Source organism: Telopea speciosissima, chromosome 2 (assembly GCF_018873765.1).
Source record: "Telopea speciosissima isolate NSW1024214 ecotype Mountain lineage chromosome 2, Tspe_v1, whole genome shotgun sequence".
NCBI classification, from domain to species: Eukaryota; Viridiplantae; Streptophyta; class Magnoliopsida; order Proteales; family Proteaceae; genus Telopea; species Telopea speciosissima.
This window is the reverse complement of record NC_057917.1, coordinates 43,396,382-43,468,470: the sequence shown is the minus strand read 5'-3', so window position 1 is coordinate 43,468,470 and position 72,089 is coordinate 43,396,382. Positions and strand designations below refer to the sequence as shown.

Sequence of the window (72,089 nt, the reverse complement as noted above, 5' to 3'; positions counted from 1 at the left end):
GGCCCTGTTGGATTCTTTGGTGTAGACCGGGATTTGCGTCAGGGGGATCCAATTTTGCCTTTGTTGTTTATTGTTGTGGAGGAGGTTCTATGCAGGGGGTTGACTAAGCTTCTCGATGATAAGAAAATTCTCTCCCTTAATGGTCCTTGGGGTATTCACACCCCAAGGCAGTACTTGCTTGCAGATGATATATTTATATTTACTAATGCTTCTATTCAGTATGTCAGGAATCTTAAAGCTTTCCTTAACCAGTACCAGGAGTTTTTAGGGCAAAGGATAAACTTGGATAAGAGCAAGCTTTTTTTGGGATCCATTCCCACGAGAAGACGTCAAGCTATTGTGGAAGAGCTGCAAATCCCGGTTTGCAAATTCCCAACCAGATACCTTGGAGTTGAGATTTCTAAAGGTCAAGTGCGAAAGAGATGCTACTGCCTGTGGTGGATAGAGTTAGGTCCAAGCTTACAGGTTAGAAAGGGAAGCTGTTATCTATGGCTGGTCGCGTTGAGCTAGTGAAGACTGTGATTACTAGCATGTCGATCCATAGTTTTTCTGTGTACTGGTAGCCCAGCTCTCTCCTTGGAATCCTTGAAAGATGGATGAGAAACTTTGTCTGGACTGGCGACCCTGAATCTTCTAAAGCCATCATGGTTGGGTGGGATAATTTGTATAAACTAAAGGAGGAGGGAGGTCTAGGGATCAAGTAGCTGAGGGACGTCAATAAAGCCTTGCTCTGCAAGCTCACCTGGAAGGTCAAAAACGAGGAGACGGTTTCTTCTTCTTTCTTGTGCCATCGGTTCGTTAACAAATGGGGGAAGGCTCGGCCTGGTTATATGGCTTCGTCTATTTGGCTGAGGATCAGAAGAATGTGGAAATTTGTGACGGATAATGAACGATGGATCCTAGGGAATGGGGAAAAAATAAATTTTTGGAAGGATAGATGGTGGGGTCCGGATTCTATTTTGAAACCAATTAGGCTGAATGAGAATTTCTTCGACAAAGATACGACGAAAGTGCATGAGTTTTTAGAAGAAAGGAGGTGGAAGCTGCCTCAAGTTTCTTCGATGGTCTTGTCTGAAGCTTTCTAGGTGATTGAAACTTTACAGATCCCAAATTGCAGAGTGGAGGATATAGTTCGGTGGTGGTGCTCGATGTCAGGTGATTTTTCTGTGGTGTCAGCTTGGGAGGAGATTAGAAGAAAGATGCCGATTGCCCCCTGGGCTAGCAATGTTTGGCATAAAAATCTGCTTCCTCGCCATTCCACTCTTGGTTGGAGATTAGCACATGGGAAGATGCCTACGGATGTGGAAGTGCAAAAAAGGGGTGTTTACGTAGTTTCTTGGTGCTCCCTATGCAGAAAAGAGTGTGAGTCGACAACCCATTTGTTCCTCACTTGCAAATTTAGCACTGCAGTTTGGATTACCTTCGCTGATTGGTTTGGCTTCGTTTAGGGGTGCCCCTCTAGCATCCTTCATTTTTTTTAGTGGTGGAAAGGAAAACTTAGAGCATCTAATCTGAGAGACCCATGGGCAGCAGGTGCTATTGTTGTGTGTGCAACTCTGTGGGAAGAGAGAAATAAATGGCGCCATGAGGGGACTCACCGGAGCATGAAGCAAGTCCTGGAATGCGTGAAAGGGGAGCTGCAAGAGTGCAAGTTTGTGATTAGAGGGGTCAAGAGCGTTCAAGATCTGAGGTGTGTCAAAACTATTGGTTTGGTTTCTTCTAATGACATAGGTAGGGGGATCTTGGAAGTGTTTTAGTGTAAGCCAAATCCAAACTGGGTCAAGCTCAACATTGATGGTAGTTCGTTGGGCAACCCAGGCAAGGCTAGGGCGGGGGGCGTGTTTCGCAACCACCAGGCCCAAGTGGTGTTCTCGTATGGAAAATACCTGGGCATTTCCATTAACTTCGAAGCTGAAATTGAAGCTCTAATGGAGGGGCTCTTTGTTGCTAGGGAGAGTGGGTTCAGAGAAATTTGGATCAAATTGGATTCGGCGGCTTTGGTTCTCTCTATTCAGAAATCTAATATTCTCTGGTTTGCTCTCCAAAGGTGGTAGGTGATTAAACCGTACCTTGACTCCTGCAAATGGAAAATTACGCATTGTTTCAGAGAAGCGAACCATATTGCGAACTACTTGGCTAAGCAAGCGGCAAAAACGGGCACATCCCTGAATAGCCATACCTTCCCTAGCCATATTAATGAGCTTCTGGGACGTGATGCTATGGGTTTGCCTAGCTACAAATTTTTGTAGGGCCGGGTAGAGTGATCGCCTCTGCCTAGTTGGTTTCTTTATAGCTGTTTCCTTTGTTGTAAGGGGCTACGCCCTTTTCCTTGGTTTGTTTTCCTTTTTTCTTTCTCTTTCCTTGATGCAATGACCCTTTAGCGGAAAAAAAAACTCCTTTAATAGAAATCGGATTTAAGCAATCTTGGACTTGTTGGAAAACTATCAAAACAAAGCTTTCTAACAAATCCAAGATTGATTAAATCTCATTTATATTGAAGGAGTTATGTTCCAGTCAAACCTTACTCAATACCATGTTCAAGAACAATATATAGTATCAAACTTGGAACAAAACCACAAGTAATATTTTTATTATTCTCTATGTGAAACTAATGCATGGATTGAGTTTAAAATATCAAAAATAGGCAACAGAATAAGAACCAGGGCAAAAAAATAACTTCTGGGCCTCGAAATCAAGGTTCGAGTTAGCCTAGAGAAAGTCCCAGGTTTCGACCGAGACGAACTCATTTTCTGGCTGGTCGAAACCTAGTCGAAACCCGAGTTTTAGAACCTTGATTGTAAGACGATAAATGCAACGACATTCTCTTTTGGTTATTCTAGTTGAGCGTTTCTAGGAGGGAGAGCTAAGGGAGATATTTGAATTATCAAATTCAAAATATTGTTGCAATAAATTCTATCTATTCGGTCAGCCTTGTTTATTCTAGATTTTCATCCTCTAAAGTGCAGTGCATCGAACAGTGGTCATTGCACTTACGAGGATAAAAATCCAATGCACATGTGAAGTGCACCATCTGATGCACTATAAAGGCGCAGTGGGCAGTGTACAACACTTGAGAGGATCAAAATTCTCCCTTATAACTAATAACTTATGAGAATTGAGGTTTAGATGCATTAGTGTAGATGTTTAAGTTTGATATATGTTTACCACAAAAGACAAAATGATAGAATAGTAAGTACGATTCGGTGGAAGCAAATTGGAATCGTTGCAACTAATGGGATAAACCATTCAAATCTCATAACGGAACCTAGGGTTTTGATCGTTACCTGAAACTTTAGAAATGCAAGGTCTTCATGCTATGAGTCTCACACACACACGTACAACTTTGCGTTCCCTTGAATGCAAGCTCCTCCACAATTAATTAGGTTTTTGTCAAAACCCTGATCATAGATTGGTAGAGAAGGAGACTGGAGAAGATGGAAAACCGTAACAATATTATGAGAGCTTTTACTAGGATTTTTTCACAACATATCTTTATATAGTGCAACATCCTAGTATTAAGTAATGGGTAATTACCAACATTACCTTGCATTTTCCTAGTAGGAATCCAATTCCTTTTCCAACAATCTCCTCCATCCTAATAAGAGATCTTATCCTGTATAAGGATCCATCACGAAAAGAATTCACGACCCAAGCGCTATACATATGAGTTGGACCTAAAGAAAAGGGTAGGATCCCATTGGGATTCCACCTAGTGCGTCATGTGTCTTAACTGAACTGTATTCCAAACATAAGGTTAACCAACACAAAAGCTGCTCAGTAGATGTAATAATCAATACCAAAAAAAAAAATAGTAAAAATACACATTAGTCCCCCACTGAGCAATATCACATTGTTCAATATAAGGCATGTGTAAAATACTGTCAAATCCCCAATGAATCAAAATTCCATGTTAGATGTTTCATAACCTTGATTGGACAAAGAAAACTATTTTCAAAAGGCTTGAAAAATAGATAACAATTTTATATACATAACTATAAAAACATTTCAAACCACACGAAAATGCCATCAGATCCGTGTTTGCATCCAATCTGTTATAGATTATCTCTCTCTTCAATATTCCTAAAAGAATGGGCAGTGGATTCTTTGTTGGGTATCTCTTTCGACTACAACAAAACACTATGAATCAAGTGCATCGATAAATAGTCAGAGAGACATCAATCTTTGGTACACCGAAATGCATAGCGCGTGACTGCATCGATAAGGATCTCTCAAGTCCAAGGACTAATCGTGATATACTTAAGAGAATTTCATTTTTCTTTTTAACCCAATAGTATCACCATGTGTGAAATTCTTGAGTGATCAAATTCAATATACACACTATATGTACACTCACACATGCGCCTTGGAATCAACATTCCTTTTTTTGCTAAAGGATCATTGTATTAGAAGAACCAAAAGAAGTACAAAAGGACTAAAACCAGGCACAGTGTGACAATCATATAAGACGGGGTGTCCAATCTCATCTCTAGTGGTAAACAATTTTAGGTCAACAAACCTATGGACAAACTAAGCTTAATATATGATCATATCAATCAAAATAAATTAAACACTTTAATTTAAATAATCAAGTTTGCACATCAAAGCTAATCTCCCATAAACATAATGCTCATGTTCTTAACACATTTCTCAAATACAATAGGTGACAAATCCTTCGTCAAGGGATAATAAATATTATCTGTAGACTCAACCTTAGCTATTGCTATATCACCATGCTATATGGTCTCACGAATCATGTGATACTTTCGCTCCACATGCTTGTTCCTATGATGAGCTCTAGGTTGCTTGGTTTGTGCTATAGCTCCGTTGTTATCACATAACAATGCAATGAGACACTTCTCTATCTAAGGAACACCCTAGGTCAGTTAAGAATTTCTTGAGCCAGACACCTTCTTTGGCTGCCTCACTAGCTATTAGATATTCAACTTTAGTTGTGGAGTTGACTGTTGACTTCTATTTGACACTCTTCCAAATTATGGATCCACCATCCATCACAAAGACCATCCCAGATGTAGACTTCTTATCATTTTTATCAGTCTAGAAATGTGAGTTTGTATAACCCATAACTGACAACTAATCACAACTATAAATTAGGATGAAATCCTTAGTCCTCCATACATACCTGAGGGTCCCTTTGACAATAGTCTAATGTTCTTATCCTAGACTGGATTGATAATGGGTCACAATCCCTACCGTATGACGAATGTCTGGCCTAGTGCACAACACTGCATATATGAGACTCCCTACAACAAAAGCATAAGAGATTCTCTTCATGGCCTCAATATCCTCAATAGATTGAGGACATTGTAACTTAGAAAGACTGATTACATGCTAAAGAGGAATAGTTTCTCTCTTGGAATCCTGCATGTTGAACATTTTCAGCACTTTGTCAATGTAAGTAGACTATGATAAGCCTAACATCTTATCCTTGTGATCTCTCACAAGCTTTATCCTTTGGATATAACTGGCTTCACCTTGATCTTTCATTGAGAATGTCTTGGATAGCCACATCTTTATAGATGAAAGTAGTCCCACATTATTCCTGATGAAGAATATATCATCCACATAGAGGATAAGAAAACACACACCATTCCCTCTAATTTTCTTGTAAATATATGGCTAATCAATGTTTTGTTCAAATCCAAACTCTTTGAAAGTTTGATCAAAATGGATGCTTCAGCTCCTAGAAACCTGTTTCAGTCCATAAATGGACCTTTAGAATCTGCACACTTTGTTTTCTTCCCCTGGGGAAGAAAAACCTTCTGGTCGATCCATGTTTATGACCTCATCTCCAAATGTCCATTAAGGAAAGCGGCTTGTACATCCATCTACCATATCTCATAATCATAGTGTGCAATAATCGATAATAAAATACCCTCTTTATGAGTGTATCTCTTCGCCACCAGTCTTGCTTTGATTGTTTAACTCTTCCATCCATATCTCTCTTCCTCTTGAAGATCCACTTGCATCCAATGGGCTTTATGCCTTAAGGTGGATCCTCAAGAATTTAGACGTGATTGGAGTTTATAGAGTCCATTTCAGAGCACAGTGCTTCTAACCATTTTACAGAATCAACATCCCTTAGAGCCTTAAAGTAAGTATAGGGATCTGTACCCAAAGCATCAGACACCTTGTAGAACTCTTCCACTTTCTGATCTTCTTCAGTAAGAAGATTAAAATGAATTGGATGCCTGATAGACCTCCCACTATGTCAAGGTTGTTGTTCCTCAGTGGGTATGTCGACTGAATTGGTACTACAGGTATAGAAGATTTTTTATCTTTAGCTACTTCATTAATGACAACTAGATCAGATATACAAGAAATCATACCATCCTCCAAATATGTCTCATGTTTACATACTATAACCTTTTGTCCAATAGGGTCATAAAAGTAATATCAATCTTAGGGTATACAAAAAATTAGCATCTATTGGTATGAGATTCCAACTTGTTTGTATGCTGCTTATGTACATGTGCAATGCAACCCAATACCTTAATATGTTGTAGACTGGGCTTATGCCCATACCACAACTCAAAGGGTGTTTTGCATCCGGATTTTGTTGGCACTCTAATCAATGTATAGATTGCAGTCTCCAAGGCAAAACCTCAAAACGATAAAGCTAATTCTGAATAACTCAACATAGACCCGGACCATATCCAAGAGGGTTCGATTTCGTCTCTTTGAAACATTGTTCTGTTAAGGTGTTCATGGGGCCATCAACTGAGATATAATCTTAGCATCTTTCAGATAGTCCTGCACTCATGTAATAAATACTCTTCTCCTCGATCTAATCTGAGGCACTTGACACACTTACCCAATTGCTTCTCAATCTCAGCTCGGAACTCTTCGAAATTTTCAAAGGTCTTAGATTTGTGGTACATTAGGTATATGTATCCATATCGAGAATCATTAGTGAAGGTTACAAAATACTAGTAGCCATACCTTGCTTTAACGTTAATGCATCCACATACATTCAAATGTATCAATTCTAACAAATCTTAGTCCTCTTTCCCTTATCTAAAATGGGCTTCTTGGTCATTTTTCCTTGCAAGCATGATTCACAGGTCGGATAAGGTTCTACCTTTAGACTATCTAAAGGACTGTCTTTTACCAATTTGTTTATCATGTCTACTCCAATATTACCTAATCTCAAGTGCCAAAGATAAATTGAATTGTGTTGCACTGGTTTTCTTTTAGTATTAATATTGGAGATTTCATTTACATTAAGAACTGATTTGAAGAGATATAATCCGTTATCAAGGAAGCCAATAGTAACATATGAAACATTCAACTGAATACATAACTTAGTTCCAAATTAAAAAGTATATCCATCCAAAATTAGCTTCGAAACAGAAACAATGTTCCTCCTAAAATTGGGATTATAAAAACAATCTCTCAAAACCAAAAAAGTATTAAACTTAGTCCCAAACTGAAAAGTATATCCATCCAAAACTAGCTTTGAAACAGAAACAATGTTCGTCCTAAAACTGGGAACATAATAACAATCTCTCGAAACCAAAAAATTATTATCAAAATGTATATAAAAATCTCTAATGGTCTTTGCAATGGCCTCAGCCCCGGTATCCATTCGAAGTTGAACATGATTCTTACTCAGCCTTTTTGTTAGCTTGAACCCCTAGAACATATTGCAAACGTGGGTGGTAGAACCAGAATCCACCAACCAAGTGTTAAATGATTATTATGACAAATTATTAGACTCATAAAGGACAAAAGTTTCAGAAATACCTTCTTCTAGCTTCTTCTTCAGAGATGCCAAGAAAGGATGACAATTCCTCTTCCAAAGTTCCTCCTTTTTGCAATAAAATGAAGGTCCCTTTTCAATTTTGTTGTTCTTCTAAATTCCCTTGAATTTTATCGTAGGTGTCTTACCCTTGTTGGTCTTCTTATTCTTCTTACCTCTTACCCTTGGGCTTAGAAGAAGGCTTTTGTTCTGTTGTTAAGACCTCTGCTCTATTTTTCTTTGATGCTGCCTCAACTTCTTACAACATATTGCCAAGCTCAGGAAATTCTAGAGAGATTTTATTCATATTATAATTGGTAATAAAAGACTCGTAGATATCCTGAGGGAAATAGTCGAGTATAACATCAGTTTTATAATTCAACTTCATAGTTGTTCCTAGGGTCTCCAGCTCCTGGAATAAATTTCTCAACTTTATGACATGGTCAATCACTAGAGTCCTTGGGGCCACTTTCATACTATGGAGAAGCGAGACTAGCTAATGATGGGCATATCTATTCTGCCTATCGTTCTATAGACATAAAGAATGCTTACCTACTGACAAGTTTTGTGAAGGAAGGGAAGTGGTTTGAGTAGCCTAGACTCAGGTTAGAGAAGCTTAAAATCGAAATTGACATTGCAACACAGCAACTTATGCTCCTAATATGGTCCAATTTGTAAGTCTGTTAGAAACATATCAAAATCCCCTAAAATACATAAGGGGTCACCTATTTATAGTGTTAGGGTCCCAAAACCATGAAAGGTATGGGTTCTCAACTTCCATTTGAAGGGAATCTTCTTGCCATAAGAAGTAGGGTTTATCTTAGCTTTGGATGGAACAGATCACTATGATCCACCAAAGGAAGATTTCTAGGGTCTTCTTGTGTATCTTTTAGGTCCTAAATGGTGCCTATGGGGAGCTAAGGTCGTGGGATAGGAAACAAAATCAAATCCCGAGTTGGGATTCACCAAATCCCTGGATTCTTGCCAAAATGGCATGGGATGCAACAAAACGGTGTGCAATGAATAAAAATCGGCTCCATTTCTGGAAACGACACAATTTTCCTAGCAACTGGTTTCATTTCTGGATAGGACACATCTGGTAAAAGAGCAATGGTAAGTGGGGTTTTTAGCCGAGTTCTAAGCATATTCTAGCTATTTTCACAGTCTGTAGGGTTAGTTTGGGTTGGTCTAAGTGTATCAAAACCATTTACCATTATTTTAAAAATAATTTCATTTATTTTTAGCGACCTATACCATCATGGGGATGAGTATACTGCCTGGGGCAAGGGGACACCATGAACTATAATGAGGGGACCACTTCCATACTTTAGGAAGACTCCAAGCTCATAATCGTCTAGGACCACTCGGGGGTGACAAACTGGGGTGTCTATATTGTGGAGCTTTCGTGTACGTAATCCGCGTAGGCCATGCATGTAGTGCACATTGTGGTGCGTCCCATCCCATCCCATCCTGAGACCTATACTCCTTGCCCTATCCCCATAGGGGCTATATGGGCATTTTATTAAAAAGGTGTAGGGCTATAAGTACCCCACATTTGGAGGACTTTGTTGGGTAACCTAGAGGGGGGTGAATAGGTTACCACTAGTGAATTTTGCCTCTTTTTCGATTAGTTACACACTTAGATTAAATATAGCAATGTAAAAAGCAAAAGTAAATGAGGCACAAGATTTATAGTGGTTCAGCTAACTTAGCCTACATCCACTCTTCTCAACCTTGAGAGAATTCCACTAGTATTTCTCTTTCAGTACAATAGGTGGGAAAATGACACATTTACAACTCTTTTTAACAGAATAAGAGGATCCTTACAATCTTAGTTCTAGGACAAGAGTATCCTTTCAATCTTAGTTACAGGACAAGAGTATCCTTCCAATCTCTTAAGGATGAGAGGGTCCTTGTACTAATCTAAGTATGGTCTAGATTAATACAACAATGCTTTCTCAAATCAAAGCATAAACAAAATAAATACACTAGAGTTATGATATAAATACCTATCAAAGGGTAGTGACACTTTACCGTTTAAGTGATGTCGGTGCACAATGATATAAATGATGTCAATGATAATGATGCTTCTTTGATCTCACAATGTACTTCTCTTGATGATACAACTTGGAGAAGATGCGGAGAATAGAGAGCTTGAGTTCTTGGACAAGAACAATAAGTTGGAGCTTTGAGCTCAACACTAAAGAATGCTCTCAATAATGATTTGAAACTCTCTTCAAATGATCTCAATTGGATGTGTATATTGTATGTTCAAGAGTTGCTTTTAGAGCCATTTGATGCTCTATTTATAGCAAAAATATGGGTGGAGTTTGAGTACCAATGGATATAAAATGGTCATAATTTTAGTCTATCAGTCGACCTATAAAACTTGTCGATCGCCCTCCAAAAACTAGTCGTTGAAGAACTAGCCGTTAAAGCCAATTTTTGGGCTATTGGTCGATTGTCGATCGACCTATGGATCAACCTACAGGTGTCGGTCAACCGGCAGTTCTATCAGTTGCAACCGACAGACCACTGGAATCAGGCTTGTGACTTTTAATTACTATAGGTCGACCGACAGACAGTTTGTCCTATTTTTGACTGTCTGTTAAAGGATTTTTGGTCCGGTTTGTTTGGGACTTTATGGGGTTTTGTCTAACACTTTTATAGACTTATTCTTAGGTCTAGGGCATGATGATTAGTACCTCCTAGAGTCTCTAAGAATGTATGCAATGCGTATGCAATTTGATGTGCATGTGTATAGATTGTGTTCTAAGTGCATTTGGTTCTTCTTGGAGCTTCTTCCACTTGTGGGTGTGAGTTCTTGGCTTCCTTTAGAGATGTTCTTCAATCTTCAAACCTCAATCTACGATCATTCTTTTGTAAGAATGGTGAGGTGTTAAAGTTCTTCCATCTTCAAGTTGTGAGAGAGTTCTTCTTGAGCTTCCAAGTCTTGGACTTCTTTTGAGCTTGATGTTGAATTTCTTTTATTCAGCTTTTGTGCTATGTCCTTCAAGTCTTGGCTTGTTCTTCTTTATTCTATCATCAATCCTGTTGACATAATGATACACAATGGCTTGTACCAATACATTTGTTATCATCAAAACAAACATGGATGGAGGAAAGTGTTTTCCCAACAGACTTAACCTCGGGAAAAAAAATCACTTGAAGCTTTTACTCTCCTCTTTCAAGTGCAAGTTACAGTACCCTCATACCCCTTCCCAATATTTTTATAAAATTCCCCAAATATACTTGGTTGACTCACTTTGCCATTTGGAGCAACCACGCTTGAGTAGCTGTTGATTGATTATGCCAACAATTTCCAGCCACCCAAGGGTCCCTACACTGATTTAGGACCCTCCCATGCTTGAAGGGTAATTTTTCCAAAATTTTGGGTTATTCTTGTATTTATTTTAATATTTCTTAGTTTAAATAGGCTATTTTGAGTAGAAAATTCTTTAAAAATATCTGCTTTGTTTAAAAAAATTTGAAAACTTTATGCAACATGTCCCCCAATGTGATTGATGTTCATTGATTTTTTTCGGGGTCTAAATATTTTTACTTTCGACTATTTTATCCATGTGACCATTTAAAAACTTATAAAATATGAACATGTGGAGCATGTTTTGGGTCATTCTTTGTTTTAGGCTTAATGTACATGTTTTGATTAGTATTCATGTATCTTGGTTTTTAGCAAATTCAACCTATAATGCTTTCGTAATTTTCCTTTTTTACCCCTAACATGGCATTCCATAAATTATAATAAATTCTAGAAATATAGAAATTCTTCAAAACAATATGGTATGTTTATTTCATCATGTTTTATTTTATAAGCTCAATTGCCATTGTTTTCTATGTATGTACCATGTTGTGCCTACAACCATCCCCTTAGGACATAAATGTCATTTCTAGGTTTCAATGCAAAAAATGAAGAAAAATAAAAAATAAATGTGCACATGCTGTTTTTATAATTTTTAATCATATATTGTGGTTCTTACCAAAATAAATCATATATTGTGCCGTTTAACATGTTCAACATAGCTCCATAACTTAAGCTGTTGTAAACTGGGTGTGAGGATTTGCCACGGGGTTGGGGGTTTTTCCTCCCCCTCCTGGAGGTGTGGGGGGTGTATCATTAGGTTCCTTGTGGAAATGGTCCTCCCTTCGAGGATTAGAAAGAAGAGTTTCGGAATTATCGAGGGATTGGGATCATGCAATCATGGAGTCACCATTTAGGATTAGGGTTTAGGACCCGATTGGTGTAGCTCTATAAAGGGCTACATGATTCCAGATGGTCTAGCAAGAGATTCTGGGTAAGTGGTCAGGTTACGAGAGTGGGAAGGTGTTAGATACCCACCTCGTCGGGTTTAATCGGTCTTCCTACTAGATGCTTGATTTTGAATATTCTCCAATAATAATATTTCCTATACCAACATGCACAGCTAAAATCATGATGCATTAACCATTCAAAAGAAGATAAAATACGTTATTTTACATACTATGTACACTAAGCGAAACCGCCTAAGGGCCTACATTGTGCAAAAGTAGAATGTATACCAGTACGATAAACTGATGAGGTCACAGAGAATGCAAGATAGAGGATGTTCCCTAGCTTAGGTTGAGACAAATGATCAACTTATTCTTCGTTAGATGGAGTAACGACTTGCAAAGGTTGAGTTCATACTCAATCTCTTGTGAAGAATAACGATATCACAAGGGTTTGGGAGTCAAATACTCAATCCTTAGACAGAATGATGGTGTCACAAAAGATTTTGGAGCCAAATGCTCAATCTTCCGGCAGGACCACTGTGCTACATGATTCAAAGTCTTTAAGGAGATGATGTATAAAAATGGGTGGGTAGGTCAGATGTGAATGATTTGGACCATAGACAGAGTAATGGGGCTGAAGGTTTCAAAGTTGGGGATGGGGCGGACCCCGAGATAAGCGAATTAGGGCTCTGTAGCTGGGATCCCATAGCTGGTGTGATTTTGGTTCTTTGGAGGGGTTACGAGGTTTTTGAGGGATCCTAGAGAGACATCATCAATCATCTGTGTCTAGGTATCATCATTGCTGGGGGATGATAGAATTCAGTGTCTACAGTTTGCCCCTCTTTGGTCGAGGCTTGTGCTAACAATCGAAGGGCGAAGACAAAAGATCAATTGATTTTGCCACCAAGAGCATGTATTGCCATCACTTTCCTTAAAGGTGACGGGTTTGAATGATAAAACCTCTTCAGTAAATCGATCGATAAATCTTCATTGAAAACTGATAATAGAATCATGTTTAGTGAAAATTGATACCAAAACCCAATGAAAACCTACCATTTAACCATTATCAGCGAGGGTGATTTGGCACAACCCGATCGGAAGTGAGGGTTATGTGGAACCATTCAACTAGAAATGAGGGTTTTGTGGAACCGCTGGACCAGAAATGAGGGTTTTGTGGAACTGCTCGACTAGAAATGAGTCTTATGTAGAACCGTTCGACCAGAAATGAGAGTTGTGTAGAACTGCTCGACCAAAAATGAGGGTTATGTGGAACCGCTCGACAAGAAATGAGGGTTACATGGAACCGCTCGACTGAGTTCAATCTTGTGAGGGTGATATGGCACCACTCGACTGAAGATGAAGATCCTAAGGGAGACCTACAAACAACGAACTAATGCATTGTTTGAAGATCACCTCCGAGAGCACACCCGTTGTTTGAAGATCATCTCCGAGAAGGTCATCATAACAGTTTCGGTGCTAAACCAAGGCATAATTTTCACAGGAACAAGGTAGCAAGCTCTGAATATGGAAACAGAAAGAAGAAAGGGAGAATGTCCCAGTGAAGGTAATTTGGCTATCCAAGCAAATGAAGATTGTTACAGTGCGAAGGAAAAGATGATTCCTTACAAAGGGACACCAACGGCCCAAATTTAATTACGATGGATGCATTGGATGGCCTAGAAACCCACTCTTTGGAAAAGATTACTGCTTCCCAATAAAGTGAACTATGTGGCGTAACTACAAGGTGTAATACGGAACAACACAATATGAGATGGAATGACTCATTTAAAGTGCATTAATCAAATACAATGAATATTCCCCAAAGTCCGTTGAAGATCATCAAAGGTGAGTCAAAGCTATTAATACAAGTATTGGGAATGACAAATGCAAGACAAATGACGTGTCAAACTACTAAACTCCAAGGCATCCATGACCTTAGGCTTATGACGACCTAACCTAGGCAAGAAGTCATGAATTCCTTCTAAGGAAGAGGCTTACACTCACAATCTTAGGCGCACGATAAACTAAGCTAGGCAAGATGTCATGAATTCCTTCTAAGGAAGAGGCTTGCGCCCACGACCTTAGGAGGTCCAACTATCTAAGTAAGGGAATGTAAGTTCCTCCTAGAAGAGTATGCACTAACAAACCAAGTGAAAATCTAATAAAAGTTAAAAGGTTGTGACTATTGAATAATATATTATATTCATGAAAACCCATGTGGGGATCTTACGAAAAAATATGCAGAAGATAGGAATCTCTTAGTTCGGCACAAAGGAGGGAATGCAACATCAGGCCTGGTAGGATCTTTTGAGGAAATAGATCCTGGTTGGTGAGGTCCTCCAAAGGAGCAACATTAGATGACATTGCTGAAGAGAGCACCTCATCTACGACTTCAAGGGGTATCCTCTTCAGATTTTTATGGTCAATGTGGGGATACACGTTGAGCACCTTTAACATTCCTTCTTGATGCCGTCAAGATAGGCACCAAAGCTTGCCTCCTCTACCTTGAAAGTAAACTCCTGGGTAGCTTTAAAGGCCATGATAGCCTCGATCGCTAATTTCTCATCATCAGCTTTGGCCTTAGCCACTACATTAGAAATTACCGAAGCTTTGGTGGTCGTTGCCTGATCAAGCTCTACCCTAAGTTTCTTCACCTGCTCCTCAGCAGAAGTCAGCTTGCTCTCAATAGCCAGCTTTACTTCAGATAAGGACTGAACCTCAGCCTCTAGGCGAGTCTTGTCAGCCAATAGATTCCTCCTAGACTCCTCAAGCTTCTCTAATGTTGTTTTACCGTTCACCATCATGTCGTCAAATTACATTGAAAGTTTCTTATTCTCAAACACAAAAAAGCTGCAATGATCCACAATGTAATCCAGCTGATCAAGAGCCTCAACATTGTGGACCATAGCCTAACAAAAATGTAGGTCAGTAAAAAATAAGGAAAGAACAACAGTGAAAGGATGGGAGGAGAACTCACCGAAGCAAAAGTCTGATGGGCCCTGTGACGAGCTGCTTATCACAAAGTTCCTAGACATGCATGGCATCTGTGGGAAGACGACACCTATATAAGAGCCGATGAGTAACATCCACAAATTTCAGAGCTGACTGGTCCGCACGAAGACCTAAAGGAGGGACAAAGAGAGTTTTATCCACTGCCGAGGAGGTCGTATCTCTGGGGCAATAAACGGGGGCCTCCTCGCATTGAAAAGTAGGCTCAAGATGAGGAGGAACAAAAGTAACCTCACCACTCCCTTTGTTAGATCCTTTACTTCCTCCCTTTATGGTATTGGCACCAGGCTTCATGGAGGGAGGGGGAGGAACACCAGAAGAACCCTTCTTGTTAAATATGGTGAGGCCCTTTCCCATGTCAACAGAAGTAGGGCCCAGAGCCAAACTCAGGAAGAAATTTCCATTTCTTATAGGAACCTCCCTCTCCAAGCATTGTCCTAGCAACCTAGGCCATAGAGGAGATAGGAGCAGCCGCAACATCGTTCCTTTTCTTCAATCTTGCCTCAAACTTATCTGAATTCACCCTTACTAGAAAAAAATAGAATGTGGGCTAAGAAATGTAGTACAAAATCAAAATGAAAGAAAGAAAAGGCAACTAAGGGCTCACCCCAATCTACCCTAGCCTAGCACAAACTCAAACTTTTGAGAACATACTCATTACTAAGGTCCCATAAGTCGAACGTCTTACCATCTAAGACGATTCTAACAGATTCTAAAGCCTCCTCATCAAGAAAATGTCTAACATTAGCAGCCGAAGTCTCAACATCCGACCACATCAATCTAGAGTAAACTGGTTAGTCCGAGCAAAGAAAAACTTCTTTTAGTTGTGGTTAAAGGAAGGTCAGTGTCTGAGAACCTTCGCCTTCAACCCTGGGCGCTTAGAGAAGTAAAACAAACCACGACTAACATTATGCTTCTTAATGACGAAGAGGTGCGAGAAGACCTCAGGAGTAGCACTCCCCCCTAACTTGGCAAAAGAGCGGTGAAACCCATGATGAACCTCCACCCATTAGGAGAAATTTGGCCAAGAAGCACCCCGAAATGCCTCACTATCCCGTCTATCACATAGTGAATAGGGAACCTGAGCCCTGCTTCGAACATATGCTTGTACAGACAAGCTTCCCCAAGCCTAGCCATACAAGCATTTTTCCAGCACCCCGATTTCCTAAGGCTAATACTTAAAGGAATTGAATATACATCCCTCAAGACCTAAAGAGATTCAGTAGTGACACAACTAAAGATGCCAAAGGCCAAAGGGGACCTAGCGGCAACAGAAAACTTGGGAAACCTTGAAACAATAGGAACCCATTCTGGTGCCCCTTTGATGAATATTTTAGTAATACCTTCCTGTCTAAGGTAGGTTGAGGGTTATCAATCATTTGGGTGGCAGCCACTATCGGGAGAATTTGACGAGGAGACTCTAGTCCTCAATTCCAATTCATCATCCATACCACTGACTTGACCAGAAGAGCCCTCATCAATATCTTTTCTAGATGCTAAATTGGTGGAACTAGATATTTTAAAAGAAGATGGAAAACTTACTAATTAATACAATGATGAGAAAAGCACCGGAAACAGAGTAAACTTCACCACCATGAAGAGATAGAAGTTGGATCTTCAGAGGAAGAATAAGATGGAGCAAAGCAACTAAAGAACCAAAATAGCAGAAGTGAGGGTTGCACCCAAAAAGCCCTGCTAATTAATTGCAATTGAATGGTCCAGAGGTCTTCGTAAATACGACGCAACAATAAATTTTCCAGTTTTTAAGGGATTTCGTCCAACGTGTCATCGCCACTTCAACTGCTCGAGGTAAATTGGAAGTATGAGGAAGTGATAGGCATGAAAGTCGAGAATCCTTAGTATTTGAAACATCACGACAACGTAAAAGGTAAGCTTTACAAGTATGCCAAGATGTAATTACCACAGTACCCTTTTCCAAGAAGATGACCTTAGGACAGCCCGCAAACTTCATAGCTCATATCCCTTAAGAGAACTACTCCCACAATGCATAAATATGAGCTGAGTAAGTGGGGGGCTTTTGTTATGGGTAAAATATTTTCACCACTCATAATGAGACACATGGAGACACAAAATAGGAAACATGATCCAACGAATCCCCATCCTGACTTCACCGATATAGAAATCTTCTAAGAGCTAAATACAAATGCACGAAAACACACTCCAAATAGGAAGTGATGGAGTCCCACGCTCCCAGTTCCTAACTACGGGAAAGAATTCTACTGGATCTAAAGGATATAAAAGCTTTCCTCAAACAGACTCTCCAAGAAAGATCCCTACTCCTAAAAGGAAGCTACTAATTCGGGAAGAATACGTATCAGAGAAGGATTCTCTCCCCCAACTCAAGCTACCGGGTAACCAATATAAATAGAACTAATTCGAGAAGAATATGTATCAAAGTGCAAGGTACGATACAATTACTACTCTAAACTCTTGTGATATTGCTCTGCTATTCTCTTTAGTTGCGAGGAAGTTGATTTAAGCATTAAAGTGTCTTTGCCGAATACAACTTCGGCCCTCTCAAGGTGTCCTCTTCTTTGTGTTCCACATGTACCTCACCCAGTGCAGCTCGTATCTACGTAAAATCAGTTTTTTACTACAACACTTTCCAATTACCCCGTATACACGTAACATTCCATCCCCCTTAAAGTGGGGCCTCGTCGTTAAGGCCAAATATTGAAAACTGGTGTTGCCTGGTAGCACGATCTTCCCAATTAAGTTGCTTAGTTGCTTCAGTAGATGACAAGTCGTGCCAATGAAGGAGAATTTTTGGGCTACATTTATAAACTTCTCGGTCCAAAACAACTTGAGATTGTGGATGAAGTGTGCCATCATTCTCTTGCACTGGTGGAAAATCTCTTTGCACTGATTGTGTGTCATCTATCTTTTGGTTGAAGAATGGAACATCGAGATGAATGCAGGACCTATAATTGGCTCTGATACCAAATGATGAGTGCATGGAAGAGAGAGGAGATAAATTAGAAAATAAAATAGGAAAAGAGATAAGGGAAGAAGATAGAGAAGGATAAATTGTGGCTTTATGTACGAAGCCATGGCGTCTTGGCCTATTGGGAGGTCACTAGCCTCTTTTCTCACAAGAGAGAAATTGTAGGAACCTAACTTAACCCAAGTGTATCCTCCTTGCATTATTCATTAAATATATAACTTACAAGTAATAACCTACTAAACTACCCACTAATCACTTCATGTAATAACAACCCCCACTTCCTATAATTGTCAGTGGCCCTTGTGTGCTTCACTTATGCATGGGTGACAGTGTCGGGTTCAATAGAAACCTCCTGCTCCTGCTGCCGTTGGAATTGTGTGTTCGTCTCTGCCTGTTGAAAGAGCTACAATCAAAGGTATTAAAGGAGCACGTATCTACCAGACTTGAAAACAATCCAAGCTCCCTCCGAAGAATGATATAACTTCATCCATTCCCACATCCATTCTATCTTCATAAAATTAACAACAAACATATAAAGAAATATAGTACAATCAACCCTCACAATTACCCCCATATGCATGTAATAATTTTGTTTAGAAGAATTAGGAAAAAGGCTGGTTGGTAAGGGTGTCAACCGGTACGGTTTCGGTATAGTATAGAAAATAAGTACCAAATATCGATACCATACTGTATAAAATACACATTTTCAATACCGATACCATACCAATTCGATACGATATATTAACGGTATAGGAAACGGTATAAATTCGGTACAAACCAGTTTAAAATTCGGTTTTTTATAGTCTTGCTCTTCCCTTCTCCATTGATATTTTTCCTTCACTTTCAAGAATCCAAGTCCACACTGACTTTACAATTAGGTTGTCAAAAAATGCAAATATGAGAGGTGGGTTCTTCAAAGGGCTATCAAACGACAAAAGGTAAACCCATAAGTCCCAACCAACTGCAGAGAACAAAGTCTCGAAACGAAGAAGAGGAAGTCACTGTGAAAGTGAAACAGTGAAAGACTAAAAGGACAAAGTCGTAAAGGCCAAAGGGCGACAGGGTGAGGGTGAATCGTGAAATGTGAATGGGTTATTAGGGTTTTCTGTTTTCCCTTTTCACTTAATGTTTAGTTATTAAAATTATAATATCAAAATTACAATTTTAACCTATTTGATATGTATTTCGTTAATTCGGTACAGTATCAGTACATACCAAACGGTTTTAGTTTAGAAACCGATACCATACCGTACTAAGCCCATAACGTTTTCTTATACCGTACTGTATCGTACAAAATTTGTAGCAGTACAGTTTTATGCAGTCGATTTCAATTTTAGTATACGATTTCGATTCCAAATTGACACCCTTAGTGGTCGAAAATAGAGCAAAATTAATGGAAATCAATTGGAATAAGCCATAGTTAGTCTGATCGATCAAGATTAATTTTGATCCGAATCCACCAATTCAACCAATTCTGATTTTGTATCTACCCTTTTTCCATCAAATCTAGGTTATTAATGTCACGACAAAAGGACAAAATTGATTTGACAGTGTTAAATAAAACCCGATCCTAAAGGGGGGATTTTCATTCTCGCAAGTGAATGGATTCCAACCATTCAGATGGCATTTACTATATGTGGGTCCCACCATGTGAATATTATTCGGATGGTTGGATTCACACTCTCGTACGTTAATGCATTGCTGCTTCGACGCATGAAGGTACAGGGTATGCACGTTAATGCATTGCTGCTTGGACGCATGAAGGTACAGGGTATGCACGTTTTGCATGGGTAGCCCATTTCGGCGGCCCCAACATAAATGGCGGCTAGCAATTTGTAACGTCATTTCTTTTCTGTTCACAAAATCGAAAAAATCTAACTAATGAGAATTCTTTCCACGCATTGGTTAAGAGCTATGAAGGATCCTGAGCTATATAAATAGCCGGCCTCAACTTTATTATTGAGTCATAAAATCCTCTAACTAAAAAGTTCCAATCCTCTCAGAAAAGCTTGATTCAGAAATCATGGAAGAGGCACATTTCTCTATCCAAAACCTGGTCAAAAAGGTTAAGGAAGAATTGTTTTCTTCTTCCACTGATCTATACTCCTTTGTGTCCCCGTCTGCTTATGACACTGCATGGCTAGCCATGATCTCTGATCCTGAGCAACATGGTCAACCCATGTTCCAGCAATGCGTGAATTGGTTATTAAACAACCAAAATGAAAATGGGTTATGGGGAGAATCCAATATTCCCACTATATATTGCCTGCCTACAACTCTTGCTTGCATGGCTGCAATTAGTAAGTGGGACGTTGGAGCTGAGAATATTGAGAAAGGTATTGATTATATATGCATTTTTTTTTTTAATTTAAATGTTTTTTAAAATAGATCATTTAAAGTATTATTTTATTTTATATAAAGTTTTTTCTTTGAACGATTATATTTTTCCTGGAGCTTTTATTCCCTACTGCTGGCCATGCCGAAAGAAGGGATATCTAGTATGTTTTTTTCCTTTTTGTTGGACTTCCCCTGGGACTGTCTTGGCAGAAGTTATATTCTTTTTATTTTTTCTTTTAATATACTCTGATCTATACTAAAAAAAAAAAAAAAAAAACAAAAAGTTTGCTAGAGGGTTGTGATTATTCCTAGCGGGCAATTAAATGATCAATAAGTATCATTAGTAGATGTTTAAATTGTTAATAAATATGTCTGGTGGAAAAGACAGTGTTTGAGCATATTTTTAGGATTTCTCTTCCACTCCCATATATAAGGGCGTAGGTTTAGTTCTTTTCTCTAACAGTTTTAAGAGATAATCCCAACTTCAATTTTCTCTTGGCTTTCTTTATCATTATTTTATGTCCATTCTTATTGTAATCTAACATAAATTTCAGGCATGGCATCTTTCCATGCACATGCAGCGAACCTACTTACAAAACAGGACGATGGTTACCCTCGTTGGTATGCTATTGTCTTCCCTGGTATGGTTGAGCTTGCACGTAATGCTGGCTTGGAAGTTACCTTCTCTGGTGGATTGAAGGATGTCGTGGAAAACATTTTCGACGAGCGAAAACGGATTCTTGAAATGTAATTAATTTTTTCTATTGATATTAACTGGATTAATTATAAGCTTAGTTGTTCGAAACCAGTTTAATGGAAAATATTGTGAACTTGGATGTATTTTGTAGGGAAGTAGATACAGATCAATATCATTATCCGCCATTGCTATCATATCTTGAAGCTTTGCCTTCGACGTATACTATTGAACAAGAAAGGATACTTTGTCATGTTAATGAGGATGGTTCATTGTTTCAGTCACCCTCGGCAACAGCTAAAGCTTATATGGCTACAGGGAATAGTGGTTGTTTGATGTACCTGACGTCCCTGATTCAAAGATGTGGCTATGGAGGTTTAAGTGCTTCTTCACTCCAAATATTTCACTTAAGCAATTGCTCTTGTATAATGAAGTTAATTAAGTTTAGAAAAACTAAAATTTATTTTCAATATATATATATACAGTTCCTCCTATGTATCCAGTGGATGAAGAACTTATGAATCTTTGCATGTTGAATCAATTGGAAAAGCTGGGTGAAGCCGAGCATTTCCTTGAAGAGATTCAAGATACTTTGGCAGTTGTTTATAGGTAATATAAATGGTTTAAATTTCCAATTAGATATCACAAATATTTATCTGGTTTGCTTTGTTACAGGATTGATGATAATTTGGCAGTTATATTAGGGGTTTCAAACCGTTGTTTTGATTCTTTTTTATTTATTTATTTATTTTTCCTTTTTTGCATTTAGAAGCCAGAATGAAACCAGGCTGATAAGATGTTCGGTCTACAAAAGCCAAGTCGAACAGGGGTGTTTTGATCATTTAACAGTCGGTCCCCTGTGAAATGACTAAATCCCCTATTTTGGCTGGGCTGGATCCTCCAGCTCCTGCCATAGCTGGAGGAAAATCAGGTCCGAACCAATAGTTATCATTCAATAAGTTTCAGTCCATTATCGATTTCTTTAAATGGTCTATTATGGGTTTGGTCTTGGCTTTTCATATACAAAAAAATAAAAAATATAAAAAAAATTTATCAATTTTATGGACGTTTTTCAGTTTTTTATTGTTTTATTGTTTTTTATTTATTTATTTATTTTTTCAATTTCAGTCCAAACGATTGGGTTTGGTTGGTCTTATCCCAGTCAGTTTCAATCTCATAGCGGATTCTGAAAGAAAAAAAAAACAACAAAAACCCCGATACGATGGGTCTATCTTAGTTTGGACCAATTGTTTCAATTGGTCTGATCTCATTTTTGACAGTCCTAATTGTATATAGAGAAAATTATAAAAATCCCCCTATAGTTTAAAAAAATATATGCCTACTTCCCCTCAGAGGGGAGATGGATTAATTTTTTAGAAGGGATAGGTGTAATTTTTTCAAATTACAGAGGATTTTTTTATAATTTTATGACTCTTAGATGCTTTTTTTTTTTTTTTTTTTTTTGGGTAAAATGTGATTCTTAGATGCTGATCAATAAAAATTCAAGACTTTTGCCATGTTAAATATTTCTACTTATTTTGAAATGTTTCACATATTGTTACGGGAAAAAAATGCTGCCAAGCTGCATAGCGTGCAATGTACTCTAGGGCGTCCTTGTGTCTGTGTCTCTCCTCTCTCGTATGAAATGACATATCCGCCATGTGTTATGGGAGGAGAAGATGTATGTACAAGAACTGTACACGAAACAATGGTTTCTTTATTCCATATCTTTTGTTCTTGTTATTTATTTAGCTGATCTTACATGTTTGCAAATTTAAAAAAAAAATTTAGGGATTACAAGAATCGGGTATCAGAGGAAATTCATATCAATCGGCTGCCAATACAAATGTACAAAGACTCCATAGCTTTTCGACTATTAAGGATTCATGGTTACCATGTATCTCCATGTAAGCTTTAGCTTGATATTTGAAACATTCTTTCTCTCTCTCTCTCTCTCTCATTAGTAAGTGTTTGTTTGCGTTTGCAGGGAATTTCTGTTGGTTTCTGCGTCATAATGACATACAGATCCACATAGAAGATAACTATGAGCACTTCATGAGTTGCATAATTAGTATTTACAGAGCCACAGAAGTTAGATTCGCTGGAGAATATGAACTTGAGGAAGCCAGATCATTCTCAAGGAAACTTCTCGAGAAAGCAATTGCACTGAGTACCAAGAATAATTTTCTTTTGTACCCAAATCTTAAGAAGCTGGTTAGTGAATATTCTTCTAGTTAAAAATCATGCTAATATTATAATACCATAAGAATTGGGTTAGGTACTTGACCAATACGTTTAAAGCTATGGAGCTGATGGAATGGGTTAAATCAAGTCCTTTAACCTATCTCGTACTAGGCTGGTCCAATCTAATGCCCATACACTAGAGTAGGCCCCATTACGTATATAATAAATTGATTCGTATGCTTGTCTTTGTACAGATTGGACATGAGCTTAATTTTCCTTGGCTTGCTCGGTTGGACCATTTGGAACATCGGAGATATATTGAAGCAGATGAAACCAGCTTCCTTTGGATGGGAAAGACACCTTTCTACTGGTAATGGAGTTATAATAAACCCTGTTTTCATACTAAACCATTACATTCATAGACTTCCAATATAATGTATACAACTCATGAAACCAGGTCTCCCTACCTTCATAAGGATTTGCTCCTACAACTTGCTACGGAGAACTATACATTTAGACAATCAATCTACAAAAATGAATTGGAAATGTTGAGAAGGTAAAGCAAGAGTATATCTGTAGCCCTTTAATTTTTAAAATTTTCCCTCTCTTAACGAGCATATTATTTGGGAATAGTTGGACTGAGGAAACAGGTCTTAGTAACATGGGATTTGGAAGAGAGAAAAGTACTTATTGTTACTTCGCTATAGCCACGAGCTGCAAACTGCCTTACTTTTCTCAAATACGAACAGTAATTGCAAAGAGTGCAGTAATTGTTACAGTTGCTGATGATTTCTTCGACGTTGAAGGTTCATTGGAAGATTTGGAAGAACTAACAGAGGCAGTTAGAAGGTAACTTTCTTCCATTAACCATCCCATAAAAATTTTCGGGAACATAATTTTATATTGTTCCTCATATTGACTTCTTTAAATGTTTAATGATTGTAGATGGAATTGTATGAGCTTAAGAGGCCATGGTAAAATTATCTTTGATGCCCTTGACAATCTGGTGACTGATATTGGCAAAGTATACTTTGAACAACACAGGCAGAATATCATGAAATATCTTCGAGATTTGGTAATTATTAAACTCATTCATTCATATATATATATATATATGGGAAAAAGAAAGTTGCTTGATCGTGTGGTTTTTGTGCCCATAGGAGCGTGTGAAGTTACCATCCGGCCCTTCTAAAAATAAAAATTTTATATATATATATATATATATAAACAAATGGGGGTGGGTGAAATGACAGCTCTACCCCCTTGAATGATCGAAATGACCACATCGTGGATAGAAAATAAGAAAATGAAATTTGAGTCCAAAGCATGCAAGCAACATATAAGGTCCTGTCCCATGTGTCTAGGCACAGCCTACGATCTTGTGCACTCTCGAGGACTGGCTTCTCAGTGAACAGGATTTTCGCCTTTCATGAGCGCAGGGTGATCATTCCACCCCACTGTGTTTGGGCATGGCCTGCAGCCCCACAAAGAACATTTTCTTTATTTCTATATATATAAAGTTTTTAGAACATATGGTACCCTAGCTAACTCATATTATATGCATGCAGTGGTACCAAGCATTCATGTCATGGCAGACAGAAGCCAGGTGGAGCAAAAGTGGATATATTCCTTCGATAGATGAATACCTTGAAACTGGCATGATATCTATAGCTGCACAAACTATGGTTCTCTCAGCAGCAAGCTTGATGAATCCTGCCATACCACCAAAGTACATGATGAAACGTGACCGATATGAAACCCTTACCAGATTACTCATGGTCTCAACTCGCTTGTTGAATGACTTACAAAGCTACGAGGTAAATACAAATACAAATTTCTTTTCGGCTCCCTTAAAAGTTCAATTATTATATTTGCTTAACTTTTAAGTTGGTGGCCATCATGACTACAAGAATTTTCATTCGGATTGTCTCCCTCTCCTAACCTAATCATGTCCCCCCACCTATTCTCTCCCTCCTAGAAAACTTGTTCCCCTAAATTTGTGTCTACCAATAACCTTCTCCTACCTCCATTCTCTCTCCCTCCAATCCTTATGTTCCTTTTATTCCTTAACTTGAAGCTTGACCTTGACCCTGCCCAAGCCCTACCCTCTTTCCATCATTCCCTCCCCCTTTTGGTTTCGCATTCAGATTCAACTCTTTGGGCTTTGGCTGTGGACATACCATTTGCGTCTCCCAAGCCCAGTTCCAGTCCCAACTCCCAATTGGATTCTTGCCATTTTTTGGTGAGGTCTCTGTGGTCCTTCAATGTTACAGTCTCATTGCCAACCATGTTAGTAGGCCATGCTTGATGAATTCCATTGCGGATATTTCTCGCTCCTTAATAGCAAAGGTTTCAATCCAGCAAAAACACCCAAAAACAGGGGGGTTTGGTCATTTCATAGGGGGCCTACTTGGGTCCTACCTGTGAAATGACCAAAATCACCCTTGTTTTGCTGGGCTGGATCTTCCAGCTCCCGCCACAACTGGAGGAGAGCCAAATTGCATCAGGGGTCAACCCAAGTAATTTGGTTGTTTTAGGTTGTCTTTTTCTTCCTTTTTGTTTTTTATCTCCAGCTTGATTAGGCTGTAGCGCTGCGCCGATGTTTTTATCGGGGAGCTCTCACCTTGGCTTATTATTATTTTTTATTCACCCAAAAAACAAAAACTTCACATTTTCTTTCGTATATTTAAGTTAGTTTCACTTCCCTTGGTTTGGTTTTTTTTTTACAACCAAATAGAGTCTTATGATTGTTTTCAATTCTATTTCTTTATTCAATGGCTTCATATGTTTTTTCAGAAGGAAAGAGAGGATGGAAAAATGAACCTCGTCATATTATACTTGAAGGAAAATCCAGAGGCTGATATCCAGGACTCAATCTCTTCAATAGAAAATATATTGGATGAGAAAAAGAAAGAGTTGTTAGAACATGTTTTGATGAACGATGTTGGCCAGATGTCCAAATCATGCAAACAGTTGCATCTATCCTGTTTGAAAGTATTCCAAATGTTTTTCAACAATGCCAATCAGTTCGACTCAGACACAGCCCTACTTCAAGACATTAGGAAAGCAATTTATGATCCTCTCGAAGTAGAAGTTCATGGGTCTAAGCTTCGACCACTAACTGCTGGACACAACAAATCGAAGATAAATTTAATGTCCAGAAAGCAAGGCAACCATAGCCACCCAAACCATGGCAGGAAAAGCTTGGCCACATGCTTGATCAAGGGTTGGTATGGAGGATCAAAGTTTATTATGCCAAAAGTCACATTTGGCATTGTCTGAGTATATAGAGCTCTTTATGTGTTTGAGTATCTCCACTATCACTTATCAGTTATCATCTATCTCCAAGATCACTCACCATATTTGTATTATTTTGTTTCCATTCCAAAACTTGTAATTTCTGGGTTTTCATACCTCAGCAGAGTTGACTGATTGTAATCTTCTCCAAATATTATATAATGGAAGGTCCATCTCATTAGGTGGACTGATTCACAGCTAATATGGTATCTGAGTATTGGATTGTGAAATAATGTCATTGCCTTTAACTTTGAGATATTACAAGATTGTATATATATAGGTAAGGTGAGAGGAATCCACAAGTTGGAAACTGAATCACCATTATCATATCGGGAGAGATGTGATTGAGTGAATATAGAGATTGAGAGAGATCACAGGGATTGCATACAATAATGGAAAGGTAGGATTGCATGGGATTGCATGCAATAATAGAAAGAACTAAGATGGATGGCTGTTATGGCTAATACACCCCCTCAAGATGAAGATTCAAGAGATCTAATCTTCAGCTTGTCCCGAAGGAAAGAAAATCGCATCGTGCCGAGCCCCTTGGTCATGATATCCGCAATCTAATCTTTTGTGGAAATAAATCGGACCTGGAGTTCCTTTTTGGCAACTTTATCACGCAAAAAATGGAAATCAATCTCCACGTGTTTGTTATGGGCATGAAAGACCTGGTTGGCGGAGAGATATGTGGCCCCGATGTTGTCACACCACAACATGGGGGCCTGGGTCGTGGACAGACCAAGCTCGCCAAATAGAGACTGGAGCCAGGTCAGCTTGGCACAGGCATCAGCAAGAGCCTTATATTCCAATTTAGTGGGTGATCGAGCAACCGTCTTTTATTTCTTCGAAGCCCAAGAGATCAAGTTCGGGCCCATATAAATTGCATATCCACCTGTAGATTTCCAATCGCCACCATCACCCGCCCAATCGGCATCAGTGAATGCCTGAAGATCCTGAGAAGATGACTTGCTGATGTGAAGTCCATATTTAATTGTGTATTTGAGGTAGCATAGAATCCACTTCACCATAGGCCAATGATCTTCAGTTAGGTTATGCATGAACTGACAGTCCTGGTTTACTGAGAAGGCCACATCGTGGCAAGTGAGGGTGATGTACTGATCGAAGTGCACCAACTATAGACTTGTACTGAGTCGGATCTGAGAATGTGACACCCCCTGCAGAGGAGGCTTTAATGATGGTGGCCATTGGTGTGACGACTGATTTGCAATCAGCCATGCCAGCTCGCTATAGGAGATCTGTAATGTATCGGGATTGAGAAAGAATAACCCCATCCGGCTGGTATGTAGCCTCAATACCCAGAAAAAAGCTCAAGTGACCAAGGTCCTTGATTGAAAACTCCGAAGCGAGCTGTTGGAGTAGAGTGGTAATATGTGTGGGCTGGTTCCCTGTAACCAGAATGCCATCTACATAGACAAGAACATAAGTTGCCGTGTGGCCCTGTTTGTAAATAATAAAGATGGATCAGTTTGTAATGCCCGAAAACCAGTCCCAAGTAAAAACTGAGAGAGACGGCTGAATCAAGCCCGAGGGGCCTGTTTAAGCCCATATAAAGACTTATGTAATTTGCAGACATGAGTGGGCCGCCTGGAATCTTCAAACCCCTGAGGCTGGGCCATGTAGACTTCTTCATTTAGAATGCCATGTAAGAAGGCATTTTGGACATCAAGCTGACGAACGGCCCAACCATTGGATATAGCCATAGTGAGGACGGTGCAAATTGTTGTGGGCTTGATAACTAGGCTAAAAGTTTCATCATAATCAAGGCCTTGCTGTTGATGAAACCCTTTAGCAACAAGACGGACCTTATAACGTTCTATCATGCCAGCTGCTTTTCGCTTAATCCTGTACACCCATTTACAACCAACCACATTTACATTAGTAGGAGGTGGTACTAAAGACCAAGTGCCATTCCGTAGTAGGGCCGCAAACTCGTCAGACATGGCCAATCTCCACTCAAGGTCCTTGGCAGCCTGAGTATAACACGTTGGTTTAGTAGGGTGAGGTGGTGGGGTTTTGGAGGGAGAGAGGCAGTGGAGGGGTCATTGTAGAGGTCACTAAGAAGGCGAGTGCAAAGTGGAGGGGTGGTTTGAGAGGTCAAGGATGGTGAGGGGGACAGACTAGGTGAGGGAGATGTGGAGTCCACATTGGAGGGGGGGAGGGGTTGGGGGTGGGGGTGGCGGTGGCGTGGTGGGTGGTGGCGTGGAATTAGGAGGTGGTGGGTCAGGAAAAATGGTGAGGGATAGGGAAACCCAAGAAGGAGGGGAAAGTGGGGAGGGGGCAGGTGTTGGGTGCTTCCTGAAAAGGAAAGCGCAGTTCATCAAACCGGACGTGGCGAGCGATGTAAATTCGCCTAGATTCAAGATGCATACAACGGTAACCACGGTGATGATAACTATACCCAAGGAAAACACAAGGAGCAGACCTTGGATCCATTTTATGACTAATGTAGGGTCCAAGAAAGGGGAAACAGAGACACCCAAAAACGTTAAGAAAGTTGTAATCAGGTGCGTGATTGGTGAGGAGTTGATATGGGGAGATATTTCCAATGATGGGGGAGGGCATCCGATTGATCAGATACACTATCATTTCAAAGGCATAATCCCAATAAGCCTATGGGACAGAACTTTGGACCAAGAGAGTGAGCTCAGTTTCAGCAATGTGGCGATTGCGCCTTTCGACAGTGCCCTCTTGTTCATGAGTATAGGGGCATGATATACGATGGTGGATGCTAAGATTGGCAAAATAGGAGGTGAGGGAGCGGTACTCCCCACCCCAATCAGTTTGGATACTTTTAATTTGCCTAGAAAATTACCGTTCAACAAGGACTTGGAATTGCTTGAAAATATTAAAAGCATCAGATTTAACTTTTAAGGAATAAAACCAAATGAACTTTGTAAAATCATCCACAAAAATAATAAAGTAACGATGTCCAAGAGAGGAAATAGTAGGGGTGGGTCCCCAAATGTCACTAAAAATTAAATCAAGAGGAAAATTGCTACGACTATCTGTTTCGCGAAGAGTTAAACGGCAAGACTTTCCAATCTGGCAGGCAGAGCACAAATGAGGCGATGAGGGAAGCTTGATATCACGGAGCATGAGTCAAAGAGAACGATCATTGGGATGACCAAGCCTTTGATGCCAACGATCATAAGATGTAAGATGTGCAAGGTGTGTTGATGGAGAAGATGGCTAGATCGATGGCAAGTAGTAGAGACCATTGTGACTAAGCCCCGTAAGCAGAATTTGATTAGACGTCGGATCCTTCACATTGAAATGAGAAGCATGAAATTCAAAAAACACATTATTATTAGAAGCAAATTTTTAAACAGAAAGCAATGAAGTAGTAAGAGATGGAACATGTAAAATATTAGAAAGAACTAAAGGACGACAGTTGGATGGAAGAGAAGAAGACCCAACATGTGAGATAGGGACATAATTACCATCACCAACCATGAGACTATTCTTACCATTGTATAGTGCATAAGAGGACAGAGACTGTAAATCAGGAGTTGCATGATGTGTTGCGCTAGTATAGGGAAGCCAATGGGAAAGGCCGGATGGGAAGGTGGATGGGGTAGGTGGCGGTGGGGGTTGTGGGTAATGGGGTTGGGTCGGTTGGTAATGATATTGGGTGGGTGGCGTGGGAAGCAATGGGGGTTGGTTTGTGGTTAGATAGGCAAAAGGTTGTGCATATGAGGGATTGGTAGAGGGTAAAACGGTTTGGGTGGATTGGCCTCGTTGCTTGTTGCGATAATAACATGTCGGGGCTTGATGATTGGTCCAACCACAGATCGTGCAAGGACTGTGGGCATAGGCATTGGAACGCCCAAACCCACTAGGTCCATTTGGAGCACTATGGCCTCCCCTACCACGACCATTGCCAGTGGAAGAGCCACGGCCATAAGATTGAGAGGGGGACCACGAGATTGTTGAGCAAGGTTGGCAGTTGCATTGGCAGTAGGACCTGGCACGGCTTGACGAGATGCAATGAGATATTTACGGCTGAGGAGCAGGCATGAAGTTCAGTGTAAGAGATTGGTTCCCTACGATCCATGACTGTAGAGACCATAGATTCAAATTCAGGGCGTAGTGCACGACAAATATGTATGTTCAGTTCCTTTGTGGGGAGGGGTTTGCTAGCAGCACTAAGCTCATCAAAAAGGGCCTTGGCCCGATGGAGAAACTGAGTGACGTTATCCTCAGGTTTCTGGACAAGGTTCTGGAGGGCCACATTGAGGGAGAGAATGCGTGTTGTAGAGACAGAATTGAAGGTTGCATGAAGAGCATCCCAGATTTCTTTACTTGTCTCACGCCCGATGGCAAGAGGCATTGCTTCATCAGAAAGAGAGGAGATGATAATATTCATGATTGAGGCATCCCTTTTGTGCCAAGCATCAACTTTGGTTGCATCGGTAGGGCATGGATTGGAGCCAACAACATATCCATAAAGTCGTTGGCCTTTAAGGTAAGGGATGATTTGAATCCTCCAATAAACATAGTTTTTGGATGTTAATTTGTGAGAAAGAATCTGATTAAGAGTGGGAGTATGAGATGGAGAGGAAGGAGGAGAGGCCATGGCCAAAAATTCGGTGGAGAAGGGAGGTGGGATCGGTTCTTGCTCTTTGGAGCTAGGAGTTCATGATACCATATTGGATTGTGAAATAATGTCATTGCCTTTAACTTTGAGATATTACAAGATTGTATATCTATAGGTAAGGTAAGAGGAATCCACAAGTTGGAAACTCAATCACCATTACCATATAGAGAGAGATGTGATTGAGTGAATATAGAGATTAAGAGAGATCACAGGGATTGCATACAATAATGGAAAGGTAGGATTGCATGGGATTGCATGCAATAATAGAAAGTACTAAGATGGAAGGCTGGTATGGCTGATACTGAGCCAAAGCTCTCCACCGAGTCCCCCCTCCTCCCTTCTTCTAATTTTTTTTTCTGTCAAACTCCACCATGCTTCTTTGATGGCTGAAGAAATCTCTCAACTGGCCTCTCCTGGGACACCCCCTCCAGTTCTAGCGGCTCCCTCTCTGGTTGCATCACCTCCTATGGCCTCTCCTCTCATTATTCGAGTTGGTAATTGATTTTCATTCCTTGATGATCTCTCTCAATGAGAGAGTTTAAATAAGAGTACAATACATGAGATCCATTGTGGATTTACAAGGAAAGAGGATAACGGTGACACATAAAATACAGAAGTTTAGATGTGATAAATCACTGATAGCCGAGTTGCCATTCTCATAAGGATTCCATATTGTATGTGAAGGTTGTATAGCACATGGAGAACTCTAAAGAGATCCTCAATCAGGAACGTTATCACATGTGACGTCCAACGGGAGAAAGACATATGTATCCTCAATACACCCCCTTAAGGTGGAAATTTTGGAATGCAAATCTTCAACTTGTCGCATAAGAATTGAAATCGAGCAGTTCCAAGGGCCTTTGTAAAAGTGTCTGCCACTTGATCCTTGGTGGAAATAAATTGAACCTGGAGTTGCTTTTTAGCCACACGATCTCGAACAAAGTGGAAGTCGATTTCCACATGTTTCATGCGGGCATGAAATACTAAATTAGCAGAGAGATAAGTTGCACCTATATTGTCACACCATAGGATTGGGGGGGCCAGACACTGGGAACCCCAACTCACCATACAAAAACTCTAGCCAAATTAACTCCGTAGAGGCATCAACGAGAGATTTATACTCAGCATTGGTGGAGGACCGAGCAACGGTCCGTTGCTTTCAAGATGTCCAAGAGATGAGGTTTGGCCCAAGAAAAATAGCAAATCCACCTATTATTTGCGATTAAGGCTATCACCAGCCAAATCAACATCAAAGAAGGCCTGGAGAGAGCGAGATGGCGAGCATTCAAAGAGTAAGCCATGAGTACGGGTTCTTTTCAGGTAACGAAGAATTTGTTTCACAAGCTGCCAATGTTCAATGGTTGGGGAATGCATAAATTGGCATGCCTGATTGATGGCGAAAGAGACATCAGGCCGCGTTAGAGTAACATACTGAAAGGTCCCCACGATGGACCGATACTCAGTGGGATTTGGCATGGCATCATCCCCTAAATTAGAAGACCTGAAAGTAGTTGACATTGGGGTGGTAACGGACTTATAGTCACTCATACCAGCTCGGTGTAGTAACTCCAAAATATACTAAGATTGAGATAAGAGGATACCTTTCGAGTTGGGTAACACTTCAATGCCCAAGAAAAAGTGCAGATGTCTGAGGTCTTTGATAGAGAACTCATATGAGAGCTGAGTGAGAAGAGTAGACACCTCATTTGAGTCACTGCCAGTGACCAAAATATCATCAACATAAATTAGAATGTAGCATATGCGGGTACCCTGTCGCCAAATAAAGAGAGACATATCCATTTTGGAGCCATGGAAACCAAGATGAATAAGAAACTCTGAAAGCCGTTGAATCCACGCACGAGGTGCCTGTTTGAGGCCATAAAGGGAACGATGAAGTTTGCACACATGGTGTGGATGAGCCTGGTCCACAAAACTAGGCGGTTGTGACATATAAACTTCTTCCTAGAGCCGGCCATGTATAAAGGCATTGTGCACATCTAATTGTTGAATAGGCCAACCTTGAGAAACGGCGATGGAAATAACACTACGAATGGTGGATGGTTTGACCACAAGGCTGAATGTCTCACCATAGTCGAGAGCATGTTGTTGATGAAAACCCTTGGCAACTAATCGGGCCTTGTAACGCTCAAGACTACCATCTGACTTCCTTTTAATGCGAAACACCCACTTGCACCCTATAAGATTCTAATTTGGAGTGGGGGGAACCAATGACCAAGTGCCATTGCGAAGCAATGCATTAAATTCTTCAAACATAGCAGTTCTGCAACCTTGGAAGCCTATGAAAAATAAGTAGGCTCAATAGAAGCATCCCGGCCAAAGCACGGGGATGAGGTTCCATGGGTTGAGTTTGGGTACAAATATCATGAAGAGAGTGCAGCCATGGGGGAGGAGAAGGGGGAGAGGTAGGTTGGGAGGGGAATGGCATGGCCAAGGGGGATGACCGTGGGTTAGCTAAGGGTAATGGATACGGGTTTTGGGTAGGAGAGGGTGGCGGGGATTATTGGTGTGGTAAGGGTGTGCCAGGTAACAAAGGGGATGCAACCCGAACTGGGGCTACAGCCCATGGAGCCGCCAAAGGGGTAACTGTGGGTAGAGGAGGACCCAAAATGAAAGTGGAGAAAGGAAATGAAGACTCGTCAAACTGAACATGACGGGCAATAATAAAAAGATCGGTAGAGGGATTAAAACAGTGATAACCATGATGAGAAGGACTATACCCAAGAAAAACACAGGGAAATGACCGAAAATCCATTTTATGATGATTATAATGACGAAGATAAGGAAAACATAAGCAACCAAACACATGAAGAAAAGAATAATCAGGAACTTTATTAAAAACAAGTTGGAAAGGAGAATCACCATTAGAAACAGAAAAGGGCATCCGGTTTATGAGAAAGACTGCCGATTCAAAAGCAAAGTGTCAGTAAATTTGAGGAACATTACTTTGAGCAAGGAGAGTGAGACCCGACTCTGCAATGTGACGATGATGGCGTTTAACACTTCCTTGTTGTTCATGAGTGTGAGGAGTAGATATGCGGTGAGAAATTCCATGTTGAAAAAAGGAGGGAAGAGTACGAAATTCCCCACCCTAATCTGTTTGAACTGCTTTGATTTTACGCTCAAAGAGACATTCCACAACTGCTTTAAATTGAACAAAAATATTAAAAACTTCAGATTTGCGTACAAGACGATAAAACCAAATTAACTGAGAATTGTCATCCACAAAAATAACATTGTAGCGATGACCATTACAAGATGCAGTAGGGGAGGGTCCCCAAACATCACTGTGAATAAGGTCCAAAGGAAAGTAATAGGTAAAGTAAGGTGACTGGCTTTGCCCATTTGACAAGCACTACAAAGGAAACTAAAACGAGATGAATTATAAGACAAATTATTAAGGCGCAACATAGAGCGAAGAAGACGTTCATGTGGGTGGCCAAGATGACAATGCCATAGATTAAGAGATGTGGAAACAACAACATGAGCAGACGGAGGAGAAGGTGAAGCTAACTCATAAAGACCTCCTTTACTCGGACAAGACAATAGGGTTGACTTGGTGACCTGATCCTTCATAAGAAAATGAGACGGGTGAAATTCAAAATAAAACATTATTATCACGAGTAAACTGATTGACAGACAGAAGGCATTTAGAAATAGTAGGAACATGTAGGACATTATTTAAATGAAAAGAACAAGTAGAGAGACAGAGGGTAGAGTAGAATAACCAAGATGCGAAATTGGTAAGCCCTTTTTTTGCTAAAGGTCAGCAATGTATTTAATTATGTAATGAATAAAATGAACATAGTACAAGAAAAAGATAATCTAAACCATATACTGGACCTTCTTGGCTTAGGTACCAGCAGTACAAAAGAAACGCCACTGGGGCCTAGCAGTTACGTAAACCTATAATATGGGCGGCTAAGAGCTTCCCAAATCACCGCCTGAGTAATGTTATCCGGGGCAGAAATCCAATAGCTTGTGGATCGATTCTTAGCTGCATATTTTGCTAGCCCATCTACTACGTTGTTGGCTTCTCTGTAGCAGTGGGTTAGCCGCCAATGTATCGAGCCTAGGTAGGGTGTAACTGTCCACCAAACCTGCATAAAACTCCAAGGTGTGTTGCGTGATAGGATGCTTTGTACCACAGCAACTGAATCGCTTTCAATCCAAATCCTATCGTAGTGTAGCTCTTGGGCTTGCTTGATTTCAGCCATAAACGCTCCCAATTCTGCTATAAAATTAGTACATATGCCTTTGTAGACTGCAAAGCACCTTTTTGCAGTACCTTTATAATCCCAAAAAATTCCTCCTGCTCCTGAGTGCCCTGGATTCCCCCAAAGAGGCACCATCTATATTCAACTTCCACCAGCCCATTGGCGGGTGTTTCCACCGAACTTCTAAAATGCTACTCTCCGGTGGTCTAGAGATTGCTATGCGCAGATTTTTTGCCAAGACCAGCTCTTGAACCGAGTTCACCTGCACTCCATGAGTCCTACTTCCATCTTTGATCTCTCTCAAACAGAGCTATAGAATCTGTGTGGGCATTCTATTTGAGTTTTCGTACCTTCTTCTATTACACTCTAACCATATCTGGTGGCATACAATTACCAGTAATATGTCCCAAATTTTGGGGAGATGTACCACCCTGGACTTGCTCTTCCACCAAGAGAACAGAAGCTCGATGGTGGGGAACCCGCCCCAGCATACATTGAAGAGATGAGTACATTCCCTCCAAATTTGGTTCGAGTAGTGACACTCCAAAAATAAGTGATTCCTCGATTCGCAAGCCGCCTTACAAAGTTCACACCTTGAAGCTAAAGGGACAGCCCTGCGATAAAACTTTTCATCTGTGGGGAGCGCACCATGAGCTAGGCGCCAACCGAACAGTGCAGTTCGAGGGAGGAGATTTTTATGCCACACCCCCCAGCCCCATGGAGGGGTATTTGCCTTCATTCGTAGCCTATCCCAGGCAGATTTAACAGTCAACTGACCTGTCTATGTGTGAGCCCAAAACCTGCTGTCATTCCGATCTCAGATGCTTAAATCCATGTCTTTAATAACCGAGAACACTTCTTGTAGCTGCGGATTGCTGGGTGCTAGAAAAATCTACTCATTATCTATAAAAAAATCAGCTACAAGAGCTTACAAATTGGATGGGATCTGGGCTAGGCGCAAAACGTCTTCTATGCTCTGATCTCCTATCCACCTATCATACTAGAATCTGACTGTATTGCCACTGCCGATTACCCAACACTTCCCATCCTGGACAAAATTCCAAACTTTTTGAAGGCCTGGGAGAATCATAGACAATGTAGTCATTATACTGAGAAAGAGAATGAAGGTCAGGGGTAGCATAGTGAGTGGCACCTGTATTAGGGTACTAAGGTAGCGCATGAGATGGGGGAGGTTTGGGCAGTGGTGGTGGATTGGGGTGGCCATAGGACTGAGTGGAGGTTGGGTAGGTATAATGGGCTGTTGGGAAGGGACCAGGTGATGGATATGGTTGATGAGAACGTGCGGGGAAGCCCGATTGTTGATGATAGAAGCAACGATCTATGCTATGATTTGTTTGACGGCCGATGGTGTTGAGGTTTTGGTGTCTTGACTTTTGATGATGGACTGCTGTGTGGAGCCTCTGGGGACCGCAATGTTGAGGTTTTGGTCACTTGACTTCTAAAATTTTTAAGGACTATATGGGTATTTCGGTAAATTTCCTGTATAGAGTTTTGCTATAAATTTGTAGCGAAAGTTCTTTCTCTGTATTCCAAATTTGAGAGAGGCGTGAGGAACGAGTGATTGTAACCATATTCTCCATTGATAGTGAAACAAATCTCATCTCACTGTGGATGTAGGTAACCTTGCCAAAACACGTAAATCCTTGTGCGCATTATGTGATTGTGTTTGCAATTTCCATTCTTCTCTTCATCATGTTAGGTTTTGCAAATGGTGCACCAAAAAGTCCATAAAAGGGGCCAAAAGGACCACCATGGCCTCGGCCACTACAAGTGGAAGAAGAGAGATCACTAGTATTGGGTGTGCGTTGGGCCGTATTGGCAGAGGGAACGACAGTAGTAGTAGGTGGCTCAGCAAGAGTAAGCTTGGTCAAAGAAGTGCCATGGAGGAACTCATGGCCCGAACAACATGGCGTGGAGATCATCATACTCAATAGGATCTATCTGTGTAAGGAGAGACGACACCATGTCGCAAAATTCTATCTTGAGGCCCCAAAAAATATGAAGATTAAATTGAGTGGGGCGAAGAACTTGGCCGACTGCAGTAAGCCCAGCTATAATCGACTTTGCATGTTGCAAGAATTGGGAGATTGGTTCATCGAGCTTCTATTCCAGATCTTGCAGGGCCATATTAAGAGACATAATCCTACTCTCAGAGGGAGAGGAAAACACAGTGCATAATGCCAAGTACTAGGGAAAAGACTTCTTTAGATAGGGAGGCAAGGGGAAGGCTCCTGATCATGGAGTCCTGGCGGCGGCAATGAGAAGTGGCAGTGGGATTGTTTGGGCACAGAGTGGTGCCATCAAGATGGCCAAACAAATCAAGCCCATCGAGAAAGGGCTCAACTTGGGTTTGCCAATATAAGAAATTCTTAGAGGTTAATTTGATAGAGATGTAGTGATGTGCATTAAGACAAGAGGAGAAGGGCAAGCTTGGCAAGCCATTGGAGGAAGGTGGGAGGATGCCGACAGCCATTAAGGAAAGCGCACTTTCAATCATGGAGAAAAAAAAAGAAGAACAACCAAAGTTAGAGGAACCTCGTTGGAGTTCTTGTGGCTCTGATTACCATATTAGAGTTGGCAATTGATTTTCATTCCTTGATGATCTTTCTCAATGAGAGAGTTTATATAAGAGTACAATACATGAGATCCATTGTGGATTTACAAGGAAAGAGGATAACAATGATACATAAAATATAGAAGTTTAGATGTGATGAATCATTGATAGCCGAGTTGCCACTCTCATAAGGATTCCATATCGTATGTGAAGGTTGTATAGCACATGGAGAACTCTAAAGAGATCCTCAATCAAGAACGTTATCATATGTGACGTCCAAAGGGAGAAAGATATATATATCCTCAATACTCATGGACACCGCCACTTCCTCCTTTGTGACCTCCCCCTACAACCCCTCTCCCGGTGCTCATAACTTTCTCTCCATTAAGTTGTCCTCTAAGAATTACATATTTTGGCGCACCTAGATCACACTGTATCTCTGTGGTCAAGATCTCTATGGCTTTGTTGAGGGGACCAACTGTAATGCCCCAAAACCCACCCTAGGAGTATGGGTAATAACCAAGATTGAAATACGGGTTATAATCGTGAACAATGATAAACCACCAATCATTTCAAAAGATCATCTCACATCATCAAATCTTAAAATAAATACAGCGAAAGTCTTTTATCAATAAATCTCATTAGGATCTGAAAATCTATGGTTTAATGTGCTGGTGGCACAACAAAGTAAAGATAAAATTAACTACTAAATCTCTATTACAACCCATGAAAGTTCAAAGCTAAAAATTAGTATCATCTTAAATCTCCAAATGCTGTCAAATTTGAATCTATGCAAACTAAAATAAATGAAATCATCAATGCTAAATCAAAGTCTTCAGAGATCCTCTTCAACTAATTCAATATAATCCTCTTCAACAGTATCACCATCATCCTCAACATTCACCAAACACTCATTGCATTGGCATGGCTCCTGCTCAACAGCATCATCTGAAAGATACTATGGGGTAAGCTCGGGAAAGCTTAGCGAATGAGGGGAACACTATCCACATAATAGCGATAAAACACATGCTTTTCAAGATAAAAGAAGTATTTCAAATCATGCAATTTATCATATAAAATAGATTTTGAATCATGCCTTTTGAATAGCAAAAGTCTATGTAACACAATCCGTATTCCATAGTCAATTTTCTCACTCATTAGGGTCTCAAAGTGGTACTGCTATCTCATATAATATATCAAATCAAACACTGGGAAGGAACTCAGACTCTTGGCTCACAGAACCGGATACCGTGTTCCTATGGCGGGGAAAACATGGTCCTTAACATATGCTCTTGCCTCACCCCCAGTTCACAAACCCACAAAAATGAAAATGCGAGCATCAAGCTCTTGGCTCCCGGAATCGAAACAAAGTCCTTAACGTCATGCTCCTGCCTCACTCCTGTGCTCAACATTCCATCCTAACAACACAACCCCCTGTTGGAAGGGTCGCAGTCCAACAACAATATTCCGTCCATAGTTCATAAAACCATAAAACCATAGGTCTCATCATACTTTAAATATCATGCTTAAATCACCATGCTTTAATGATAGGAAATCAAATCATAAAGTAAAATCGTTCATGCATTGTCTCAACTTAAAACATGTATAGAAACATCATGCATACCATTCAAATCATAATTTTCTCATAAAACAGTAAATCATGAAGATTTATAAAAAATAATATATAAGGAATCGTGTAGTCTCACTCACTTTGATGACGCCTAAATTAACGATCTCCTCAACGCCAATAAAATTCAATGGCTACCTCGATTCTTGGATGATCCTCCCCAAACAAGTCACTTCTCTTTAAATAAGTGTATATACGTATTCAATATCAGTATTACTCTTTATTTAACCCTATCTTATCACACATATATATCCCTTCCCTCTCCATTCTATATTATACCATTCGATCTTAAAATTCTGCTGAACACTGTTCTGTGCATAGCGGAAAAAAAATACAAAAAAAAAATACTTCTGAAACTCGAAAGTGAATTTTGTTGGTTTCCTTTGAAAGACAACACACATATCTCAATACCATAAAGAAATCTCATCACAAAACACTCACCAAGTTAATTCTCCAATCACTTTAACATAGTGTTTCTGACTGAGATAGAATCTGAGTCATTAAATTGTAAAATCTATATCTTCACTTTCCCGAATTCAATTAAGGTCAAACTAGTGAGCATAGTTAGAAGACTCCAAAAGGTTTTTACAGTAAAAATTTCATATCAAAATACTCTTTCTATATATATCTTCTCTCATTGTCAAATTCGGATACAGAAAACTTCCCTGACAGCAACCTATCCGAGTACACGAATTATTTGACATATCAATTAAATTTTGAAGTTAATAAATTTTTTAGGAGATCATCTAACTCATATATGCATCCCCAATAAATTTTTCAGACCTTGAAATAAATTTTAAATATGGTCAATAACATGAAAGATTTCGGATTACTATTCCGTCCAACACAGAAAATACCTTTCACATACAAAAATCCTATTTATCTCTCATCACTACCCAAATCCGAATTTGAATATTTTGAAATCATGATCAAAATTATGAAGCTACAATTATACTTATAAAATCATGATGTATTCATCCATGAGAAGTTCTTAATACAACCTTAAGCATTAACCTTAGTCTACCCCCATGTTGCATATCAAAAATTTAATTGGAACATGGTGCAGTTCAACATACCTCTTTTGGAAGATTCAACTTCAATCCTACTCTTCTTACTCTTTTATATTATTTTTTCAAGACAAATCTACGGAACAAACTCATAGTAGCAACAGCAAAGTGCTCCTCTTTCTATCTTCTTAAACCTCCAAATATGCAAGGATAAAACTCCAAGAAAAAAAATGTGGCAATATGATGAATCCCTTTTCTTCTTCTTCTTTTTCTTTTTTTTTTTTTTTTTTTTTTTTTGTTCTTCTCTACATGTTTTTTTTTAAAGTAGGGAAAATCCTTCCCAACAAACTTCTCTGATCCCTCTCTCTCCCCCACGATTTGGGTAAGATGCAAACTCTAACTTCTTCTCTCTTTCTCTCTCTCTCTCTTTTTATTTCACACTTGCTGCCCACGAATTTCATATTAATCTTCCAATCTCCTCTCATGCGTGGAACCTCCCTCTCTTTCTATCCTATATTCTCTCCTCCATATATTCCTTCTTTCATTCCAACTCCTTCTCTTTCCTATTACTTCTTTGACTCCACAATTCTTCTCTCTTTGTTTCCTTCTTCCTCTCTAATTCTCTATTTCTCTCTCCTACTTACCACAATCTCTTCTTTCTCTCTAATTCTCTATTTTCTCTCTCCTACTCACCACAATCTCTTTTTTTTTTTTTTTTTTTATCTCTTCCTAGATTCTAGGTTTCACTCTATCTTTCATGTGGTTGAGTTCTTCTCCCATGGTTTTCTTTTTCTTTTATTTTTTTTATATTTTATTTATCAATTGAGCCCACCTATAAGCCCAAGGTAAAAAAATATAAAAATTACATTTTAATTGCTTCCATCTATTATTGATCCTTAAACCGCTTTTATTATTTATAAGATGCTAACCACTAGGTTAACTAAGTTACATATTAATAAGCCTAGAAATAAATATATTTAAATAACAATTACATATAATCATGCACGGGGAAATAACTAATCAAGCATATGCTACACTAATAAAATACTAGTAAGGTATATAACACTAGTGTGCTAATCAACCAAAAATTCCACTCTTCATTGGTCCACCACTAGTACAGATTCTGCACACAAGGTGAAAAGTCCAAATTACCCCTGTATTTTGGGCACGGGTATTACATCCCTCCTCCCTTATAAAAATTTCATCGTCAAAAAATTTACATACCTGGATCGATGAAAAGTTGCAGATACTTGTACCATATATCATCTTCCGTTTTCCACGAAATCTCTTGAATATTATGATTCCTCCAGAAAATCGTTACAATAAAATGGTACAGTTTCGTAGGACTTGCTCCTTACAAACCAAAATCCAAATAGATGTTTCCTATAAAATCTGAATCACACTCTCTGATTGTCCATCTGTCTGTAGGTGAAATATTGTACGTAGTTCTCCCATTTTTTTAACTATAAAGTGATATTGCCAACTTTATCTCTATTGACTAAATCCTTCTTCTATTATATTTCCTCTTTTTTTTCCTTCTTAAAATTCTCCTCATCCAATGTTCTTTATGGTTAATCGAAACTCCATCTCCTCTGCCAGCTAGATCATATCAAAACCTGATGGAATTTCTTATGCTAACTCAACACATGTCAACACTATTTACTAGCACAAACTATTATCAATAAGCTTACCTAGCCAAGACGTTATGTCCATAACCCTGGCCTATATACTAATCAGAACTTCTGAATTCATCTTTGATCATACTAAATCTATTGACCGAATTAAATAATATCCAACATGGTACATTTTAATAAGCTAGAAATTAACTTGGTTCTTAGTTAAAGCATTGATCTGCTAAGCTAAACCAAAACCAATGTATTATTCTTGAACCACTCAAGTAACATGCAAACCTGGCCAAATAAATCTGTAAAATTTTCTAGATCATTATCTCCATATTTCTGGCCGATTATTTATTCAATCATGACCTATATCAAAGTTTTAAGGTAGGCTTGGCTAAAATTGAACCACTCATGCTTGAGCTGGACTACCTAATAAGTTGAACCAGAATTATCTTGGTCTACAACCATTTCACTTTTATCCATCTTGAACCACGCAAGCTTGAACCAATAAAAATTATTTTGTATGTATAATGCACAATCATGTATCTCATAATCAAGCAGACATGCACCTCAGATTGTAAATTAAATTGGTTTTACCTTTGCATGTACCATCAGTAGGGTTTTCTAAAAATTTCAGTGTATTACACCAATCCTTGTCCCACCGATATCATCGCCGCCCGCGCATGGATGGAACAAGATAATATTATTATGAGCTTTCTGATCCCGTCCCTTTCTGAAGACAACATTCCCATTGCTATTGGGAAAACCACCAATAAAGATTTGTGGGATGCCTTGCAAGGAACCTTTGGTTCTACCTCTTATACGTGTCTGATGTCATTGCATATAGCGAATTGTAATCTATCTATGATTGCCGACAAATCCATCACTCAATTTCTTTGACGTGTAAAGTCAATTGTTGACTAACTTGTTGTTCTCGATAAGCCATTGTCTCTGACTGACTTCAATCTTCGTAATTTTTTATTTCTTCACCAAGATTTCATGAAAATCGTGCCATCACTGATGACTCACCAAGATCTTTTCTTGTACACTAAGCTCCATGGACTATTATTGAGCCAAGAATTTTTTAACAATAACTCCATTACAAAGATTTCTATTAGTGACTCTCTCGCCATCATCACGTTGCCTTTAACCCATCTTAGTTAACTCGCCGCCCCTACCAGTCATACTACCACCTCCTCCAATCATGGTGGTCATAGTCGTGAATGGCATGGTCATGGTGGTCATGGTCATGGCGGTCGTAGTGGATGCGACTTGTTTTGTGATATCTGTCATCAGACAAATCGCTTGACGAGTACTTGCTACTATAGGAACCCGAACACTCCTTCCCTTTTACATAACCCGCCTATGCTCTGCCTCCATTAGCTTACTTCACCCATCTAACCTCTCACCCTACTTCCTATCCATATCCCCCCAATCGGTCTCCCATTTGTCTCACCCCTACCCCTCTCCATTGGCTGCACTTACCTAGTATATGGATACGGGCGCCACTCATCACGTGATACAAGATATTCAATCACTTTCCTCTTATGACACCTATATTGATAATCAACAACTCCAAGTTGGAAGCGGTAAGGGACTTCACATTACTCATACTGGTTCATTCTCTCTTTGCTCCCACCCCCCATTTTTTCTCCTTTCTAATGTGTTGTGTGTTCCCTCCCTTACAAAACCTTTACATCTTGTTAAGCCTTTTGCTCAAGATAATAATGTGATTTTTGAATTGCATGCCTCTCATTTTCTAGTCAAGGATCAGAACACTAGGACTACTCTATTGTCCGGCCCGAGTAAGGGCTGCTTCTTTTTTTTGCTAAAGATCAGCAAAGGAATGGAATTAAAAAAAGAAAAAAAGATACACAGGAACAAGTCCAGGCATACCCAGACAGAAACAAGCACAACGAAGGGGCAAAAGCACCCTACCCACACCACCACTCACTAAGCCAAATCAGCTATCAAAATCTATACTTACACCGCCTTAAAGCATCATCTAACAGCCGCCAATTTAAAGAGGGGGGAAGGATAGAGTTCCAATAAGCAGTAGAAGTATTCTTTGCCGAGGATTTGGCCAAGAGATCCGCTACATGATTGCTTAGTAAGGGCTGCTTCTACACACTCAATGTTGCGTCATCTCCTCCATCTGCTCATCTCGTTGAATGCACTTCCTTTGAAGGTTGGCATCATTGTTAGGGCCACCCTCATGAACAGGCCCTTCGTCACATGTTACGCACTCATCGTTTGCCTACTTCTTCTACTCGCTTTTACTTCTTTGTGTACTGCCTCCAACTAAGCAAGGCCAAGAACCTTAGTCTACCTCTTACTTCTTCTCATAGTCTTTTTCCTTTATAATTGATTTTTAGTGATGTGTGGAATCTTGCCCCTACTATTTCATCTGTTTTGATCTTTATTTCATAATATTTGTTGACGACAACACTAAATTCATTTGGTACTACCCTTTAGTACGTAAATCTAATTTGTTCGCCACTTTTCAAGGCTTTATTTTTTTTGCTAAAAGGTCATGTATATTAAACAAAAGAAAAAATAATGTCCAAAAGGGAAAGAACCTGGCAAGAAACTAGAGACAACTCTAAACAAAACCCAAGCCAGCCCCTTCCACCTATGGCAATGCCATCAGCAAGAGGAAGCAAACCTGCTACAACAAAACATAACCAATAGAGAATTTAACAAGCATGAAACGAAGGCCTGCCTTGAGCATCCATTGCAAGGTCTTGAAGAACAGTAGAATGGAAATTGCAAACAAAAAATCACACAATGAACACCAGGAATTACATGGTTTGGTAAGATTGCCTACCTTCACTGTTAGATGAGATATATTTCACTATCATTGGAGGATAGGATTACAGCCGCTCGTCCTCACACCTCTCTTAGATTTCATTATAGAGAAAGAAACCTCAAAGCCTTCGGCTTCTTTACCACCCATCAGAATCAACTCACAAACCGAGCAATGGAATACAAGACATCCTACCCCAAACAGGGAGTCTTTGGTCATTTTGCCTATCCAACTGTACTCAGGGCCAGGTGGACGGTGGAACTTGGACCACGCTGCACATGGTGGTGAGTTTGGGAAGTGTAGTGGCTTTTTCATGGCTCACGTGCATCAATCACAAGTAGACACACGCCAACCTCGCCAGTCAGCTTTGTGCATTCAAACTCAAACAGCTCTCGAGCCTCGACTAAGAGAGAGAGAGAGAGAGAGAGAGAGATGCGGTGGCCTTATGACTCCCGTTGGAAGGGTTTTGGAGTACTGACTAGTTGCACCGGTCACCCTCCTCCTCCTAACTGGCCAAGCTTTGCTCTTCTTCACACATGGAGAACATGTCACCACGTGACCTACACGCATACCGTCCGTTGACATCCTTAAGAATTATCACCTGACACTTTATAATACACACAACAGTCATATCCAATTCTTGTGTATCCAATCTGCACCATGTAGGAGTGAATACGGTTATACCCCTAGGAGATTGTTTAAGATCATAAAGCGACCACGTAAGTAGACAAACATGATCTTGTTTTCCCTGCACCTTGAAACCTTCAACCTACTCCATGTAAATCTATTTCTCCAAGTCGCCATGAAGAAATGCTATCTTTACATCAAACTGTTCAAGCTCAAAATCAAACATAGCTACAAAAGCAAGTAGTACCTGAATAGAAGTGTGCTTCACTACCAGAGAGAATATTTCATTGTACTCCAACCCCTACTTCTGTGCATAGGCCCTATCTACAAGTCTGGCCTTAAACCTTTCTCGCTCCTTCTCCGATGCTGCCTCTTTCTTAAGAAAGACTCATTTACACCCAATGGTTTTTTCTTCCCCTGGGTTTCTCAACAATTTCCCAAGTCTAGTTGTCCTGTAGTGACTCCATTTCCACCATCATAATTTTCATCCATTTATCACTGCTCATCGTTTAGAGCATCTTGGTAGGAAGATGGATCACATGTATCTACAGTTAGGGCATAAGCAACCATGTCCTCAAACTCGTATCTGTGAGTAAATTTCCTATTACCATTTACCACGATATAGGGATCATCTGCTGTTTTCTGCTGTTCTGGTAATCCACTGGATGACTCTTTCTCTCCTACTATTTCTGACTCACCTAACTCCACCTACAAAGTAGATCCTCTTTCTTTCTGTCATCTGATTCTGACTTGCAGTTTGATTTCACCATGTGAGACTCCTCAAATTCAACGTCCTTGTTGATAACAATTTTTAGTGAGCTAGGTTCTCACAACTTGAACCCCTTTACACATTTATCAAAACCCAAAAAGGTAAATACTTTGAGTCTCTTAGAACGCTGCTCTCTCTGCACATGAACATAGGCCGGTCAACAAAGTATTTTCAAAACAGAATAGTCTACTGGTTTTCCTATCCATACCTATTCGAGAATTATGCAATCAATTGCTTTTAATGGAGGCCTGTTGATGAGAAAATATGCCATATTCACTCTTCTGCCCAAAAAATCTTGCCCAGTCCTGGATTCAGCCTCATTCTCCGAGCTCTTTCTAGAAGTGTCTTGTTCATCCTCTCAGCCACACCGTTTTGTTGTGGTGTATCTGACACTGTGAAGTGACATGTAATCCCTTCATCCTTGCACAGTTCTAGAAATGGCTTGTACCTGTACTCTCCTTCATTGTATGTTCTCAAGTACTTAATTTTCTTTTGTCTTCCTTTCTATCTCAGTCTTCCATTTTTTGAATTTAGTGAACACCTCACTTTTATGCTTCATGAAGTATACCCAGACTTCCCTTGAGTAATCATCAATGAAGGTCACAAAATATTCTTCCCACCTTTAGATTTTATTGGTGAAGGACACTATACATTGTTGTGTACATAATCAAGCACACCCTTGCTCGTGTGTTTTGTAGTTCTGAAACTAACCTTGCACTATTTCCCAAACAAACAATACTTGTAAAAGTTTAGTTTACAAGTTTTCACCCCCATCAACAGTTTCTTTTTGTGAAGCTCCATCATACCTCTTTAACCCATATACCCCAGCCACATGCCATAGATGAGTGTCATTTGTATTAGACTCTGAATCTATAGTCACATATGTTCTACCTATCACTGTACTCCCTACGAGTCTATATAGGTTTCCTGTTATCTGCCCTTTCATGAGTCCAATAGCTCCCTTAATAACTTTGTTGTTCCCAGGTGGACACTGAGAGGGGAGGGTGAATGAGTGTTAATAAAATCGATCCAACTTTGATTCAACTTGTGAATGCCGTGAACGATTCTGAGATGACCTGAATAAAATTCCCACTGAGTCTGTCTTCAAAACTGATTTGAGTAAATGATGTCTAGTGTCGAAAGCTTGCACACACACAAACACAAAGCTGGCTGGAGCAAACTCAATTTTGTGGTTCAGTCACATGCACACCCACCTCGCACCACGATGTGGCCGGGTCTACCAGGTTGTGTACACCCACTCTGTAAACCACGCACTTTAAAATAATGCAAAAATAAATAGCACAAGACACACAATTTAACGTGGTTCGGTAGTTGCAGTGTGCAACTCCTACGTCCACGGATGTGCCCTCACTGGGCTACCCTCACTGGGTATTCAATCACTATAAAGTTTCTTGCAAAACAATACAATCAAGGGTTCCCTCCACCCTTGCTTCAACCCTCAATGAACATGAAAAGCTAGGGCAACTACCCGAATGACCAAGTGGGAAACAACCCACTGGTATTACAATCAACAAAGATAAATAAATAATTCCCCAACCCGTGCAGTGTTCAAAACCCTAACTCAAGTAATACATGACATTACCCAACACAAAATACAGAGTTAAGGTTTAAGGATGTGGCCTACCTCTCCCTGAGCAACCAACACGTTCCTGCATATAGGAACACCTCTTAGACGATCACTGGCAGCAGACTCTACTTCGCAGAGCACGTGTACATCACTTCCATCACTGTTTTTTCATATCTTGCAACTCAGATCTCAGAACTGAAATCCGTCTTTGCCTCTGTGTTCCTCTCAAAAAATCAATGGGGGTCGTTTTAACGAAGTTTTTCAAGATTCGAGCATTAAATGCCCCAAAACCCTTAATCAAATTCTGGCCCTTGGATTGGCCCTGTACGAACGCACCAGATTAGATCTGGAGTCGTTATTTCGTATGCCCGCTTTATACGGAAGTGGATTAAGTCATATCCGTTAGATGAAATAGTGAAAGCACTTGATTAGATCTTCACCGTCACATGAAAGAGGCTCGTGACAAGTTGAAGCTTCACTACTTAAGTGACTTAATTTTGCAAGTGCTGAAATTAGAACCATCAGATGCGCCTAATCCATCTCGACCCTCCATCTTTCCTTTCATCAACCAATCACAACCGTAGATTTACATAAACACTCTTGTGTATTGTGAATGTACCATGAGCCCATCAAATAGACCAATAGGAACCAGACTCAACCATGGCCATTAGATCTCGTTTCAATCCGACGGCTTCTGAACATCTTCATTAAGAGAGCACTTCTGAAACACAAAAAAAACTTCATTTGAAGCTCTCCGGGAGAATGGCTGCCATTCCGTCGTCGGAGCTCTGATGAAGGTGCCGTCTGTGCCAATGGATAGAGGACTCGTTGATCTAGCTCCTAAAGTCATTCAAACCTCAAAAACAAGTTGGATAACCATTTAAAATTCGGTCACAATGAACCCCATTTTCGCTAGAAAAATGCAAAATCAGACACATTTTGGTTTTCCAGTCATATCTTCTCCGTTCGACTTCAGATGACCTCTCTGTTAGTTCCATAAAGACAAGAACTCATCCCTCTTCATATCTCGTTCACATCACTTTGCTTGAATCCTCACGGATTGGCTGGAATAAAGTTTTAAAGTGGATGCTTCCACTGTTGAAATAAAAAACAACCAAAACAGAAGCTATGTAAGATTTTGGATTTTTTGAACCCCCTCTGAGACATAACGTCGAACACATGATGGTCGTGAACCTTCAGTACTTCCGTCGCAACATGTCCAAACACCACCCAAACACAACACCTGTAGACTGCCATTTGGACACCACCCAAACACAACACTTGAAGACTGCCATTTGGAGTGTTGACAACAATGACAACACACTCCAGTGTGCCACACAGCTCGACACCTACTCTGTGTGCACAATTTGCCCAACAATCTCCCCCTTTGGAATTGTTGGCAACACGAACATGCATGCAGTCTCTCTCCCCCTTTGTCAACAAGACCAAAGGGCAGGGAACTCCCCCTATCTCGATACCATCTATTGAGAAGGAGTAGCAACCACTCCGAGTTTGACTCGCAACTGCTCAAAAGTCTCCTTAGTTAGTGGCTTTGTGAAGATATCAGCTACCTGGTCTGAAGTGGGAACAAACTTAAGCTTGATCTTATTATCTGCAACATGTTCCTTTAAGAAATGATAGCGAATGTCGATGTGCTTGGTGCGGGAGTGTTGCACCGGATTCTTGGAAATGCTAATTGCACTGATGTTGTCACAAAAGATAGGAATCGGATCATTGCATTGAATACCAAAGTCTGCAATCTGTCGCCTCATCCAAGGAATCTGAGTACAAGTAGTTGCTGCAGGTATGTATTCCACTTCAGCTGTAGAAAGTGAAACCGATTCTTGTTTTTTGCTATGCCATGCCACAAGGCTTTCTCCCGAAAAGAACGCACCACCACTTGTACTTTTTCTATCATCCACACTCCCTACCCAGTCGGCATCAGAATAAGCTGTCAATGTAAACTGCGATGACCTTAGATACCATAGACCATAATCCATGGTGGACTTCAAGTACCTGAAGATCATCTTCACTGCCATGAGGTGTGTCTCTTTTGGTGCAGCTTGAAACCTGGCAACCATGCAAACTGCCTGCAGAATATCCAGTCTAGACGCTGTGAGGTAGAGTAGGCTGTCGATCATGGATCTATACAATGTCTGGTCAACTGAAGCAGACTCATCTGTCTTGCTCAACTTATAGCCAACTATCATTGGTGTACTCATGGGTTTACAATCCTCCATCATAAATCGTTTCAACATCTCTTTAATATATTTCAACTGTGACACAAAGATTCCATCCTTCCTTTGAAGCACCTGTAGACCAAGAAAATAAGACATCTCACCTAGCAGTGACATCTCAAACTCGGTTTTCATCCTGGTGGCAAACTCCTTGCAAACATCATCATGATGACCTCCAAAGATTATATCATCAACGTAAACAACAACAATCAGCTGTTTATGGTTATCTAACATCACATACAAGTTACTATCAACAACTCCTTTCCGAAAACCAAGTTGTTGTAGATAGCGATCCAACCTTGAGTACCAAGCTCTTGGAGCTTGTTTCAATCCATATAGGGCTTTCTTGAGTTTGCAAACTTTGTCCGGATCATCACCTATCTGAATTCCGTCCGGTTGCTCAATGTAAACTTCTTCTTCCAAGGTGCCATTGAGAAAGGTAGACTTGACATCCATTTGATAAACTTTGAAGCCTTGAAATGCTGCTAAAGCCAAGAACATACGTATGGATTCAACCCTTGCCACTGGAGTAAAAGTTTCATCAAAGTCGATCCCTTCAATTTGAGCATACCCTTTGCAAACCAATCTTGCTTTATTTCTCACTACTTTGCCGTCTTCATTCAACTTGTTACGGAAGACCCACTTGGTGCCAATCACATTCTTGTCAGTAGGCCTTTGAACCAAATCCCATGTATCATTCTTTTCAATTTGATCCAACTCTTCATTCAATGCCTTGACCCAATGCTCATCCTTGCATGCCTCCCCAACTGACTTGGGCTCAACCTGTGAAAGCAAGGAATATGTAGCAGCTACTCTTCTTCTAGTCTGCATACCTTCTGCTTTTGGATCTCCAAGAACCTGATGTGGAGGATGAACTCTCTGCCACTTTCCATCTATTGGTTTGCCATCTCTCTCTGTCTCTGTGTTAGTCTCAGGAGCACCACTATCCGTGTCTGACTTATTTCCAATCTCAACTATTTCATCATCATGATTTTGACCTTCTACAATTTCATCATCATCAAACTCCTCAAAAGTTTGATCTACTAGGTCTGTTGGTTTGGAGTGGGACGACTGTTCATCAACCTTTACATCTGAACTCTCTACCACTTTGCAAAGTCTCTTGTTGTAGCACCGGTAAGCTTTGCTTCTAGATGAGTAACCCAAGAAGATACCTTCATCAGCACGGTCTTCAAATTTCCCTAGGTTGTCATCTTTTCTCTTGATAAAACATTTGCTCCCAAAAATTCAAAAATATCTAACTGTGGCTTTTCTTTTGAACCAAAGCTCATATGGTGTCTTGTCTTCATGTGGTCAAAACAAACACCTATTCTGAAGGTGGACAGCCGTATATACTGCTTCTCTCCAAAATCTCCTCGGTACATTATCCTCTATGAGCATTGTTCTTGCCATTTCTTGCACAATCCGATTCTTTCTTTCAACAACCCCGTTTTATTGAGGGGTTTTTACTGCTGAGTGTTGGAGCCAGATGCCATGATCACTACAAAATAAAACAAGTTCCAGGTGAACTCTTTTCCTTGATCAGATCTTATGCACTTTATGGTCATGCCAGTTTCATTCTCTACCCTCTTCTTGAATGCCTTCAAACAATCAAGAGTCTTTGTTTTCTCTTTCAAGAACATAACCCAAGTCATGCGAGAAAAATCATCAATAAAAAGTATGAAATACCTTTGCCACCAATTTCTTAAGTCCTCATTGGGCCACATAAATCGGTGTGGATGAGGTCCAATTGCTTGCTTGAGTGATACTCCTTGGACTTGTAAGTAGCATGGGTTTGCTTCCCTCTTTGACAAGATGAGCAAACATGATTTAGAGGAGTCTTGATTTTTGGTAAATCTCTCACAGCCCTTTTTGCACTCAATTTTCTTATGTTCTTGAAGTTAATGTGACCAAGTCGCCGGTGCCATAACTGATTCTCATCTACTTGACTCCTCATGCAATTATTTTCATTATTTTCTGAAAGAACATATAAATTATCAGCTATCCTTGAGTCATGAGCAATCTTCTTACCATTACCGGTCTTCTTCACTACAAAACCTTCTTTGGAGAAAAGAACTTCATAACCATTGTCACATAGTTGACTGACACTTAAGAGATTATGTTTCAGCCCATTAACATAGAGAACATTATTTGACTTGAACTAGCCTTGATTGATTTTCACTGTGCCCTTGCCTTCAATTTTGGCTCCACCATCATTACCAAATTTCACCGAACCACCATCCATCTCATTAAGATTAAGAAATTGTTCTTTGTCATCGGTCATATGAGTGAAACAACCACTATCTAAAATCCATGGAGATGGTTGACTACGAGCCTTGAAAGCGGTTTCAACCATAAGTGACTTGCTTTCATTTGATTTATTTTTCTTCTCCATCCAAACAGCTTTTTCAGCTACTGTTATGGATTTTATTTCCTTCTTATTTCGTGAGCTTCTTTTTGGAATCTTCAAGTTTCTTATCTGAGATGGAAGCAGTGTATTACAATTCCTTGCTAGATAACCAACCTTGTAACACCGGTAGCACTCAATTCCTTCTTTCACCAAAGAAGCAAACTTGTTGTTGGTTGTCACCATAGTAGGTTTGGTCTTCTTTCTACAATCAGCTACTCTATGTCCATAAGAATTACACCCAAAACAATACCCATGAAAGATATTTTGAGTTTGTCTTCTACCTCTTCCAAATTTCTGTGAACCAACACGAGTAAACCCATCTTGATCAACTGGTTTTGACTTCTTTTGAGATATTGATATCTTGTTTGGAGTAGCTTTGAACTGAAGAGAATTTTTCTTTTCTTTAACAAACTTCACTGGATTTTCAGCCATACTCAATTCTTTAGTAGCAAGAGCTTGTTTTAATGCATTTCTATGATCAAAACCCAAACCAAATTTGATAGAAGTGGGCCTTTGAAATTCAAGAATTTCATCAAGAATATTTTCATCTTTCTTGCTTAATATTGAACTTTCATTTTCAGATGCAGAAGTGCTTCCATTTTTCTCACTGGGCTTGAGAATAGTGATAGATGGATTGGAAATTTGAAGTTCCAATTTTCTCTTCATCTCATCAAGTTGTGCTCTCACTACCACAACTTCTTCTTCGAGTTTGGAACACTCTTGAGATTTAGTGGATATGCTATGACTCATGTCTTCGGTAATCTTTTGATTTTTTTCAATAGTGAGCCTCATATTAGCAATAAACTCAATGGCCTCATCAAGCTTGTTAGAGAGCTTCTTATTCTTTTTCTCTTCGGCTTTCAAGTCTTTCAGGGCCGATATTAGCTCACCCTTAAGGTCACACTCTGCCTCTTCATCTTCATTCTCCATTCCATCTTGTATTTTGGTCTCAAAGGCCATAAAAAATAGCTCGGTTGACTCATCTTCCGAATTTTCATCTACGGATTCATCTTCTTCGGAGGAGTGATCTTCCTTGGAAATTAGACTCTTTTTTCGGAAATTATTTTTCTTGGGAATAAATTTTTTCTTCCCTTTTGACTTGAAAGATCTTCTAGAAGCATTTTCGCTTTCATCATCATCAGAGTCATTTTCTTCCTTTTCTCTTTGGACACTTGGAGGCAAAGTGTCCTATACCTCCACAACTGAAACATTTCAGAGGTAATTTACCCTTATATTTTCCTAAGCTTTTCTTGAATTTTCGAACCAGGTAAGCAAGTAACTCGCCATCAGAGTCTTCATCATCACTTTCTTCTTTTATTTTCAATTTACTCATAGCCTTAAAGGCGATTTCTTTTTCAATTGACTTATTCTTGACCATTCTCATCTCATATGCGGTCAATCTACCGTGTAAGTCATCCATGCCTAAATTATCTAAGTTGGCAGACTCTTCAATGGTAGATACTTTAGGATTGTAAATGTCTGGGAGTGACCTCAACACTTTCTTCACCACCACTGCATCTTTAATATCTTCACCAAGGCCGCGGATTCAGTTAACAACTTCATTTATATGGATCATGTAATTTTCAATGGTCTCTTCATTACTCATCTTGAGACTCTCGAATTTTGCCCGATGGTGTTGTAGTTTGGCTTCTCGAATGCGGTCATCCCCTTCATGTATGCTTTGTAGTTTTTCCCAAATTTCTTTAGCTGAAGTACACCCAATTACCCTTGTACATTCAGTGTCAGACAATGTGCTCATCAAGGCATTGGTTGCCTTTGCATTATTCTCTGTCTTTTTCTTTGCAGCTATGTCAGTCAGAGTTGTCTTAGATATTGTGTAGCCTTCCTTCACACTGAGCCAAACATCATACCCTTGTGCCATGAGGTAAACATTCATTTTTGTTTTTCAGAATTTGTAGTTTGATCCATCAAAATACGGTGCTCTGCTGTAACTCTGTGTATACTCAGAAATAGACATCTCTGTCCTCTCAAATTGATACCCGAAGCTGTAAAACTCTCAATGCTGGGGAACCTTGCTCTGATACCACTTGTTGTTCCCAGGTGGACACTGAGAGGGGGGTGAATCAGTGTTATTGAAATCGATCCAACTTTGATTAAACTTGTGAATGCCGTGAAAGATTCTGAGATGATCTGAATAAAATTCCCACTGAGTCTGTCTTCAAAACTGATATGAGTAAATGATGTCTAGTGTTGAAAGCATGCACACACACACAAACACAAAGCTAGCTTTAGCAAACTCAATTTTTTCGGTTCAGTCACGTGCACACCCACCTCGCACCACGATGTGGCCGAGTCTACCAAGTTGTGCACACCTACTCTGTAAACAACGCACTTCAAAATAATGCAAAAATAAATAGCACAAGACACACAATTTAACGTGGTTCGGTAGTTGCAGTGTGCAACTCCTACATCGAAGGATGTGCCCTCACTGGGCTACCCTCACTGGGTATTCATTCACTATAAAGTTTCTTGCAAAACAATACAATCAAGGGTTCCCTCCACCCTTGCTTCAACCCTCAATGAATATGAAAGGCTAGGGCAACTACCCGAATGACCAAGTGGACAACAACCCACTGGTATTACAATCAACAAAGATAAATAAATAATTCCCCAACTCGTGCAGTGTTCAAAACCCTAACTCAGGTAATACATGACATTACCCAACACAAAATATAAAGTTAAGGTTTGGGGATGTGGCCTACCTCTCCCTGAGCAACCAACACATTCCTAAATATAGGAACACCTCCTGGATGATCCTTGGCAGCAGACTCTACTTTGCGGAGCATGTGTACAACACTTCCATCACTGTTTGTTCATATCTTCCAACTCAGATCTCAGAACTGAAATCCGTCTTCGCCTCTATGTTCCTCTCAAAAAATCAATGGGGGTGGTTCTAACGAAGTTTTTCAAGATTTGAGTATTAAATGCCCCAAAACCTTTACTCAAATTCTGTCCCTTGTATTGGCCCTGTACGAACGCACCAGATTAGATCTGGAGTCGTTATTTCGTATGCCCGCTTTATACGGAAGTGGATTAAGTCATATCCGTTAGATGAAATAGTGAAAGCACTTGATTAGATCTTCACCGTCAGATGAAAGAGGCTCGTGACAAGTTGAAGCTTCACTACTTAAGTGACTTAATTTTGCATGTGCTGAAATTAGAACCATCAGATGCACCTAATCCATCTCGACCCTCCATCTTTCCTATCATCAACCAATCACAACCGTAGATTTACATAAACACTCTTGTGTATTGTGAATGTACCATGAGCCCATCAAATAGATCAATAGGAACCAGACTCAACCATGCCCGTTAGATCTCGTTTCAATCCGACGGCTTCTGAACATCTTCATTAAGAGAGCACTTCTAAAACACAAAAAAAACTTCATTTGAAGCTCTCCAGGAGAATGGCCGCCATTCCATCGTCGGAGCTCTGATGAAGGTGCCGTCTGTGGCAATGGATAGAGGAGTCGTTAATCTAGCTCCTTAAGTCATTGAAACCTCAAAAACAAGTTGGAAAACCATTTAAAATTCGGTCACAATGAACCCCATTTTCGCCAGAAAAATGCAAAATCAGACACATTTTGGTTTTCCAATCATATCTTCTCCGTCCGACTTCAGATGACCTCGCCGTTGGTTCCATAAAGACAAGAAATCATCCCTCTTCATATCTCGTTCACATCACTTTGCTTGAATCCTCACGGATTGTCTGGAATAAAGTTTTAAAGTGGATGCTTCCACTGTTGAAATAAAAAACAACCAAAACAGAAGCTATGTAAGATTTTGGATTTTTTGAACCTCCTCTGAGACATAACGTCGAACACATGATGGTCGCAAACATTCAGTGCTTCCGTCGCAACATGTCGAAACACCACCCAAACACAACATCTGTAGACTGCCATTTGGACACCACCCAAACACAACACCTGAAGACTGCCATTTGGAGTGTTGACAACAATGACAACACACTCCAGTGTGCCACACAGCTCGACACCTACTCTGTGTGCACAATGTGCCCAACAAACTTTGAGAACTCCACCTACTGCTGTATACCTGCAATCATTGGAGTCTAGTGCCCCCAAAGATATTAAGATTTTCTTTAGTTCTGGAACATGTCTCACATTTGATAGAGTTCTTACTATCTCATCAAACATCTTGATTTTGATAGTACCTATTCAAATGGTCTTGCATACTGCATCATTCCCCATTAGAATAGACCCACCACTGTATGATTTATATGTGTCAAACCAATCCCTATGTGAACATCTGTGATACGACCAACCAGAATCTAAAATCCAAGAATCAAAGAGTTGATTCTTACCTGATGATATAGAGAGTACATCTCCATCATCCCCGTCCGAGCTATCAGCCACGCTGGTTTCCTCAGATACCTTTCTTCTTCAAATTTGCCTTCCTCTTCATACAGTCTCTCTTCAAATGGCCTTCCTGTTTGCAATAGTAACAGGACAACTTTGTTTTTCCCCTTTTGATTTTGATCAACCTCTACTCTCAAATCCCTTCTGATTTGATTTTCCCCTTTCCTGCTCCTTGACATTCCCAAAGAGACATTCTCCTTGTGATTTACTACCGCTGGCCCTGTTCCTTGTTTCATTAGACACAAGTGCAGCCTTCACTTCGTCTGTCTCAAGAATCTCTTTCTCGTACAAGAGAGTCGTTACTAGCTGATCATACGAAGTGCTTTGTCTTCATCCTCAATCGAGACCTTCAAACTTGCTAGTTGGCTTATGATCTGATTAACATGTAAAGATTTTCTAACAGATTTGTACCTTTCTCCATTTGTAGAGAATACAACTGCTTTTTCATGAATAACGTGTTCATTAAGGACTTTATCATGTAGATGCTTTCAAGTACACCCATACCTCCGGTGCAAATTCGAGATCCACCACATATTGTAAGGCATCATCTGACAGTTTCGGATGGATTGTGTTTCCCGCCTTCTCCTCCATCTCTTTCCAGTCTTCATCACTCACTTTCTCTAGTTCTTTGACTTTTCCCCAACATAGTCTTCGCCAAACCATGCTATATCAGAAGATCGTTCATCCTTCCCTACCAGAGGGTGAAGTTGTTCTTACCATTGAACTTTTTAATGTCGTACTTGAAACTCGATCCCTTCCCTCCCATTGTGATAGCAAACTCCAAAAAATAGAAAACCTGGAGGCTTTGATACCAATTTATTGAAAATAAATCCTAACACGATGTAAAAAAGAATGGAAATTGCAAACAAAAATCACACAATAAACACAAGGAATTAAGTGGTTTGGCAAGGTTGCCTACCTCCACTGTGAGATCAGATCTATTTCACTATCATTCGTCCTCACACCTCTCTTAGATTTCATTATAGAGAAAGAAACCTCAAAGCGTTCGGCTTCTTAACATCCTGTCGGAATCAACTCACAAACTGAACATCATACCCCCAACAGGGAGTCTTTGATAATTTTTCCCATCCAACTATACTCAATGTAGGCCGTGCATTTACACGGTGTTTCCTATACTTTTCTTCTGGTCTGTGATTGTAGTTATGTTAGAGGATTATGCTCTATCTGGTACTTGGAGACAGTAAGTTCTTCTCTTGCCTTGGTAATCCAAGGACTTTTCTCTCAAGACAAAAGAGGAAATGGGAGACAAATGAGAATGATGAACAAAGATTTTACTCTGAAATTGCTCAAAGTGAACAATCTACACTATAGAGCAAAAAGGGGCCAAAGGCAAAAACCTTTAAGTCTACACCATTGTAAAATGAAAAAGATTGCAAGTAAAGTAAATTAAATAAAGAGTGTAAATTTGGGTATTTGATTGAAGGTCCCTTCTTCTGTTTCCATTACCTTATTTATACTATTAAATTATAACTGTTTAGTAGGTTAACATGTTCTAATCAATCGTGGCCTTCATCATAATATGTTGGGTTCGGTTATAACTGCTCGACCAATGATCCGCTACATGACTGGTTATAACCGTCTTAATTGATCGATTGTAACCGTTGTTGCTCTGTGGCCAATTATAACTATTTTTATTCTTTAGCCGACTGTACTACTTATACCTTCACCCGCTCGGTCGCCTATCATGACCGACGAATACCACAGATTGCTTGGCCGATGTGATTCTTGGCTGAAACTTCTTTAATTATGGAATTTGGGTCAAACAATGCCCCTCGCAATATTGCAAGGACGATCTCGTCTCATGTCCTTGAAGATTACACCCGTATTAATCTCCATTCGAGAAAATATCTTCTGAAGCATCGTAAGTCCAGACGCTACGTCTTCCTTGAAACACGCCCTTTGTGACATGTGTACCAATAGCAATTGGTGCTTGGGACTTTTCACTCACCCCTTGCCATTTTCCTATCGAGCAATAATACTCCTCTCCACCTAAGGATTCTGAAACCCTTTTAAAACCCTTTCTTCATCCCAACTTCTCCATACCATTCCATCTGAGAAGAAGAAACAAGTTCTCTCGTCTTCTTCTTTAGCTTGACTTTGTGCATTTAGGGCAACAATGAGCCAGTCTAAACCCATCGGGGGTAAATCTAAGTAGATTGCAGATCATCTTCAAGAGAGGCGTGCCGCCCTTCATCCGGATGTAAATCTAGAGGTATTTATCCCCGAGACGATAACCTTGCCTTGGGTCCCCTCTTTGAGGATCCTAGTGCTACTGATTCCCTTTTAAATTTTCCATCTCACCTTGAGGATCCTCCACTCTTTAGGAGAGGGAGACCTAGCTCCCCAAAGCTGAAGCTGACTGCCATTAAGCGGCACAGGGCTTCTAGGTACACCGAATGGAACGATTGGGTGAATAGGATGTCTTCCATCAAAGGTGAAGTCTGGAGAAAACTCGGTATTTATGATGCCATTCATATGTCCACCATCTATTACCATTGTGCTACTGACCTTCTCCATGCTGCACTTCATTTTTGGTCCTGATTGACCAACGCCTTCCATTTCAGCTTTGGAATATTGAGCCCTACCCTTTTGGACATTTGCGCCCTTCTCGGTCTTAAGGCTGAGGGCAAAGAGTTTAATGGTGGCTCTGATAGTTCCATAATCAATCAGGGCTTAGACTTCACGAAAAGTCTAGCTATACTTTTTATTTAGCCCAACACTGTAGACAACATGGTCCGGTCAATAAACCGGAGTACGTAGCCTTTCTTCTATCTTGGATCTGTTGCTGCCTCATCTACACTTGGGTGGATAAAATCACAAAGGCTTACCTCGGTCTAGCAAACGCTCTGGCTAGTGACCGACCCGTTAACCTTCCTGCCTTATTGAGTCTAGTTTTACTTATGGAGGTGGGCCCTTCTGGGTTCTCCAATTATGGTTAAGCGCCTATTTTCTTGAATTTAGCCCACCCCTCAGACCGATGAATTTCCAATTGTTGGCTTCAAACTACTTTGCATGCCAATAACTCGGTCTCTGTCACAGTATTTTCGTTTATTTTTTTTATATTCGTGAGGATCGCTCCCCTGCTCTCTTTATCTCTTTTCATCTTCTGATAGCACCCCTCCTTGGCTAATTAACTCCATTCGTAGCCCGCTTAAGCACAAAGATCTCTGGGCTGTGTTTCTAACGTGTAGAGATCTTCATTATGGGGTCTATCTTGAGTGCACCAAGAATGACATGTGCAACATAGAGCCTTATAATCCTCAAGTTTTAGCTTGTTAGTTCGGCCTTGTTCAAGCCATCCCCTATCCCTGCTTCTTCTTAGATGCTGAAGGGGGTCCTGACCGTTGGGTGTTGAAAGATTACGACAGCATTTGCGACATCACCTTGACAAGCCAATTGGCAATCATTGGCTTTCGGCATCACCACTTCGATCCTCTTCCCTTAGCCACTGAAGTATTCTCATCCTGGTGGTCGAAATACTATTTTTTGGTTCAAAGAGATCAGACCGAGTAATTTGATGATTACCAATCTTCTACTTTTGGCCGAATGCCAGTGGCAATTTTTTGGAATTGCCACAGAAATCAAAGAAACACTCGGTAAAAGGTGAAGGTAAAGGCATCATCCCTCTATACTAGTCCATCATAGAGTATGAGGAGTTTTTCCACACAAAATATCATCCCGACTAGCTAGGTATGAATGAAAGGCATCACGAGGCTATTCGTCGGTTAAGAGAGAAATACTTGCTTGACTTCTTAGACCATCAACCCCCTTGGAGAATGTTAGTCGAATGATGAACGGCTTACATGTAAAGGAGTTTGCCAAATTCTTAGACCATCAACCCCTTCTACTGATAACTCATTTTTCCATATCCGACGTGGCCTGGCCGATGTCTTTCATTGCCACCTAAGATGTGTCTTCTTTGGTCTCTTCATTTTCAGAGCATAAATTTCGACCAGAAAAGTAATATGTCTCTATTTTCAGATACCGCAAACCTATAGGTATCATTTGAAATCTCTTTTCAATGGTTTTGTCTAACCTTAATTCCCCTTCTTTTTTTTGTTTTAGATACACTGCTGCCCATTCCTCCCTCGTCGAGCAAGCAACCAGGGGAAACTTCTGTCAACCGTGAGGTTGATACCGAGGAGGGAGCCCAACCTCTCAAGAGACTATGAAAGGGACTCGTCAGTGGTTCCCAAAAGGCCACTGAAGTGGAGGTTGTCAAGAGCAATGACTTTGAACTTCCCTTTGCCAAGAAAACTCGACATTCTCTTGCCAAAACTAGGACCCAATCAAATCGGTAGATCACCATTTGAAGAAAACAGGATGACGTGGCCGATAAACCCAACCTTTCAGCAAGAACTTCTATGACCCTGTTGATCTGATGGCCCACTCATCACCGTCCATCTAGCTGAGCTCTGCAAAACTATCCTCCGTTCGCTCGCCAACTCAAGCGAGTCCTTCCAAAGTTACCCTTGCACAGCAATCTCTGTGGTTGGCTAAAAATGTTGATTCTGACCCTAACCTTGCCATCGTCCTACGCTCTTCTTTGCAGACAGAGCTCACTGAAGTTGCTGCGGCCCATCCTTTCTCCGCAAAGAAGCCTAACGAAATAATTCGGCCATCTAGTTCCACTTCTTCTCCTTCGACTCTCCCCACAGAGGTAACTTTTCTTGTGATAATTTTGCATTTTATTGCATAGGATTCTGCCAGTAAAAACTTACCTTCCAAATCCTATTGTAGGAACACAAGCCTGACACGATGGCCACGCTTCTCAGTTCCCTAGACGACGTCCTCTCCGAAGAGCCACCCATTCTGATTACCTAAGGCAATGTTTTCCTCACTCCACCAAGTTCCTCTGAGGTGGTTGAAGCATGGAAGGTCTTGGATGAAATAAAGGATCTTTCTATTGCTGACCTTCTGTCCTATGGTAAAACAGGTGCAATGATCGATGCCCTACAGACTTTAATAGCTTCTCCAACCCTTGACATCATTTGGAAAGGGGTTGTAGCACAATTTCTTTAGCTGATATGCCTCATAGAGAATGACCTTCCACCAGCTCTTGAAGCTATTGAACATCATGGGCTGAATAACCAAGAGAAAGTTGCCAAGAAGGAGGTAATTCAGTCACTGGCTTTGGAGCTGAGAACACTACAGGCTTTGGAAGAAGGTTTGGCGGTTGAGTTGGAAAATTTCTGGCCGGCGCCGGCCTTGGTGATGCACTGGCGCCTGACCGTTCATTATAAGGAGCCAGAGCCTTACACACATAGGGTTTGCCCGAGATGATCTCGTTAACACTAACTTTGCATTCCTCATCAGCATCGAAATTAGCAAAGTTGAACGATTTCGGTCCAGTAGCACCCATGACTGCTAAGGCTGGTTGTTTATAGTAGGTGCTTAATGAAGAAGTTTTGCGCTCCTCTTTTTCCTTGAGAAGTGTTTCATAACTAGTAGCCTGGGCCACCAATTGACTGAGGTTAGGGAAATCTTAACCTGCGAAACGTTTTCTCAGTTTATAAGAAAGTCCACTTAAGTCCATCTTTGCATATTCGGCCTCTTGTAACACGGTTGGGCACTTGTAGCATGCCACTTTAAACCTGTTTGCAAATTTATCCTCTCATCCGGTGATATTCGTGCTAGGTTGGCTATCAAGACTATTGGCTCAGTTCGATAAAACTGGGCGTGGAACTTATCTTCCATCTCCCTCCAATTCTGAATAGAATTAGCAAGTAGATTTATATACCAAGTAAAGGTTGACCTAGTTAGGGAGTTCGGGAATAGTCTAAGTTTCCCAATGTCATTTGCTCCCAGGTTTTCGCACTAAATGGTAAACTTCGCTATATGTTCCACAATAGACATATTGTCCTCCCCGAAGAACTTAGCAAATTCAGGAATCTTTTGGTTTTGACCAATATCCACTAAGTCGTAGTGCTAAGGATACGACTTTCTATACACCAGCCTAGTGACCGGTCTAAATAAAGGATTAATCTGATCTTGTATTAATCGAGTTAGATTTATTGGATTAGCATATACCTGGTTAGCCTAGTCTGCTATGACCGGCTGCCTTGCTCTTGCTTCTCCTTGCCCCGCATGAAGGGGAGGTAAATGTTGCCCTACGTACAGCCATTCCGACTCAGGAAGATTCATCCTTGGAATCACTGGCCTCTAGTTAAAGCTGGTGTTTGTTCGTCCAACCTGATCTCCTCCCACGGTCTGCTAACCTGCAGTTGGGCTTGCCATTCTCCCTGACACAGTTGGATTGATCGTCCGCACCACAGGAACAGGATTTCCATTCTGGTGGGAGATGCCCCTAGTCACACTGTCTGGGTAGGTTGGTTGGCTAGACGAGCCAATATGCCCAGTCTGGCCAGTAGTGCTAATAAATCCGGCTTAGCTAGAAGTCAAACCATTTCCTGAGGTGTTAAGGATTTGGGCTGCAAGGGTCTATCTGACGTGGAATTAATTTGCCTGTAATGGTTGTTGCTGAGTTAATACCATAGAGACCAGCTACTCGAAACGAGCTTGCTGACCTTTATATGTCTGGGCCATCATGGTAGCAATTTGCCACATTTCGTCCATAGTTGACTTGACGAAAACTTGCCTATCGGCGGCCAAACGGGCCTGCCCTGCAGGATTGCAGTTACGTAGGGAGGAATGTTGCGCTCTTGTTGTTCCTCCCTAAGCGTAATTGCTGCTATCTGTTCAGCATTCCCAGCATCTGAATCTTCAACATCTTTGTCTTTGTTGTGCAAACTCACTCTCGTCTCTGAAGGTCTGATATGCAGAGAGTCCCACCGAGCGTGCCAAAATTGTTTCCTCTAATTTTCTTCCGATTTGTGACCGTAGTTATGTCAGAGGATTACACTCTATCTTGTACCTGACGATAGTAAGTTCTTCTCTTGCCTTGGTAACCCAAGGACTTTTCTCTCAAGACAAACGAGGAAATAGGAGACAAACGAGAATGATGAACTAAGATTTTACTCTGAAATCACTCAAAGTGAACAATCTACAGTATAGAGCAGAAAGGGGCCAAAGACAAAAACCTTTAAGTGTACACCATTGAAAAATGAAAAAGATTGCAAGTAAAGTAAATAAAGAGAGTAAATTTGGGTATTTGATTGAAGGTTCCTTCTTCTGTTTCCATTCCCTTATTTATACTATTAAACTGTATTTGTTTAGCAGGTTACCATGTTCTGATCAATCGTGGCCTTCATCTTGATATGTTGGGTTTGATTATAACTGCTCGATCGACGATCAGCCACTTGACTGGTTATAACTGTCTTAATTGACCAATTGTAACCGTTGTTGATCCGTGGCCAATTATAGCTGTTTTTTGTTCTTTGTCTGACTTTACTTCTTATACCCTCACCCGCTCAGTCGCCTATCATGACCGACACAGATTGCCTGGCCTTACTTCCTGGCCTATGTGATTCTTGGCTGAAAATTCTTTAATTCTTGAATTTGGATCGAACGAAATTTGGGTGTAAATACACGGCCATGCATGAAAACTACTACCAATTTTATTTTATTTTTTTTATTTTTCTCAAACCTGATGAGATGTTTTGTAACGATGACAGCTAATATTCATTTGTACGCTGAAGTGCACAAATCCAGACGAAAGAACAAAATCAAGAGTGAAATCCAATTGTAAACACAGATGAAGCCTGCACCACTGGTTTTAAATAATATAGTACATGAAATATTATTGGGTCATCAAGTAAGGAAGGATGCAGGAATACAAAGCACATACATAAGGAACTCAATACATATAGCTGCTGATAGGGTACGGGAATGATAAGGACCTTCAGGGACTTATCGTGACTAGTCACTACTGAAGGAAGAAGGAAGGTAGAGTATTGATTAATTTGCTGCATCATTTTCTTCGAGATAAGCCTTCTTTTCTTCTTCATTCATAAAAGAGAGGAGGGGGAAGGACTTGCCGACACCCATGGATGACTTAAATGAAATCTTGTTACCATCGAGGTACATTTCAGCTACAGGAACCCACAACATCAGCTGCTTGGCCTTGCAACCTGTCATCTTCTTCATCCTTCCCTTCTCCACATACGCTGTGGTCTCAGCAGCATAGCTGTTCTTGGTGTTGGTCGCCACATTGAAGTGTTCATAGGGGGCTTTGCATTTCCACCACACGAAACCCGTGGATCTCACCCTCCCACATTCCACCAGGTCTCCTGTGGGAAGAACACCACTAGGAAATCCTATCTCTTTCATCAGCTCCGACGAAAATCGATCACAGGCTTCCTTTCCACGAATAATTTCAGCCCCTGCTCTCTCATCAGTAGCCATGTTGGATGAATTGATTGTTAAACAGAAATGGAGAAACTCTCTTCAGTTTGTGGTGTGAAGTCTGAGAATGGCAATGCAAGGGTATTTATAAGAGTATGATCGAATTTGTTTGGAACTTGGAAGTCTTCACTCCTAATACATTGCCCAACATTTGTTTATTGCTTTAATTTGTTTGATCAAGTCCTCGCTTGCACTCATTCAATTTGTATTGAGTACTCAACAATTATTTTCCCTGGTCAGTTTTAATATAACTCATGCAATTACTTCCGCACGCACTAGTAGGAGGCCATGTGGGGTCTACATTTTAGAGACAAGCATGCTCGATGACTTTTTCTCTTAATATGCTAAATTAGAAGTCAATCTGACCCAACAATGTAAGCCTCTGAATAAAATTAAGAAAAAAATACAAATCGTTAAATGATTCTGATTATATATGTATAAATAAGAAAAACAATCTGCACGCGTGCGGTGTCTTGCCCCTGCATTCAGATACGTATCTTATGAAAAAATAGAATTTTTTAAGGATGTGATAGTCAATTCGCTTACCACGCACATGCCCAAGTAACGTTCTCCTTTCCAAACAAAAAATATTTAATATAAAACAGACAACACCATTGAATCAAATCCCAAATTTCAAACCTGAATGATAGAAGATGCGCTATACAGTGTGAAACCATGTGAAACCATTTCATCAATCTTTTTCTTTTAATCAGCTCGTTGCTCATGCGTACACTGGTATCGTGTATTTGGCTATGGTTCATATTTGTTTATTGTTTCATCGTTTGGTCAAGGATCCCAATCCTCAAGTAAAGAAATCATGTTTCCACTTCATTGCATGTGATGAATCTCCTAATCAATATTTGGCATTGGTTATATCGAATGTCTTATGTTAGCCTTAAACTAGTTAACAAAATTAAATCGTGCCTAGGGTAAGCTGCATTTACTAAAGGCAAAAATTTTTCTAGGCCAACAAAGTAAAAGGAGTCCAATTCCTCTGCATGTATGTGCATGTGAGAGTTAACCATCTGTCTCATTGTTTTTCATTTATGAAAAGAGGAGGGGTATTAACGAAAACAAAAGAGACAAGTAATTACATCTCGCATGTACATTAATCTGCACGAATGATCCATTCTCACTAAGAGATCTATACTCTTGTATAGCATCATCAAATCTTGGCATGCCAAAAGGTGATATAGTAATATCAACCATATAGATGTCTAGAAATGATCTAACTTGCTCACATGTTCAATTGCAAACTTTGTTCAATCTTAGACTCTCCGATGTACTTGATATTCTTTTGTATTTTGTCATTTGGCAACTCCATTTAAGTTAAACTTGACATGTGAATAGAAGATCTACCCCCAAAAAACAAATGACATAGTGAAGAATCTGTGATCTATTCGTTCACAAAATTTCAGCTCTATCCAATCTACCACGTAGTAAGTATTTGTACCAATAATTGTTGGATTTGTATATTCATCAAACTTGGTTCGATCCGGTTCAACCCAATTTACTTTGTATTAAATATATCATACATTTTGGTTTAATATTATCACATGCGATATAAAGTTTTTGAGCAATATATGTCTATAAGTTACACTTTAAATTGGTAGTCACGACTAGTGTTCGGGCTGGACCATCCAACTCCCGCCACGGCTAGACAAGAACCAAATCCCTAGAAAGAGAGAAACCAAATATTTATTGTCTTGTATGGTGGTATGAAATCATGAGGATGCTAGGGATCAAGCCAGAGGAAGACCCCATCATCGATGCTCGAAACAATCATGTTCACCTTAATATCTGCTTCCAAATCGTGGATGAATCCGAGGAGCAGACAACAATCCAGGTAGAGTCCTTGAAGGTAACAGTTATAAACCAAATAGATACTAAGGCATTAGAACCAATCTTCCAAATCAGCTTGAGGGCCCAACTTTATAGGCCTCCTTGACACGATAGATACCCAACCCACCTCTTTAGGCTTGGGTTTGCAATTTTTTTTATTTTTTTGATAATAAGACTTTATTAACGGTGGGTTGGGAACAAAGTTCCACAAGAGTCAGCATACAAAGGGAGAAGGATACAATTACGAAGGGTTAACAATGAGAAAAAGGGAACTTGTGAACGAACACCGAGTCTTATATATATCTTGAAGGGCGCTTCTCAAACCATTCCATGAAGAATCTCGACCATCATCTCTGACTGTCTTAATCTTGTCTCGGCTTTTGAAGATATTATTTTTTCGGGGCAATTACTATCACTACCCTAAACTTAGCCTATATTTACTAAAACTACCCTATCTTAAACTTCTTTTCTAAAACTACATTGCTTTTAAACTTTTACATCTCCTTCTACCCTCATATTTTTAAATACCCAGATTACCCTTCCTTTTCACCTAGTAACCTGCTAATCTATTTAACCTACCATTATTCTTCTATTTTTTACTATTTTTTGTCATTAAAATAGTAAAAAATGAAAGCACCCACCCGCTTCTTCTCTCTCCCGTTTTTTACCCCATTCGTTTTTTTTTCTTCAATTTTTTTATTTAATTAATTTTTTAAAGAGTGTCAATCTGTTCCATGGTTTTAGTGCATGGTATCGGGTGCTTTGAAGAGAGTCGATCTATTCCATAGTTTTAGTGCACGGTATCGGAACGGGGATCCGTAACCTACAAAATCGATACGATACTAATACGGTATCGGCCTGGATCGACTGTATCAAGAAAAATTACCCCTTAATCTCCTTAAAAAATGAGTTTTTGACCATTTTACCTCTTGTTCGTACTGTGATACGGTATCGGTGACTAGCAAAATCGGTACGTATCGCCTGATACGGACGACCATGATTTGTTCAAAGAACGATGAGGCTGAAATGTTGAATAAAAAATTAATTAAATAGAAAAATTGAAAAAAAAAATGAAGTAAAAAATAGGAGAGAGAAGAAGCGGGTGAGTGCTTTCTATTTTTACTATTTTAATGACAAAAATAGTAAAAAAATAGAAAAAGAATTATAGGTTAAATACATTACCAAGTTACTAGGTAAAAAGGAAGGGCAATCTGGGTATTTAAAAATATGAGGGTAGAAGGAGATGTAAAAATTTAAAAGCAAGGTAGTTTTAGAAAAGAAGTTTAAGATAGGGTAGTCTTAGTAAATATAGGCTAAGTGTAGTATAGTTATAGTAATTGCCCCTATTTTTTCTCACACCTTGAGGAAAGCCCATGCCGATCGAATATCAATTTATGGTGTGGACGACTTTAATACTGTCACTACCCTTCCAAGAGAAAACACTCAGGGCAATCTCCAAAGGCTATGTATATGAACTACATCGGAGAGCAAACGAGCTCAACTCCCCAGCGTTCATTTAAGGGTTGGACCCCAATTCCAACGTAAAAAAGCGTTGTGAGATACGAGCTCATCCTAAGAAATATTCAATACAAACATTGGTTAGGTCACTCAAACTCGGACAGTACGTGTCTTGGACAGGTCACATCTACTGATCTACATCAATCATCTTCCCTACGTGGAGGCTTGGGAGAGGCTAGGACGAGAAGACCATCTTAGTTTATTACAATTCGAAATTGTAAAAATTCCAATATTTTAGGTACTCTCCCCTAGTCAAATTACAACCTCACCTCCCCTAGTTTCGAAGCTTATTGCTAATTAGGAGATGGAGTAAAATTCAAGCTACAAAGTTGTAACCTCCCCTAGTTTGGAAGTTTATTGCTAATTAATATACAAGTTAGTAAATAGGAATTGGAAATGAATAACCCTAGTGTTGAGTCAGAAATCCTGTTGCAGCGAGTTCTGCCTACAAAACAAGATCGAGCAGAGAGGACCGGGCATTGCCGGTGATCTCACTCCGATGCTTGTTATGACACAGGAAGATTTCAAATCGGTCCATGGTCATCAAGACCATGGAACCGTGGTACAAAGAGGAACCACAATTCAAAATGAGCCAGTGCTGACTCATGGCTTATCCTCTCCCAATGCTCAGCTTACACACAAAACACATGCCAATTTCCTAAATGGAAATAATTCAAAATACCAAAGAAAGAGAGCAGATATGTCTCCTATGTCTCCCCCTAATTATCAGCTCTACAATCAAAGATTTTATTCTCACCAAATCAAGGATTTCATTCAAATCCTATCCCTAAAATAAATCCATCAGTTATGGAAAGAATGAATTTAAATATTGTAAGGAGAAGTGAAGAAAGGTAAGTGAATACATTCTTCTCTCAAGTAGAGAATCCTTGGACGTAGGTGATTCACCACCGAACCAAGTAAATCCTTGTGTCCTTCTTCTTCTTGTCTCTCAACCTTTCTTCTTGTCTTTTCCAAATCTTAACATGGCATCAGAAGCTCAGGCTGATAAGGGACCTTTTCCCACCCTCACCACCCTCAACAATCTTATGACCATCAAACTTTCTGATTCAAACTACATGCTGTGGAAGTCCCAAGTTGAACCACTGCTCACCAGCCTCGATCTCTTCTCCTTGGTCGATGGCACCACTCCTTGTCCTACGCAAATGACTCCAGCCACAACCACTGCGCCTGCTGCTATCAATCCTGCATATACTACATGGAAACGCCAAGACACCATGCTGGTTTGTTGGCCCATTGCAACCCTGACCGAGCCTATTCATTCCCAAGTTGTGGGGTGCAAAACCTCCAATGAAATCTGGACTACATTGGCTGCCCTCTATTCCTCTGCTTCCATTGCTCAAATCATGCAATTGTGATACCAGCTCCGCCAAACCAAGCACGGTAACTCAACCATTCATCAATATCTCCTTACTGTCAAGAGAATCACAGATCAATTGGCAGCGTATGGTAAGCCTCTAACCGATGAGGAACTGTGTTTACAAGTTTTAGAAGGCCTAGGCCCTGCTTATCAAGGGTTTGTGACTGCAATCACAACCCAAAGAACTCCATTGCAATACAATGATCTTCGTGGCATGTTGCTGACTCAAGGGATTCGTCTCAAAGATGATGAGACTCTGCCCAATTTATTTGCTCCAAATGCAAATTATGTCACCAATCAGAACACCCGTGGTGGTCGTTCCAATTATCCTACTGCCAATCATGGTGGCAGAAATGGAGGACGAGGACAGTATCAAGGTGGTCGTTATCCACCTAACCGAAACCCATCCAATAATTTTGGGGGTCAAAATTCTGGATCTCATTCCCAAGCTAAGGATCGTGGTACAAATCCACCACCTGTTGAATGCCAAATTTGCAACAAATTCAGGCATCGAGCCCTCGAATGCTACAATCGTTACAATCATGCTTATTCACAGTCCTATAACTCTCCACCAAGTGCAAACTATGCAGACTATACCCTTGGACAGCAGCCTGATAATGTGTGGTATCCGGATTCTGGTGCATCAAATCACACAACGACGGATCTGGAGAATCTTCACATAGTAGCCCCTTACAAGGGCACTGAGCAGGTTCAAATTGGAGATGGATCAGGTTTGTCCATGTAACACACTGGCTCTTCCTTCCTTACTGATTCAAAAAACAATAATTTCAAGTTTAAGGATATTTTGCATGTCCCAATGATCTTGAAAAATTTGTTGTCTGTGTCTCAGTTTACTAAAGACAACAATGTTCTATTTGAATTTCACCCATCTTGTGTGTATGTGAAGGATCGGCGAATAGGGAAATGTCTGCTGCAGGGCCAAACTAGGGATGGCCTTTACCAAATAGTTTTGAATAAAAATGCACAAAATAAAGGACCGTCTGCACATCTTGGAGAACGAGCGTCAATAAATCATTGGCACCATAGAATGGGTCATCCAGCTCTTAGGATTGTTCGTTATGTTTTAAATAAATTTCAACAACCTATTACTGCTGATAAGGATTATGTGATTTGTGATGCTTGTCAACAGGGCAAAAGTCATAAACTGCCTTTTTCCCCATCCCCTACAGTTTCTACTGCACCACTTGAATTAATTTCCTCAGATTTGTGGGGGCCTTCACCAATTACTTCATTAGACGGGCATCGATATTATATTAGCTTTGTTGATAATTTCAGTAAATATATCTGGTTATATCCACTTACTTTGAAATCTGAAGCTCTAACTGTTTTTCAGAAATTCAAAACTCTAGTGGAGAACATGTTTGACCGGAAAATAAAAAAATTTCACAGTGATTGGGGTGGCGAATTCCGATCAATATCTAAATACCTAATTGAAATGGGAATAGAGCATCGGCTTTCATGCCCTCACACCCATGAACAAAATGGGGCCGTGGAAAGAAGGCATAGACATATTGCAGAGACGGGTCTGTCCCTAATGGCGCATAGTTCAGTACCACGACATTTTTGGCCCTATGCATTCTCTACTGCAGTCTTTCTCATAAACAGAATGCCAACACCAGTTTTGAAAAATCAGTCACCCTTATTCCAATTGCATGGAATCCATCCTCAATATGATACCATGAGAACATTTGGGTGTGCTTGCTACCCGCTATTAAGGCCTTACAACCACAACAAATTGGAGTCTAGGTCCTTTATGCATGTTTTCCTTGGCTACAGCAATCGCCATCGTGGTTATATTTGCAATGATCAAAGGAGAAACCAATCCCTCATTTCTCGTCATGTTGTGTTTGATGAAACCAAGTTCCCATTTGAAATTTCTCTACATTCACCTCCAACAACAACCACCCCATCCATTTTGGGACCCCCTCCCATCATACAATGGATGCCACAACATCAACCATCAAACCAATACCCTT

At 40.1% G+C, this 72,089-nt stretch overlaps 3 protein-coding genes across 3 annotated transcripts in view; 2 read left to right on the top strand and 1 right to left on the bottom strand.

The window, feature by feature from the left end:
• The window catches only part of LOC122650730, a 1,488-nt gene extending 978 nt beyond the window's left edge, over positions 1-510 (top strand). The window contains exon 1 of the mRNA XM_043844119.1: positions 1-510. This exon is cut by the window's left edge and continues 978 nt beyond it. Within this exon, the coding sequence (XP_043700054.1) occupies positions 1-510 (510 nt within the window).
• Positions 511-20,025: 19,515 nt separating this feature from the next.
• On the top strand, positions 20,026-26,499 carry LOC122650729 (S-linalool synthase). The gene is made up of 12 exons (XM_043844118.1): positions 20,026-20,338; positions 20,894-21,086; positions 21,188-21,408; positions 21,519-21,642; positions 22,825-22,940; positions 23,021-23,247; positions 23,472-23,587; positions 23,675-23,773; positions 23,851-24,066; positions 24,163-24,292; positions 24,786-25,034; positions 26,014-26,499. The coding sequence occupies exons 1-12, from the start codon at positions 20,026-20,028 to the stop codon at positions 26,497-26,499; spliced, it is 2,490 nt and encodes an 829-aa protein (XP_043700053.1).
• Positions 26,500-64,720: 38,221 nt separating this feature from the next.
• LOC122652181 lies at positions 64,721-65,390 on the bottom strand. Its single transcript, XM_043845858.1, has one exon. It carries the CDS (start codon positions 65,352-65,354, stop codon positions 64,908-64,910), a length of 447 nt encoding a protein of 148 aa, XP_043701793.1. The 5' UTR covers positions 65,355-65,390; the 3' UTR covers positions 64,721-64,907.
• Positions 65,391-72,089: the final 6,699 nt, after the last annotated feature.

Excerpts from the sequence above, each read along its gene's own strand:
- LOC122652181 (XM_043845858.1), bottom strand. The coding sequence starts at position 65,354 with ATGGCTACTGATGAGAGAGCAGGGGCTGAAATTATTCGTGGAAAGGAA.
- LOC122650729 (XM_043844118.1), top strand. The coding sequence starts at position 20,026 with ATGGAAGAGGCACATTTCTCTATCCAAAACCTGGTCAAAAAGGTTAAG. Across the intron at positions 21,087-21,187 it reads CGAAAACGGATTCTTGAAAT|GGAAGTAGATACAGATCAAT; the intron begins GTAATTAATTTT and ends TGTATTTTGTAG. Across the intron at positions 24,067-24,162 it reads CTAACAGAGGCAGTTAGAAG|ATGGAATTGTATGAGCTTAA; the intron begins GTAACTTTCTTC and ends TAATGATTGTAG.